This window comes from Budorcas taxicolor, chromosome 22 (genome assembly GCF_023091745.1).
Source record: "Budorcas taxicolor isolate Tak-1 chromosome 22, Takin1.1, whole genome shotgun sequence".
Taxonomy (NCBI): domain Eukaryota; kingdom Metazoa; phylum Chordata; class Mammalia; order Artiodactyla; family Bovidae; genus Budorcas; species Budorcas taxicolor.
The window spans coordinates 5,056,823-5,128,911 of NC_068931.1; the positions used below are offsets into that span (position 1 = coordinate 5,056,823).

Sequence of the window (72,089 nt, forward strand, 5' to 3'; positions counted from 1 at the left end):
ACCCCATGGACTGCAGCACGAGGCTTCCCTGTCCATCACCAACTCCCAGAGCCTACTCAAGCTCATGTCCATCATGCAGGTGATGACATTCATCATCTCATCCTCTGTTGTCCCCTTCTCCTCCCACCTTTAATTTTTCTCAGCATCAAAGATTTTTCCAATGAGTCAGTTCTTCACATCAGGTGGCCAAAGTATTGGAGTTTCAGCTTCAGCATCAGTCCTTCCAATGAATATTCAGGGCTGACTTCCTTTAAGATGGACTAGTTGGATCTCCTTGCAGTCCAATGGACTCTCAAGAGTCTTCTCCAACACCACAGTTCAAAAGCATCAATTCTTCAGCACTCAGCTTTCTTTATAGTCCAACTTTCACATCCATATATGACTATTGGAAAAGCCATAGCTTTGACTAGACGGACCTCTGTTGACAAAGTAATGTCTCTGCTTTTTAATATGCTGTCTAGATTGGTCATAGCTTTTATTCCAAGGAGCAAGTATCCTTTAATTTCATGGCTGCAGTCACCATCTGCTTCACTCTCTTCTTTCACTTTCATCAAGAAGCTGTTTAGTTCTTCCTCATTTTTTCTAGTCTTTCCCATTCTATTGTTTTCCTCTATTTCTTTGCACTGATCACTGAGGAAGGCTTTCTTATATCTCCTTGCTATTCTTTCAGTTCAGTTCAGTTCAGTTCAGTCGCTCAGTCGTGTCCGACTCTTTGCGACCCCATGAATCGCAGCACGCCAGGCCTCCCTGTTCATCACCATCTCCCAGAGTTCATTCAGACTCACGTCCATCGAGTCAGTGATGCCATCCAGCCATCTCATCCTCGGTCGTCCCCTTCTCCTCCTGCCTCCAATCCCTCCCAGCATCAGAGTCTTTTCCAATGAGTCAACTCTTCACATGAGGTGGCCAAAGTACTAGAGCTTCAGCTTTAGCATCATTCCTTCCAAAGAAATCCCAGGGTTGATCTCCTTCAGAATGGACTGGCTGGATCTCCTTGCAGTCCAAGGGACTCTCAAGACTTCTCCAACACCACGGTTCAAAAGCATCAATTCTTTGGTGCTCAGCCTTCTTCACAGTCCAACTCTCACACCCATACATGACCACAAGAAAAACCATAGCCTTGACTAGAAAGACCTTAGTCGGTAAAGTAATGTCTCTGCTTTTGAATATACTATCTAGGTTGGTCATAACTTTTCTTCCAAAGAGTAAGCGTCTTTTACTTTCATGGCTGCAGTCACCATCTGCAATGATTTTGGAGCCCCAAAAAATAAAGTCTGACATGGTTTCTACTGTTTCCCCATCTATTTCCCATGAAGTGATGGGACCGGATGCCATGATCTTCATTTTCGGAATGTTGAGCTTTAGGCCACCTTTTTCACTCTCCTCTTTCACTTTCATCAAGAGGCTTTTTAGTTCCTCTTTACTTTCTGCCATAAGGGTGGTGTCATCTGCATATCTGAGGTTATTGATATTTCTCCTGGCAATCTTGATTCCAGCTTGTGTTTCTTCCAGTCCAGCGTTTCTCATGATGTACTCTGCATAGAAGTTAAATAAGCAGGGTGACAATATACAGCCTTGACGTACTCCTTTTCCTATTTGGAACAAGTCTGTTGTTCCATGTCCAGTTCTAACTGTTGCTTCCTGACCTGCATACAGATTTCTCAAGAGGCAGGTCAGGTGGTCTGGTATTCCCATCTCTTGAAGAATTTTCCACAGTTTATAGTGATCCACACAGTCAAAGGCTTTGGCATAGTCAATAAAACAGAAATAGATGTTTTTCTGGAACTCTCTTGCTTTTTCAATGATCTAGCGGATGTTGGCAATTGGATCTCTGGTTCCTCTGCCTTTTCTAAAACCAGCTTGAACATCTGGAAGTTCACGGTTCATGTATTGCTGAAGCCTGGCTTGGAGAATTTTTAGCATTACTTTACTAGCATGTGAGATGAGTGCAATTGTGTGGTAGTTTGAGCATTCTTTGGCATTGCCTTTCTTTGGGATTGGAATAAAAGCTGACTTTTTCCAGTCCTGTGGGCACTGCTGGGTTTTCCAAATTTGCTGGCATATTGAGTGCAACAACTCTGAATTCAAATGGGTATGTCTTTCCTTTTCTCCTTTGACTTTTGCTTCTCTTCTTCAGTCAGCTGTTTGTAAGGCCTCGTCAGACAACCATTTTGCCTTTTTGCATTTCTTTTTCTTAGGGATGGTCTTAATTACCTCCTCCTGTACAATGTCACGAACCTCTGTCCATAGTTCTTCAGGCATTCTGTCCATCAAATCTAATCTCTTGAATCTATTTGTCACTTCCACTGTATAATCTATGGGATTTGATTTAGATGATACCTGAATGATCCAGTGGTTTTCCCTACTTTGTCCAATTTCAGTCTGAATTTGGCAATAAGGAGTTCATAATCTGAGCCACAGTCCGTTCCCGGTCTTGTTTTTGCTGACTCTATAGAGCTTCTCCATCTTTGACTGCAAAGAATATAATCAATCTGATTTTGGTGTTGACCATCTGGTGATGTCCATGTGTAGAGTTTTCTCTTGTGTTGTTGGAAGAGGGTGTTTGCTATGACCAGTACATTTTCTTGGCAAAACTCTATTAGTCTTTGCCCTGCTTCATTCCGCATTCCAAGGCCAAATTTGCCTGTTACTCCAGGTGTTTCTTGACTTCCTACTTTGCATTCCAGTCCCCTATAATGAAAAGGACATCTTTTTTTGGGTGTTAGTTCTAAAAGGTCTTGTAGGTCTTCATAAAACTGTTCAACTTCAGTTTCTTCAGCATTACTGGTTGGGGCATAGACTTGGATAACTGTGATATTGACTGGTTTGCCTTGGAGACGAACAGAGATCATTCTGTCATTTTTGAGATTGCATCCAAGTACTGCATTTTGGACTCTTTTGTTGACCATGATGGCTACTCCATTTCTTCTGAGGGATTCCTGCCCACAGTAGTAGATATAATGGTCATCTGAGTTAAATTCACCCATTCCAGTCCATTTTAGTTCGCTGATTCCTAGAATGTCGACATTCACTCTTTCCATCTCTTGTTTGACCGCTTCCAATTTGCCTTGATTCATGGACCTGACTTCCAGGTTCCTATGCAATATTGCTCTTTACAGCATCGGGTCTTGCTTCTATCACCAGTCACATCCACAGCTGGGTATTGTGTTTGCTTTGCCTCCATCCCTTCATTCTTTCTGGAGTTATTTCTCCACTGATCTCCAGTAGCATATTGGGCACCTACTGACCTGGGGAGTTCCTCTTTCAGTATCCTATCATTTTGCCTTTTCCTACTGGTCATGGGGTTCTCAAGGCAAGAATACTGAAGTGGCTTGCCATTCCCTTCTCCAGTGGACCACATTCTGTCAGGCCTCTCCACCATGACCCTCAGGTCTTGGATTGCCCCGCAGGCATGGCTTGGTTTCATTGAGTTAGACAAGGCTGTGGTCCTAGTGTGATTAGATTGACTAGTTTTCTGTGAGTATGGTTTCAGTGTGTCTGCCCTCTGATGGCTTCTTGCAACACTTACCCTCTTACTTGGGTTTCTCTTACCTTGGTGTGGGGTATCTCTTCATGGCTGCTCCAGCAAAGCACAGCTGCTGTTCCTTACCTTGGAGGAGGGGTATCTCCTTACTGCCACCGTTCCTGACCTTCAACATGGGATAGCTCCTCTAGGTTTCTGTTAAACGCAACTGCATACAATTTTAACTATTAGAAGTACAAACCAAATTTGAATATATTTCCCTAATTCTGTTTTTAGCTTTTCTCTCTGTTTCCATCCTATTGTTTTTATTCCTACACCAATACCATAATTAGTATGTAATTCATACAGATTATATGTATTTTTTAATATCTGGAAAGGCATAATCTCATCCTATGTTCTTTATCCAATTTTTCATAAAATTTTTTGCTTTCATTTGATTATTAAATTTATTATTTTGTCATGTTTCCTAAATAAGCCTTAGATATGATACATATTAAACGTTATTGAATATTTATCTTTTTTTTTTTTTTTTTTTTGGTATCTAAAGTGATCAGGTTGTTCCCAGGTTTAGTGTAGCAAATTACAATATCAGATGATCTTCTTTGAATGGTCTTGAATCACAGAGCTAGTTGGGCATGGAGTACTTTTTAATTTTAATGCATTTTGATAAAATATGTAAAATTGTACAACCCTGTTTATGACTAACATTAAATTGTAGTTTTCTCTCTTTTCCTATCATTTTCTGGCACAGTACCACAGTTATTTAGGTCTCAGGAAATGATTTGGGTATTTTTCCATTGTTTTCTCTGGAATATTTTGTATAAGTTGGGAATTATCTGTTCTTGAACGTTTGGCAGAACTTGTTCATAAACTATTTAGGTGTTATGTGTAGGCTTAGCTCTTCAACTTCAAGGGTAGAATTTTTATTTAGAATGCATCCTTCTAGCATCTTATATAATAACAATTTCAATGTTGTTAAGTTGCTGATTTTACCATTTATACTTCATAATTCCCAGATAAACAAAGAAAATAAAATGGTTAAGTAGATATAAATTTTATGGATTATATTTATTAATAAAAGATAGCATTGAGCTTTTGAGTTTAAGTAACAAACGGAATCCCTTATCATAAAGTAGAATTTCTTTTAAGAAAGTATTTTTTTATTTTATTAGGCCCTTCTAAGTAAAAGTACAGATTCTAAATTTTATTTATAACTGTCACAATATGTTTAAAATAATACTGATTTAATGGTGATAATATTGAAATCATCAAGTAAGTACACTGACAAAGAAAGAAAAATGTAAATTCTAGTGAGCATTATATAATATCTTACACTATTATTTCTTATGATTATAGACATTTTCTATAAATGCAATTTTGAGTCAATAACAGACAAATGACCTATTGCCTCTTAAAAAAGTAGGCACCTATTTATCTTCTAAAAATACTGAGCACAAAAAACTTATTTTATATTCAAATAACAGGCATATTCATAGTTCAAATATTCAACCTATTATTAATAACACCATTGAAAGTTACTCAGTCTTGTCTGACTCTTTGTGATTCCATGGACTAAACAGTTCATGGAATTCTCCAGGCCAGAATACTGGAGTGGGCAGCTGTGTCCTTCTCCAGGGGATCTTCCCAACCCAGCGATTGAACCCAGGTCTCCTGCATTGCAGGCGAATTCTTTACCAGCTGAGCCATGAGCGAAGCCATTAACACTATTACCAGGACTCTTAAGAGCTTTGAAGGTAAAAATTCTCATTTTGAATACATTTCGTGGTAATATTTCATATAGCATTGTATTCATCTATAATTGAAAAGTCATACATTTAGACAGTCAGAATCAATGATAATCATTCACTTATCTGGGGGGCTTTTTTTTTCAAAAATAAATACATGTATTGGTATGGACTGAATTGTGTAATTTATTTGATGAAGCCCTAACCCCCAATGTGATGGTGTTTGAAGATGGAGCCTTTGGAAGAAAATTTGATCATGAGAGTGGAGCCCTCTAAATGGGCTTGCTGCTGCTGCTAAGTTGCTTCAGTCATGTCCGACTCTGTGCGACCCCATAGACGACAGCCCACCAGGCTCCCCTGTCCCTGGGATTCTCCAGGCAAGAACACTGGAGTGGGTTGCCATTTCCTTCTCCAGTGCATGAAAGTGAAAAGTGAAAGTGAAGTCGCTCAGTTGTGCCCGACTCTTAGCGACCCCATGGACTGCAGCCTACCAGGCTCCTCCGTCCATGGAATTTTCCAGGCAAGAGTACTGGAGTGGGTTGCCATTGCCTTCTCCCTAAATGAGCTTAATGCTCTTATAAAAAGAGTATTAAGAGGTCATGAAAGATACGACCCTCTGTCATGTGAAGACATAGCCAGAATGCGGTCGTTTCCTAGCCCTGAAGAGGACACTCACCACATGCTGAATCTGGTCTGCTGACACCTTGGTCTTAGATGTCTCAGCCTTCAGAATCGTGAGAAGTAAATGCCTGCTGTTTAAGCACCCAGTTCATCAGCCTGAGCTGATGAAGGCAAACATTTTCAGAATACCCTCTCACATGCATGAACATACACACACTCATACTCCATGATACATGATTGGAAAGCACCTCAAACTTGATACAGCTTTAAATTAGATAAATTTTATGTTATCAAGGCTAACATCCCAATTTCTGCATTTGAAAATCAATTGATCTAAATTAAATTGAAGTCATAATCAATAATATTTCAAAAAAGCAAATTTAAAGCCCAAATAGAATTTTATAATGTTTAAAATTTTAAAAAAGCCCAAATTTATTTTTGAAAGTCCATACAAGAATATCAGACTGTAATAATTTAAATTACCTTAATGTTTTTAAGTAACCTATTACATACATTGACCTGCATATCCAGGACACACATTTATAAAAACTGTGATATGTAATATGTAAGTAACAGGGGTCAATGCTATCATAAATTTGTCCCCAAAACTAGTTTATTTGAAAGTCCTTAAAAATCTAGTAAAGATTATGATGTTTTATTTTTTTGTTTGTTTTACTTTAAAAGATATCAATAGCTTCTTATACAGAAACATTTTAGAAATTAAAGTTAACTATTTCATTCCTTTTTAGCTCATTATCAAGGTGTATTTTCTCTTTGTTTTGTTTCTCCCAGACTTACGAAGTTTATTAATTATTATTATTATTTGTTTACATTTTAAAACTTTTTTTAGACCTTACTGGTTCTAAAATACATATTACAGGGAGAGACTTCCTGGGTAGTCTTGGGGTATGGCTGATTGACAAACAACTTTACGATAGTTTCAGGTGAACAGCGAAGGGACTCAGCCATACACATACATATATCCGTTCTCTCCCGAGCTCCCCTCCCATCTGGGCTGCCACATAACACTGAGCAGAGTTCCCTGTGCTCTACAGCAGGTCCTTGTTATCCATTTTAAATATAGTAGTGCCTACATGACTATCCCAACTCCCCATCTATCCTTCCCTTCATCTTTCCCCCTGGCAACCATAAGTTTGTTCTCTAAGTCTATCAGACTTACTTTAAAATGGGCAAACACAAAGCTTGGAGACTCTTATGACTACTTAACTAATAGCTCTGAGTTTTATTAATTAAAGCCTCCTTATTTTAAAATCAGATTTTCTTACCACTAAATCTGTGAGGATTCTCAGAAAGACTATTTAACTCCTTCTTGTCACTGAAGTTGGTGAAAATGAAGTAGCTGTTCCTCACAGAGGGGAAGATCTCTGGGCTCGGATTCTATGTGGGAAATTGGGCTACATGAGACCCTTGAGAAATTAGGGTTGTTGTTTAAATGAATTTCAAGGTTAGTCCAAACACTGAATGAAATGTAAAGTTTTTTTTTTCTTCCCGGTTCATCTTCAAAGATTTTTGTTCCCCATATTTCGTTTTTAAACTGCAGGTCTAAAGGCATAGTGTCAGAAAAAAATTGAAAAAGACACTCCTCCCTCACTGCCCACCACACGCACAGAGTCAGAGAGAGACAGAAAGACACAGAAAGGAACAGAAAAAGGCAGAGGACAGACAGATGGAGCTGACACCCCTTTATCGTCTTTTGTGAGATTCTTACAAGCCCTGCTTCCCAGCCTGTGATTACTGCCTCCTAAGAGTGAGATGCAGTGTGACAGGAACAATTTACTCCTGTGAATAACAGCTGAAGGCACGCGCTTAGCTCCGTTATCCACAATAGGAAAACAACAGTGCATTCTCTTTGCAATTTTGCTAATTTGTTTATTTCAAAGTTATGCTAATTTGATTCCTGGTAAGTTTGCACAGGTTTCTTCTTTTGTGAATTTCCTTTTAATTTTTTGCATTTTTTTTTAAACTGTTGATTTAGTGGTTTCGATTTCTTTGAGCCACAAACACCATTAAATTCTTATTACTTGCCTGATGCTGTGCTAGGTTTTGCCCGCTGGCTACTCCAGGGAGCGGAGGCTGACAAGACTGAGGAGTGCCAGCAGCTCTGTGGGTTTGTTGGGGACCAGGGGGCCAGCCTCTGAGAAATACAAATGGAAACTGGCTGCAGTCCTCAGAGAAGCCTTCAGACACAGATGCTGATCTGACATCCCCGGGAAAGGAAAACGGGTGGGAGTTAGGTTGAAGGACTCTGACCACGATCCCAGAGCTGATGGTCTAGACCATGTCAACAAAGAGCTCCAGGACCCGGACTGCTGGTCGAGGCATCGCACGGGGCAGGTCCTGGCATCAGCTCCATGCTGAGAGCCTGGCTCTGCTCTGAGGCTGAGGCAGCCCCCAGGGACCATGTCTGGAAGAGACTCAGGAGATGCGAGTTTGATCCTGGAGTCAGGAAGATTCCTCTGGAGAAGAAAATGGCAACCTACATCCATTGACAGAGGAGCCTGGCAGGCTACAATCCATGGAGTCACAAAGAGTCGGACACAGCTAAGCATGTACGCCATGCCACGCCAACCTTAGACCTGGATTCTCCCAATACCCGTCATTCACTTTCTTGTTCTGACTACAGTTGTATTCCCAATACTCACATCTTCCTAATCAGTCATCACAATTTGACTGATTACAGTTGGAGAAGTCCTGATGATTCCTTCATTTGATGGAGTGATAGGGACCAGCTGGAGCAACAAAAATCATTTCTAGTGGAGTCAAATAGATTTCCCAAATAAGAAAGTTGAAAACATAAATGAATGTTACATTTCTAAACTGTCTTTGATATCAGAATCTAAAGCTCTTGGTAGAAGACAGATTGAAAATTTTGGTTTCTAATTTTTCCACACAAAGCTGAAGTTACATTAGTCTTTAGGCCAATCACATTTATACTCACTTATGCTTCATTCTTTCAACTGTTTATTGTTTTTCCAAGCAAAATGTAATTAAACAGAAACTAAGTGTTAAATTAATTTTTTAGGTGCAAGAGATTAGAAGATAAGTAACATTCAGTCTCTGTCATTAAGAATCTTCAAGTTTGGTAAAAGACATAGACACATAAAGAGACTGTATTGGGCTTCCCTGGTGGCTCAGTGCTAAGTAATCATATGTTGGATTCCTGGGTCCAGAAGATCCCCTGGAGAAGGAAATAGTATTCATTCAGTATTCTTGCCTGGAGAATTCCATGGACAAAGCAGCCTGGTGGGCTATAGTCCATGGGGTCACAAAAGATTCAGACACAATTTAGCAACTAAACAACAACATTTATGAATATTGTTATTACATGGGAAAGCCAGTGATAGAGATATGGTTAGTTGCCATAAGGTCAGATTCCCCAAATTGAAGGATGTGGTTAGAAACTCTACCTTAAAGAAAATGTCATGGGTGACTTTTGGTGTGCTTAGCTTAAACAAAGGGATGTGCGAAAGCAGCAACATTTGTGAAGGGAAAAGCCAAAGAATGATCTAATCCTGAGCGTCTTTCAAATTCTTAACATACTGGTACTAACAACACACCCTTGGAGTTTCACCAGATACGATCCTAAAGAATGAACTCAGAAAACTTGGATTCCGGAAACTGCTTTGTGCTTCTCTTCTGCTGGGGATCACAGGATTTGGTCCAGCCTGTGAGGTGATGCCGACTAGCTTTGACAGTTTTATAAAATAGAGCCACACCTCATTTAAAGGTAATAGGGATTAACACTCATTTTGCCTAACATAGTTGTGAAAATACAAATTATGACATGATATTTTAAAAGTGTATAGGTACCACGAACAAATTGAACAGAAAATTCTTATTTTTCTGCAGTAGCAAGGCATGCTTTCTTGCCAGAATATGAATATTTTCTGTCTGAAGATCTATGTCTAATCAGAGTTATTAAATTTTTACCTTGTGGTTTATGATATGAGCAACTGTATATTTTAAGTTAAATTCTAATTAAGATATTGGGTGACATTTGAAATAAAGAGTAAAATCAGTTAATATTCTGTCAGAAAAACCATCCAGTGTTTTCCTGTTGATAAATCCAGACAATTAAGTTGTTTCTTTGTGTATTTCAGACGACTATGGTACCGTCAAGGCACTTGTAAAATGTCTGATTAGTTTTATTACATTTAACCTTTTACCAAGGAGCAGAGTAGTGCCCTAGTACTGGAGTAAGAGGAGGCATTAAACTCTTAGAAGAAAATTCTCTTCTCTGAAATTTTGGAGATTAAATATATTCTTGTCACACTGACTGAGAAATGATCTTTTTTACGTTCTTCCTAACAGCTTCAAGAGATGTTTGATTCTCTAAAATTGAACAAAAGGGAGCCTAAACATTGTCTTTCTCTCTCCTGTCTCATTATGAATTTCTCTGACTTTCCAACATGTTCTTCAGAATCTTCAAATTAAAGTCAAACTAATGTCTAGCATGTCATACGATCAGAGAGCTAGGACTCTTCAGTGTTCCCATAGACTAACACTCCAGCCCACAATTAGACAATCTAGGAAAGACTGATTTTTAACCTGAGTCCCTTAAAGTTGGTATTGAAAAGCCCTATTTTATTATTACTTTAAAATTGTATATGTGATTGTATGCATCCGAAGAAGTTCAGAGGGAGAGAGTTTTACCCTCTGTAAACTCAGAAGTGGTCACAGGAATTCTTTTACTAGCGCTTTCCCTAACCAACTTGGATCATTTTTTTAAAAAACATCTTTTTCTCACGTCCACCCTGTTTCCTCAGTATGGTTCGCCTGGGTCTGTAGTTTCTTGGTGGAGGTTTTCTGCTGTTGTTGTTGCATTTTTGCTTATACAGCAGGCGTCCGTTCCACAGGGTAGCAGAGTGGAAATCAGAGTGAGCAGAGAATCAAGAGCATCCCTGGCTTTGTCAGATAGCCATGCCCTTAGGCAAAGCATTCAACTTAGGTTTATACACCGAGATTGGGGCATTATGAAGGTTATTTTGTTTAACTTCTTATTCAAACATGAATCAGCTTGTTCTTGTTTTTCTCAGCTGCAAGTTAACTTGAACAATTGTATTTATGGCATAAGAAAGCTGGGAAGCTGGAATAAGATGCTGTGGGCAGAGCTCTCAGGGTGATGCCTGATACCTGAAGAGTTGCTCATATGTGTTAGACACTGCATTGTGGTGAGGTGGAGATAGGGCATGCCCGCATCCAGGCATTCAGGAAGGATGAGGATGGAGGTAAGATCACCCAAGAAGAGAGTTCAGAATCAGCCAAGACCCCAGAAAGACGCAGGCTGATTCAGCAGCCAATGGCTGCTGCGGCTATTTCTACTGAAATTAATAAAGTAAAAACTTCAGTTCACCAGTCACATCAGCTGCATTTCAAGTGTCCGGCATTCTCGTGGGTTCCGTGACAATGTAGACATGGAACATTTTCATCATCACAGAAAGCAGTTAACTGTGGGAAGCAGTTATCTAGAAGGTGTTCATTCTTTACGTGTAAGCTCCCGCTCTATTTTTGAAATTTCTGTAACCTTAAGTGGTGATGAAGATTGGTGAGAACAGTGAAATAAATATTTTTAAAATAGTTCTTTTTAAACACATTTGTTTATGTGTCTGCATCAGGTCTTAATGGCGGCACGTGGGATCTTTTAGTGACACAAACTCTTAGTTGTGGCGTGTGGGATCTAGTCCCCCGACCAGGGACTGAAGCCAGACCTGCGTTGGGAGCACAGAGTCATAGGCACTGGGCCACCAACAAAGTCCCTAAAAAATATTTCTGGCTTTTCTGATCTTCTAAGCCAAAAGATTGTTATGCCCAGAGTCCGAGTCCCCAAAACAGAGAATAAGACGTCCACAGCAATGCAAAAGCATAAAGGGGTTTATTACCAGCTGGAGCCAGGACCCATGTTTCATCCAGCACAGTGGAATCAGACAAAGGCCCCGAGCTCTGAATCACATATACTTTTATACAGATGGTTCTTTGTTTCTGTAACAGCATAGCTGATTGGTTAAACTGTAGGTGCGCGTGGGACTTTTAAACCTCGCATCCCTATCCAGATTGGCTCAGATCTGGCACAGGCAGGGGGCTACGGGGATTTTTTCTGATTGGTCGAGCTACACTGCCTGCGGGAATTCCCAGAGCATCAGCTTTTCTCAGGCCTAGCCCGCCTCTTAGAGCCTGTCCTGGCTTCAGTTTGGTCCTAACAAGATGTAGCAGATAATCTACCCAATTGCAATTTTTTCCAGTTTTATTGAGATATTATTGACAAATAGAAACTATTTAAGTTGTACACATAACGTTTGGTTATATGTATGCTTTGCAAAATGATGGTCACAGTTAAGCTATGAACACATCCTTTTTCTCACTTAGTTACCATTTTTTGGTGGTAAGAAAACAAGATCTATTCTGTCAGCAAATTTCAAGTATACAATACACATTATTAACTGCAATCACCCTGCTGTACATTAGGTCCCCAGAACTTTGATCTTATAACTGGAAGTTTGAACACTTCAACTAATATCTCCCCAATTGCCCCACCATTTAGTCCCTGGTAACTACTATATACTCTGCTTCTAGCAGTTCTAGTTTTTTAGATTTCACATACATGTGCGATAATACAGTATTTGTCTTTCTATGTCTGGCTTATTTCACTGCACATGACATCCTCCAGGTTCATCCACATTGTTGCAAACGGCTTGTCCCTCTTCCATTTGGTTGACTAATAGCCCAATTTGCATATATATGTATACATTTATAGATATATGCATATGTAGATATATGTAGATCTATATATATAGATATATAGAGGCCAGACAGCAAAGATCAAGTTGTTGGCAGATTGGTCACTTCTGAGGCACCTCTCCTTGGCATGCAGATATCTGACCTATGGCTGTGTTTTCACAAGGTCATCTACTGCCCATAGTTCTTCATTTTTGTATACGGTTGTTGCCCTTCAGAAGAATAGTAGGAAGATTACTACTGCTCCAGGAGAAGGCAATGGCAACCCACTCCAGTACTCTTGCTTGGAAAATCCCATGGATGGAGGAGCCTGGTGGGCTGCAGTCCATGGGGTTGCTAAGAGTCAGGCACAACTGAGCGACTTCACTTTCAATTTTCACTTTCATGCATTGGAGAAGGAAATGGCAACCGACTCCAGTGTTCTTGCCTGGAGAATCCCAGGGATAGGGGAGCCTAGTGGGCTGCCGTCTATGGGGTCGCACAGAGTCAAACACGACTGAAGCAACTTAGCAGCAGCAGCATACAGATACAGATATCACATTTTCTTTATCCATTCATCCAGCACCAGACTCTCAGGTTGTTTCCATGTCTTGGCTGTTGTGAATAATCCAGTGGTTCCTGTTAGTGTCTGGCTTGGAAGTCAAACCAACTCCTTGGGTGACATCAAAAAAACTAGCACGGTTCCCTGATTTTAAGCCCAAGGCTTTTCCACATGTTATCTCTCCCTGGTGTATCCCTGATACACTTAGATGCACACAGCTTTCTTCTGATGCAACTGCCTTCGGTTATGAAGCCAATTGTCCCTCACTGTAAGCGTGTGCTCAGTCATGGCCAACTCTTTGCAGTCCCAAGGATTGTAGACTGCCAGGTTCCTCTGTCCCGGGGATTTCCCAGGTAAGAATACTGGAGTGGGTTGTCATGTCCTTCTCCAGGTATTCTTCCTAACTCAGGGATCAAAACTCCATCTCCCACACTAGCAAGTGGATTCTTTACCACTGTGCCACCTGGGAAGGTCTGTGTCAAATATTTCCCTTAAGTATAATTAAAATGGGGTATAAATTATTACCTTTCCTTTTTCCACCTGAAGAAAACCCTCAAGGCAGTGGCCAGAGAATAAAATTAACACAATCAAAAACAGTATTGTAGTCACTCTGAAGTAGAAAATTCCTTTCCAGGGACAATCATAGTTTCTTTCCAAGACACTGCTTCCTCCCTCTTCTTCTGCCAGTCTCTTTCACTTGACAAACCTTTGCTTATTTTTTTCCCACTAAGTGACATTTTGATGATATGTGTGATTCATGTGATGCTAATAATAGTTTTTATATTCAGCTCATTTTAGCCTCTGTATACTTACATAAGCAGAAAATTGCTATATTTGTGTAAAAACAGTTCTACAGAATTATCTGTGAACTTAGAGAATTATGATGTCAATTTCACACTAGAAATGTCAGCATTGGATTATTCCTGCCATCCTACCAATCATCCTCTGAGATGTCACTTCATGTTAAGAGAGGAAAATGATGCTCTTAAAAACAAAACACAAGAAGAAACAAACCAGCATCTATACCTCAAAAACAAAACAAAACAAAACAAAACCATGACACCAGTCAAGTGCATCAATTCAGTTCAGTCGCTCAGTTGCGTCCGACTCTTTGCGACCCCATGAATTGCAGCACACCAGGCCTCCCTGTCCATCACCAACTCCCGGAGTTCACTCAGACCCTTGTCCATTGAGTTGGTGATGCTATCCAGCCATCTCACCCTCTGTCGTCCCCTTCTCCTTCTGCTCCCGATCCCTCCCAACATCAGAGTTTTTCCAATGAGTCAACTCTTCGCATGAGGTGGCCATGAGTTTCAGCTTCAGCAGCATTCCCTCCAAAGAAATCCCAGGGCTGATCTCCTTCAGAATGAACCGGTTGGATCTCCTTGCAGTCCAAGGGACTCTCAAGAGTCTTCTCCAACACCACAGTTCAAAAACATCAATTCTCCAGGGCTCAGCTTTCTTCACAGTCCAACTCTCACATCCATACATGATCACTGGAAAAACCATAGCCTTGACTAGACGGACCTTAGTCAGCAAGTAATGTCTCTGCTTTTGAATATGCTATCTAGGATGGTCATAACTTTTCTTCCAAGGAGTAAGGGTCTTTTAATATCATGGCTGCAGTCACCATCTGCAGTGATTTTGGAGCCCCCCAAAATAAAGTCTGACACTGTTTCTATTGTTTCCCCATCTATTTCCCATGAAGTGGTGGGACCAGATGCCATGATCTTCGTTTTCTGAATGTTGAGCTTTAAGCCAACTTTTCCGCTCTCCTCTTTCACTTTCATCAAGAGGCTTTTTAGTTCCTCTTCACTTTCTGCCATAAGGGTGGTGTCAGAGTAGCTAATTACAGTAGAAGAGGCTTGACATTTATTCTCACAGGAAAATGTATCATGTCAAGAAAACTATTGTTGAAAATATTAAAATGAGGAACTTCCCTAATGGTTCAGTGTTTAAGGATCCGCCTTGCAATGCAGGGGCCACAGATTCAACCCCTGGTATGAGAACTAAAATTCCCACATGCACAAAACAACCAAACCCATGTGCCACAACTAGAAAATCCATGTGCCGTAATGAAAGATTCCATGAGCTGCAAGTCAGACTGGATGCAGCCAAATAAACAGATATTAAAAAAACACTAAAATGATTTAAAACATTCTTGCTTCTCTATGTTCAATAAACGCTTCTCGATGAACTAACAGATGCCAGTTTTTATGCAAAAGTACTTTTTAAGAAATGTAAATGTATGACAACTGTAGCAAAACATCTCTGTAGTCTTGATGCTAGGAGCCAATATTTTGTGTTCATCAAGTATTCTTAAACTCTACAATGGAATATGAAATTTGAAAGAGAGAAAGAGTCACTCAGATGTATCCTACTCTTCACGACCCCATGGACTGTAGCCCACCAGGGTCCTCTGCCCTTGGGATTTCCCAGGCAAGAATACTGGAATGGGTTGTCATTTCAGAGGGAAATTTGAAGTAGAATTTTAACTTTCCTTTGGGATTTTATGGACTTCCCTGGTGGCTCAGATGGTAAAAGCATCTGCCTACAATGCGGAAGACCTGGGTTCGATCCGGTTAGGAAGCTCCCCTGGAGAAGAAAATGGCACCCCACTCCAGTACTCTTGCCTGGAAAATCCCATGGACAGAGGAGCCTGGTAGGCTACAGTCCATGGGGTTACAAAGAGTTGGACACGACTGAGTAACTTCACTTGGACTTTTATATTTTTAAAATAAAAATCTTAAAAAGCAGCTCCAATTTACTGTGTCTTAAAAACTATATACATAAATATGATCAATATGATAATTAATTAGAAAATTATATATATGTTCTACTATGTGTCTTACACCTATTCAAGTCATTGTGAAAAAGAAATTAAATAGGGATTTCTCTGGTGGTTTAGTGGCTAAGTCTTTGCCTTCCAATGCAGGTGGGGGTTTGATCTTCGGTCAGGAAGCTAGGATCACACACATGTGTGTGTTAGTCTCTCAGTCATGTCTGGCTCTTTGCAATCCCATGGACTCATCTGTCCATAGAATTCTCCAGGCAAGAACACTGGAGTGGGTTGTTATTCTCTTCTTCAGGGGATAAGGGGATAAGACCTTCAGGGGAAGATCCCACATGTCTCATGGCCAAAAAACCAAAACTTAAAGCAGAAATAATATTATAAAAAATTCAATAAAGACTTTAAAAATGGTCTACATCATAAATAAATAAAAGATACAAAATGAAGGTCCTGATCTCCTGATCTCTGCATTCAGTAATTTTGCACAAATCCCCAAACGAAAAAAGTCACTTAGTCATGTCCAACTCTTTGCAGCCCTATTGGCTGTACCCACCAGATTCCTCTGTTCATGGGATTTCGCAGGGAAAAATAGTGGAGAGGGTAGCCATTCCCTCCCCCAGGGGATCTTCCTGACCCAGAGATCAAACCCAAGTCCCCTGCATTGCAGGGGGATTCTTTAGCAACCAGGTAAGTCCACACTCAAACCAAAAAAAATGTTTCAAGAAAATAAAAATTGAACATAAAGTGTATAAGAAAATAATTTGTAAACTACTTAAAGATACACCATTATTATTTTTAATATTCATTAAAATTGTTTGAGAAGGACATAGGGAGGATTTGGTGCTTAATATAGACCTCAAGGAAGTGCTAAGATTTGGATGAAAGTCTACAAAATATGTGAAAAGGTTTAGCTGATAAGAGACAAAGAATTAGATATGTTAAACATCTAAGAACCAACAAAAAAAATTAAAAAATCATAAAATATCATAACTCTTGTGTTGTAAACAAAATTATGGTTACAAGAATTGGCTTTCTAATGTATATATGCAAAGGAAAATGAATTTTATTTTGGCTATTTAGTTCCAAATGAAGGAAATTCACGTAATTCACAATGGTATAATGGTTATCACTAAAACAAACTGGAAAGAATTATTTATATCCCTCTGACTATTTAACCTTATCATAAATATTTTCATACATAATAAAATGTGGACGGAAATTACTTTTATGTCATCCGATTTGCCTTTGTGAGAAGTCTTCTTTGCCACCCTTGGGTCCTTTTGGTTTGTTGTCATGAGGTTTTGCCAGTTTACTCTTTTGTTGTGGTTCAGTTGTGAAGTCGTATCCAACTCTGCCACTCCCTGGACTGAAGCACACCAGCCTTCCCTGTCCTCCACCATCTTCTGGATTTTGCTCAACTCACATCCATTGAGTCAGTGACGCCATCCAACCATCTTATCCTCTGTCATCCCCTTGAAGACTAGACCTGTCTAGGGAAGAAAAGTTTTAATGGTTGTTTGTTTTGATGTTCTTGTACATTCACATATATCAGGGGATATGGGGAAATAGGGTCTGATGTAACTGTCAGGGACTTCCTTTGACTGACATGAGACAGAATTAGCTGACTTTACCATTATTAGTTCAGCTAATTCTGTCTCATATTATCAATAAAAATTAAAAGTAAACATGCGAGAGTTATAGATGATGCAATCATTTCTAATACTGGGATAAATTATTAACAACAGCAAAAGGGTATAAGGGGGAAACTTCATTGATAATAAATGAAATCAATCCTTGAAAGAGCTGTGTATTCAATGCTGAGAACTAGTACATTCATGTGTGTTTACTGGCTGAGAAGCTGTACGTGCTAAAAATCCAAATGGGTATTTTCTGCTGAGATGAGAAGAAAGTGCATTCCTCCGAGGGTGACTCCCTGTGAACATAGCCCTGGGGAGGCTGCGGCAGGGTGCAGAGTTGAATGGACTCTGACGGCTAACCTCAGAACTAGGAGAGTCCACCGCAGAGACAGGAGGCTGAGTCCTGGTCTGGGAGGGTGCCCTGCTTTCCTAGGGCTGCCAAACACAGCAACACAAACAGACACAACAGAGGTTTGTTGTCTTATGGTTCTGGGGGCCAGAAGGCCAAGATCAAGGTGTCAATAGATGTGCTTCCTTCCCCGGTTTGCAAGGGAGACTCTGTGTCATACCTTCTCCCTGGCTTCTGGCGGCTTGCTCAGAACCTTTGACTTTCCTTGGTGGGTAGATAAGCCCACCTGACCTTCACATTCACACGGAGGTCCCTGTGAGTCTGTGTCCAAACGACCCCCTTTCATAAGGACACCGGTCACATTAGAACAGGGACCCACCCCACTCCAGGATGACGTCATCTTAATAAATTACATCTGCAATGACCCTCTTTCCAAATAAGTCAGATTGAGGATCTAGAATTTAGGACCTCACTATACGGATTTTGGGGGCTTCCCTGGTGGCTCAGATGGTAGAGAATCCGCCTGTAATGCGGGAGACCTGGGTTCAATCCCTGGATTGGGAAGATCCCCTGGAAGAGGACATAGCAACCCACTCCAGTACTCTTGCCTGGAGAATCCCGTGGACAGAGGAGCCTGGGGGGCTTCAGTCCCTGGGGTCGCAGAGAGTTGGGCACGACTGAGCAAGTAAGCACAGCACAGTGGATTTGGGGGGATACACTTCAATCCGTAACACAGGGAGATGAGGGGTGAGATCCACAGGGCACCAGCTCTGTAGTTAGGAGAACAGACTCAGGGAGAGAGTCCTCCTTTCCCTTTTCCCTGTCACTCCAAAGAGGTCACAGGCACCCTGGTCAAGACAATCCACTTACCAGCCCAGCATCACGTAGAGGTGGCAGTGTGTATTAGTTAATTATTGTTGCTATAACAAATTACCAGAGATTTGTGGCTTGAAACAGAACAAATTTATTGTTGTTTTAGTCATTGGAAAAGACCCTGATGCTGGAAAAGATTGAAGGCAAAAGAAGAGGGTGGAAGGGGAAGAGATGGTTGGATGGCATCACTGAATCAATGGACATGAACTTGGGCAGTTCATGGGGCCACAAAGAATTGGACACGACTTAGCAACTGATCAACAACAGTGATTACTTCTGGGGATCCATAATCTTAATATTGTTACTCAATATTTAATATTTTATTTTTCTGATTTTGTGCCACTAAACATGAAATTGAAAAAGATTTCTAAACCTTCTTTGGAAGTTTATATTTCCAAAAAGAGAACAACTCTTCTAAAGCAACTCCATTTTGGGAAGTAGCACCTTTATGTAAACAAACAAATAAAGATATCAAATAAGACTTCAGTTCAGTTCAGTTGCTCAGTTGTGTCCAACTCTTTGTGATACCATGGACTGCAGCACACCAGGCCTCCCTGTTCATCACCAACTTCTGGAGCTTACTCAAACTCATGTCCATTGAATTGGTGATGCATCCAACCATCTCATCCTCTGTTATCTCCTTCTCCTCCTGCCCTCAATCTTTCCCAGCATCAGGGTCTTTTCAAATGAGTCAGTTCTTCTCATCAGGGGGCCAAAGTATTGGAGTTTCAGCTTCAGTGAGTATTCAGGACTGATTTCGTTTAGGATGGACTGGTTGGATCTCCTTGCAGTCCAAGGGTTTCTCAAGAGTCTTCTCCAACACCACAGTTCAAAAGCATCGATTCTTCAGCACTCAGCCTTTTTTTTTTTTTGGTACTCAGCTTTCTTAATGTTAAATTAATTAGAAAATTTATATTGTGTTTCACCATGTGCCTGTTGTTTAGTCGCCAATTCATGTCTGACTCTTTGCGACCCCATGGACTAGCCTGTCAGGCTCTTCTGTGCATGGGATTTTCTAAGCAAGAATGCTGGAATAGGTTGTCATTTCTTTCTCCAGGGGACCTTCCTGACCCAGGGATTGAACCCAAGCCTTGGCAGGTGGATTCTTTACCACTAAGCCACCTGGGGAAGACCCAGTTACTAGAGTAGTATATCTTAAAGTATAATATAGGCCTGAGTTCTCTGTATAGATTAGTAATTTACACCTCACTGACATCTGTTTTTACCAGCTTTGTTTTCACTGATGTGTGGGGACCCAACATTATTAAAGTAAAAGATTTAAAAGCTGCAATGTAATTTACTACTTGCTCAAGAGGGATTATCTATATTTTGAATATATTATGCTCAAAATTTAAATTATTTATACTTTCATATTTTCCCAAGTGAATATTAGCATGTATTTCTCAAATTAAATAGTTAAGATTATAGAAAAGATAATATTAGGATAAAGGTTTTCCAAAGCCATCATTTCATCGGAACTAGAGCTAAAAAAGAGAAGAGGTGATTTTTTTTCTTGGTAATTCTGAATTATTTTGGAACTTGATTCTTATTAGTTTCATTAATATTATTATATCCTATATCATTGAGTTGATTTTATTATTCTTATTAGCCAAGAACAACCAATGTTGTTAAGAGAGGGCAAGGGTGTGCTTTTAAAGTTTGCATCTTCATGGGCAAGAGAGTGTCAGAGTCAGAATATGCTGTTGGTGATAACTAGGAAATTAGATTTTCTGTAAGGCTGTGATGAGCTCATTAAATATTTAGAAGGTCCTGCATGAGTAGTCAGATCAAGGATATGCTGTGTTCAGCATTATGGGTTCTGGTCACCAAGTAGATGAAACCAAAGAGCAGCTCTTCAGTTTACTTCTAGTATTTTTTTTTTTTTGTCCTTTTATGGTGAAAATGTTATTTATCAAATAGCAATTTCATCTTGATCATCACAGCAAGCAAAAATCCAGGGCCGGAATTCTCTATGTCGTGAACTTAATGTGTCTCTGAGAAAAGCAGCGTTGGTTCTTCCGACCACTACAGTGCCATGAGCTCAGGCACGCTGTTAGGTCTGCTGGTGAGCAGTAGGGTGACCTTTCCCTGTCCTGAGGAGAGAGCTGTCACTGCAACAAGTGAGATGCTTCTTTGTTTACTTCTTTGCTGCTTCCCCCATAACAAAACCCCCTATTCCCGCCTTCGCCCCAGGAAAGAAATGAAGGTGGTTTAGAATATTCTACCCCCAACTATGCCACTCTGGTGTAATGATTACTCTGAGTCAAAGACGATAGTGGGAAAAGTAGACAAAGGATAATTCTCTGCCCCACTCCCCTATCTGCATGGAACCAGATCCTAAATTCCCTGTGTAGAGGGACCCCAGCCAGCCCCCACTGTACTGGAAGGGAGATGACAATTCTCCAGTGGAACAACTGCTGAGCAGTCTACACAAACAAGCCTTACTCCATGCTCCCATCTTCCATTAGTCTCCTCCATATGTTTACCTTCCCATAGTCTGCACCCCTAAAAGCCTGAACCCCTTTACCTGTGTCTTTTACAAGCATGTTGCTCCTTTTAAGGTGATATACAGTCCCAGGTTCTAATCACGCCTCTGAGTTCCTCATCACTGGGTTTCTTTCTTATGTAAACCCAGTGCACATGCTAATAAACTTTGATTTCCTCTTGTTAATCTTCCCTTTGTCAGCCTTATTTGCAGTACCCAGTCACGAACCTGTGGGAAGAAAGGAGAGATTTTTTTCTTTTTTCATTTCCTAAGGGCTTCCCAGGTGGCTCGGTGGTAAAGAATCAGCCTGCCAAGGCAGGAGACATGGGTTTTATTCCTGGGTCAGGAAAATCCCTTGGAGAAAGAAATGACCAGTTACTCCAGTATTCTAGCTTGGGAAACCCCATGGACAGAGAACCCTGGTGAGCTTTAGTCCATGGGGTTGCAAAAAGTCAGACTCGACTGAGCAACTAAACAACAACAACAGCAATAAAAGTAATGGGGAAATTATGGAATATAACTAAAATATTTTCTTGCATCTGTGAGTAGGAAACTGTATAAATAAGATAGATTTTGAAGGGAGATGGTGTTTCATCATCCCTATAAATAAGGCTGGGGAAACTAGCATGGTGGTGAGCCATAAAGTATCAGGACATTCCACACTGAAGGTACAAAATTTATAGGTCCCCCAGGAAGGCTTCAGAACACTCTGTGATGGGAATTTGAAACTTTGAGAATTCAGGGCTTTTTTGTTCCCTGGAGAGATTGTCTAAGAAATCAGTGCACTGATTCATCAGCCTGGCAGCCTCCTTCCAGGGCTGGGGATGTAGCTCAGTGGTAGAGCATATGTTTCGCATGCATGAGGCCCCAGGTTCAATCCCTGGCATCTCCATGTCCTTCAACAAATGGTGCTGGTTTGTTTTTTAGTTTCATTTCTAAGAAAACATGACTTCACAGGAGGACATGTCACCAGTGTTACATATTAATATAAATTACAGGTACCACTCTACCATTTTCAATGAACTATGTGTAATGCTAATGATGTGATAGCATCTTCTTTCAGTATTAATAACATAGTTTTTATTAATACAAAATAAAAATATAGCCTTTCCAACAAATCTTTATTACTCTATTTGATTCATATACATTTCTGTTAACATCCACCTTCTTTTAATAAACCTATATAAATGGTCAGACAGAAACTTACCTGCTATGCTATGGGCATGACCCACTTGAAGAATAAAAAGTACAACAAAGATATTTAGAACAGTCCTTATTTCTAAAGTATCTGCACCTGTAATGCGCGCATGCTCTGTCACTCAATCATGATTGATTCTTCGCCACTGTAATATTATAGTAGTATTTGCAGCAAAGTTATATAAGCTAACTGTGCCAGAACTACCTTATTTTATTATTGCTTTGTTATCCTAGACGATTACATGATTTAACTGTAGTGTAATTCATGGAGTTACAGTGGATTCATTGAGATCAAGCCTTTGATAGCTATCTCAATTTTGATCACCATATACAAGGGCATATAGAATAAAAGCTTTTTTTTAAAGCTCCTGTATATCTTGGGTGGAGAGGAAGTTGACTTAAATCTCAGGATAAGTTTTGGGTTCTCCCCACCCATACAAGTGAAACCTCTTGACCCTGGGCATTGCTAGGACCTGGAACTGAAGGTGGTCCACTTTCTGCACACCACAGAGGTCATCACTGATGATCACACAGATGCATGCGTTTATCGTTCACTCTCTGCTATGAAGTATTATTCTATTTTGAAGAGTATTCCATCTTTTTCGGGGGAAACAATAGTGACATGGATTCAGATTAGCATGATGCAATGACAAAGTCAAGTGATGTCGCTGGCAAGTCCTCCTCTCCTGCATTATGGGTCTCCTGAGTCTTTGGCATGTTTTTTTCACCCTGTCATCTGCTGAGTTGTATTTACGCGTCTCATGTGAACAGAATTAAGATAACCCTTCGGATGCCAATCAGCCTTTCCTCTTGGATAACACTTGACAATATTTGAAACGAATGAAGCTTCAGTTTCCCCGCCGTGCTGAACCTCACCCCAAAGTTGGCACTGATGGCCTTCGCTTGTTTGCATGATGAATAAATCCTCAAGATGAGCTGTTCATCGCATAATTTGCTAGGATAAATCTAAGCCTGTCAGATCAAAGACATTTTTAATTATGTAACCCAAGGTAGTACATGGGTTCATATTTCAGAGGAATATTAAAAACTCCCTTAACTTATTCACAGTCTTTGAGAAGCTATTAAACCTGAGACAAGAAGCAAGCAGTCTCTCTAATTACGAATATCTATTACACATTTTATTGCTTCCTTTGAAATCATATCTCTTCTCAGCATGCTCTCAATGTCAGGGTTCTTTCCTTAGTGCCCTGAGATGTTTGGAAAGGGGAGAAGTGCTCCGGACACTGACTCTGCCCCTGTCACTACCTGCCCGAGCTGTGACAATCCTCGTATTTTCCTGACAGCCTTAACTACATCCTTCTCTCTCTCTCAGCACCTAGGTGTGACTGAACTGTCAAGCTTTTGAACTGGAGTCAAATGCAATTCCACTTTTTTTTTTCGTATTCTGGAAAATGAGAGGACTGTCACAGAAGTAAAAGCTGAAACCATAAAACAAATAAATAGCTACTGAATGTTTTCTATGCCACAGAAAGAACAGACACGAAAAAAGGAAAGAGCGTGACATCTGGCACAGTGATGGTAACAATGCTGGCAACAGAGTTTGCTACGTGTCTGGGTTCACTTCCAGCATCTCATTCATTCTGTAGAGCATCCTTAGGAAGTGGGTGCTATTTTAAGCCCTATTTTAAAGTTGAGGAAACTGGTGAACCAGGGCACTGAAATATTGCCTCCGGTGGTATGTCTAACTAGGAGTGTGGCCACTAAACAGAAAGGAGAAGCAGTCTGGCTTTGAGGCTAAACAGCTTTATACTGTTGTGAAATACATTCGTTTGTATGGGTTTCCATTCCCGCGCTTGCACATAGGAGGTAGTAGAAGCCAGAGCAGAGAGAGTCTGGGCTTTGTTGCTAGTTGGAGTCCACACTCAGGATTCCGACTTAGTGTCTGGTAAGGTTTGACAGCTGCATGCGTGCTTGATAAGTTGTTTCACTCGTGTCCGACTTGTTGTGACCCCATGGACTGTAGCCTATCAGCACCCCTCAACAGCTGTATTTCACAGAAAATTGCATTTGGGGGGATTTGAAAAGTTGACATATTTTACATGCCTCGTGGCTTTCCTGATACATTGGCAATCAATAAATGTGAGTTCCTATTGTGTCCTTCTCTTAAATGATAGAAAGATGGTATCCATGAAGCTTTATAATTCTAAAACAAAGAATTTCAAGAATTCCCCAAATTCTGAACTATAACTGTTGAAAAATATATAACTACATGAAAACGCAAATAATCCCAAAATGAAATATTTTAAGAAAGATTATTGAAGAAGGATTCAAATGGAATTCAGAGTGTGGTAAAAGTGTTTCGAGTTTGGAAAAGGTTGGAAACTTCTGAAAAGGCTTGAGAGTTTTCCAAGGTTAGGGAGACAGGTTGCAGAGCCATTGAAGGAGGCAAAATCGTGTTCACCATCCCTAAAGGGACAAGACATTCAGCAGAGGCCAGGTGGTGCAAGACTTGCTACAGAGATAGATGTATCCGCATTGGATAGGAGTGGAGAGTTAATAGTGACGCAGAGTCAGAGAGCAGGAGCTAAAGCCCGGAAGGAAACTTTCAATCAGAGTTGGGATGACTGCAAAAGTCTAGGGAATTTGCTCTTGAGACTGGCGATCAAGGAAGCTAACTATTTAAGGTTAGACTCCGTGTCTTTTTGCATTTTTTCATTTCCTCTTTTCCTTGATTCTCTAACATTTATTTTGGAATCATTCTCTCCTCCAAGTCTCTTCAGGTCTGCAGGCTATTATTATTCTATGCATCTCCACTGAACTCTCGTATACCCCATGCTTCTTTTTATTACAAAACTTATCACACCTGATTGCAGTTCTTTGGCCATGTGTCTCCTCTTTTGACTGTGAGCCCCCAGAGAACAGAGATCATCTCTTCCTCATCTGCACGCTTTTTATAAACCATTTTACATTTATAGAAAAATTGAGATGTAATAAAGTCCTCATGTACATCATGCAGTACATATCTTTTCAAACTGTCCTGTTTTATTTATTATCTATCAAATTTCTTCATGTTTTCCATGACCTCATACTGTATGAATAATTAAAATGTGACAAAAATAAAGTTTATATGATGAGAGTATGTTTTCATCTACGGTGGTTATCATGAGGTGTTATGAGGCACCTGGGGTTTTGTTATTATTATTATTAGTTATTTGTTCTGTTTTTTGTTATTGCAGATGTTTAGTGCTAGAGTCGGGGGCACCTGTGATTCAAAGGTATGAATTGGAGAGTGTTTGAATTGGCCAAAAGTATATGCAATATCTGCAGCACGCCAGGTATCCCCGTCCATCACCAACTCCTGGAGCTTACTCAAACTCATGTCCATTGAGTCAGTGATGTCATCCAACCATCTCATCCTCTGTCATCCCCTTCTCCTCCTGCCCTCAATCTTTCTCAGAATCAGGGTCTTTTCAAATGAGTCAGTTCTTCACATTAGGTGGCCAAATTATTGGAGTTTCAGCTTCAGCATCAGTCCTTCCAATGAATATTCAGGACTGATTTCCTTTAGGATGGACTGGTTGTATCTCCTTGCTGTCCAAGGGATGCTCGAGAGTATTCTCCAACACCACAGTTCAAAAGCATCAATTCTTCTGCGCTCAGTTTTCTTTACAGTCCAACTCTCACATCCATACATGACTACTGGAAAAACCATAGCTTTGACTAGATGGACCTTTGTTGGCAAAGTAATGTCTCTGCTTTTTAATTTGCTGTCTGCTGCTACTGCTACTGCTAAGTCGCGTCAGATGTATCCGACTCTGTGTGATCCCATAGACGGCAGCCCACCAGGCTCCCCCGTCCCTGGGATTCTCCAGGCAAGAACACTGGAGTGGGTTGCCATTACCTTCTCCAGTGCATGAAAGTGAAAAATGAAAGGGAAGTTGCTCAGTCATGTCTGACTCAGCTACCTCATGGACTGCAGCCTACCAGGCTCCTCTGTCTATAGGATTTTCCAGGCAAGAGTACTGGAGTGGGGTGCCATTGACTTCTCCGAATATGCTGTCTAGGTTGGTCATAATTTTTCTTCCAAGGTGCAAGCATCTTTTAATTTCATGACTGCAGTCACCATCTGCAGTAATTTTAAGGACCCCCAAAGTAAATCTTGTCACTGTTTCCGCTCTGTATACACAGATATGTATTCATGAGGGCTATGTCTTTTTCTAATTCAAAGTTTTCTTCCTCTAACATTTTTTTATGCTGGAATCACATTCAAGCTATACTTGACAATTGTGATAACACATCACATGCCTTATACACTCAAAAATCTACTGTTGAATTAAGAATTTCTAATATTGGTCACTGGTCTTCCCAGGTGGCTCAGTGGTAAAGAATCTGACTGCACTGCAGGAGATACAAGTTTGATTCCTGGGTTGGGAAGATCCCCAGGAGAAAGAAACGGCAAGCCACTCCAATAAACTTGCCTGGGAAACCCTATGGAGAAAGGAGCCTGGCAGGCTACAGTCCATGGGGTCGCAAAAGAGATGGGACACGGTTTAGCGATTAAACAGCGACAAGTATTGATCACTAGAGGAGAAAAACAGATGCTTATGGTGATTTGGATCTCCTGTTGTTTTAACTTTAATGGTAAAAACCTTGAATGTATTCTGTAATTGCTGAAACACACTGACAGAAATGTCTGTCTTGAATAATGCCCTGAAACAGTCACCCATAAGCACCCTTTAGAAAACTGCAAATTATTGTCTATTACAATGTCCAGAGAGGTAAGCTTCAGAAAAAGAGACAAATCTCCTGGAAATTGCATCCCTGGAATGGTAATTCAGCTGAGCCCCAGCTCTGATCTGAGCACTCCTGTGAATGACGCCCAGACAGCCGCGATGAGTGAGGAAGTAGGTCAGGTCGTCACTGTGAGAAGAGGATTTTTCTACTCACTTCAAATACCTGGTAGGGGCGGGGGGAACTATTCTGGGCCCAACCTGCTATCTTCACTTTAATTTAATTCCTCTTCTTTTATAGAACCGCTAAAATCTGGGCTCTAGTTAATAATCTGTCTCTTTATCAGTAAGTCAAAGAGAAAGCACGTTGGCACTCAGACCCGAGGTGTTTGCAGAGGAGAATACCCACTAACCCAGGTGCTGTGGGAGCCCAGTGCTGTGTGATGTCCCGGAGTGCCAGCCCACTTGCCAGTGATCCAGGGGCTCCTCCACACGTTTTCACTCTGCAGCTCTTCCAGACATATCTCCACGTAAATTTCCTTCAGTCTCTGGTCCTTGTATATAAACATTCTTATTTCTGTAACTTGTGGTGGCTTTTTCTTCCTGATTTCCTCAGATTGATGTCCTGAGATTAGCATTCATTTTTTTTCTTCCAAAATAGTTGAGGATTTATTTGCACATTTGTAGACTGTTACAGATTTCTCAAGTGGCACAGTGGTAAAGACTCCCCTACCAATGCAGGAGACACAAGATGTGTGGGTTTGATCCTTAGGTCAGGAAGATCACCTAGAGAAGAAATGATGTCATTTCTCACTCCAGTATTCTTGCCTGGAAAATTGCACAGACAGAGGAGCCTGGAGGGCTGCGGTTCGCAAAGAGTCTTACTCGTGACTGAGCACACATGCGCGCGCACACACACACACACAGACTGTTATATTTTATGTATTTACTTTATCTAAGAGCAAAAAAAAAAAAAGTGAGATGTAAATTACATATTCAGTGATTACTTTTTTCTCGAATTTATACATAGTTGAAAAAAATTTAAAACATCATACATTTTATGTTACTTTATATGTAACATAAAGACTTCACATGTAAGTCAAAATTATAGAAGAGTAATTAGATATTCTTACCCAATACAGAATAAACACGCCATGGTGCATTTATGGTCCTTACAAAGCACATAATCTAAGTAGGACATAGAAATGAATATCACTAGTAGTTCATGATTCATAGCCAAGTGAGCATATTCATAGCAATCTGTTTGCAAGGTGAGAGTTTAAACAACTGTTTAAAATGGTGACCTCCAAACTTTTGGTTCGGATTTCTTGAAAGACAATTTTTTCATGGACCGAGGCTGGGGGAGATGGTTTTAGGATTCAAGTGCATTAAATTTTTTGTGTACTTTGTTTCTCTTATCATTCAGTTCAGTTCAGTCACTCAGTCATGTCCGACTCTTTGCAACCCCATGAATTGCAGCACGCCAGGCCTCCCTGTCCATCACCAACTCCCAGAATTCACTCAGACTCATGTCCATTGAGTCAGTGATGCCATCCAGCCATCTCATCCTCTGTCATCTCCTTCTCCTCCTGCCCCCAATCCCTCCTAGAATCAGAGTCTTTTCCAATGAGTCAACTCTTCGCATGAGGTGGCCGAGGTACTGAAGTTTCAGCTTTAGCATCATTCCTTCCAAAGAACACTCAGGACTGATCTCCTTCAGAATGGACTGGTTGGATCTCCTTGCAGTCCAAGGGAATCTCAAGAGTCTTCTCCAACAACACATTTCAAAAACATCAATTATTCGGCGCTCAGCCTTCTTCACAGTCCAACTCTCACATCCATGAATGACCACAGGAAAAACCATAGCCTAGAGGAAAAGAACAGAATGGGAAAGACTAGAGATCTCTTCAAGAAAATTAGAGATACCAAGGGAACATTTTATGCAAAGATGGGCCTGATGAAGGACAGAAATGGTATGGACCTAACAAACAGAAGCAGAAGATATTAAGAAGAGGTGGCAAGAATACACAGAAGAACTGTACAAAAAAGATCTTCATGACCCAGATAATCACGATGGTGTGATCACTTATCTAGAGCCAGACATCCTGGACTGTGAAGTTAAGTGGGCCTTAGAAAGCATCACTATGAACAAAGCTAGTGGAGGTGATGGAATTCCAGTGGAGCTGTTTCAAATCCTGAACGATGATGCTGTGAAAGTGCTACACTCAATATGCCAGCAAATTTGGAAAACTCAGCAGTGGCCACAGGACTGGAAAAGGTCAGTTTCCATTCCAACCCCAAAGAAAGGCAATGCCAAAGAATGCTCAAACTACTGCACAATTGCACTCATCTCACATGCTAGTAAAGTAATGCTCAAAATTCTCCAAGCCAGGCTTCAGCAATACATGAACCATGAACTACCAGATGTTCAAGCTGGTTTTAGAAAAGGCAGAGGAACTAGAGATCAAATTGCCAGCATTCGCTGGATCATGGAAAAAGCAAGAGAGTTCCAGAAAAACATCTATTTCTGCTTTATTGACTATGCCAAAGCCTTTGACTGTGTGGATCACAATAAAACTGTGGAAAATTCTGAGAGAGATGGGAATACCAGATCACCTGACCTGCCTCTTGAGAAGGAAGCAACAGTTAGAACCGGACATGGAACAACAGACTGGTTTCAAATAGGAAAAGGAGTACGTCAAGGCTGTATATTGTCACCCTGCATATTTAACTTATATGCAGAATACATCATGAGAAACGCTGGATTGGAAGAATCACAAGCTGGAATCAAGATTGCCGGGAGAAATATCAATAACCTCAGATATGCAGATGACACCACCCTTATGGCAGAAAGTGAAGGGGAACAAAAAACCCTCTTGAGGAAAGTGAAAGAGGAGAGTGAAAAAGTTGGCTTAAGGCTCAACATTGAGAAAACGAAAATCATGGCATCCGGTCCGATCACTTCATGGGAAGTAGATGAGGAAACAGTGGAAACAATGTCAGATTTTAATTTTGGGGCTCCAAAATCACTGCAGATGGTGATTGCAGCTGTGAAATTAAAAGATGCTTACTCCTTGGAAGAAAAGTTATGACCAACCTAGATAGCATATTCAGAAGCAGAGACATTACTTTGCCGACTAAGGTTCATCTAGTCAAGGCTATGGTTTTTCCAGTGGTCGTGTATGGATGTGAGAGTTGGACTGTGAAGAAGGCTGATCGCCGAAGAATGGATGCTTTTGAACTGTGGTGTTGGAGAAGACTCTTGAGAGTCCCTTGGACTGCACGGAGATCCAACCAGTGCATTCTGAAGGAGATCAACCCTGGGATTTCTTTGGAAGGAATGATGCTAAAGCTGAAACTCCAGTACTTTGGCTACCTCATGTGAAGAGTTGACTCATTGGAAAAGACTTTGTCACTGGGAGGGATTGGGGGCAGGAGAAGAAGGGGACGACAGAGGATGAGATGGCTGGATGGCATCACTGACTCAATGGATGTGAATCTGAGTGAACTCTGGAAGTTGGTGATGGACAGGGAAGCCTGGCATGCTGCGATTCACGGGGTCGGAAAGAGTCGAACAAGACTGAGCGACTGAACTGAACTGAACTGACTAGACTGACCTTAGCTGGCAAAGTAATGTCTCTGCTTTTGAATATGCTATCTAGGTTGGTCATAACTTTTCTTCCAAGAAGTAAGCGTCTTTTAATTTCACAGCTGCAATCACCATCTGCAGTGATTTTGGAGCCCCAAAATTAAAATCTGACATTGTTTCCACTGTTTCCTCATCTACTTCCCATGAAGTGATTGGACCGGATGCCATGATTTTCGTTTTCTCAGTGTTGAGCTTTAAGCCAACTATTTCACCCTCTTCTTTCACTTTCGTCAAGAGGCTTTTTAGTTCCTCTTCACTTTCTGCCAGAAGGGTAGTGTCATCTGCATATCTGAGGTTATTGATATTTCTCCCGGCAATCTTGATTCCAGCTTGTGATTCTTCCAGTCCAGCTTTTCTCATGATGTACTCTGCATATAAGTTAAATAAGCAGGATGACAATATACAGCCTTGACATACTCCTTTTCCTATTTGAAACCAGTCTGTTGTTCCATGTCTGGTTCTAACTGTTGCTTTCTGAACTGCATACAGATTTCTCAAGAGGCAGGTTAGGTGGTCTGGTATTCCCATCTCTTGAAGAATTTTCCACAGTTTTATTGTGATCCACACAGTCAAAGGCTTTGGCATAGTCAATAAAGCAGAAATAGATGTTTTTCTGGAACTCTCTAGCTTTTTCCATGATCCAGTGGATGTTGGCAATTGGATCTCTGGTTCCTCTGCCTTTTCTAAAACCAGCTTGAACATCTGGAAGTTTACGGTTCACATATTGCTGAAGCCTGGCTTGGAGAATTTTGAGCATTACTTTACTAGCATGTGAGATGAGCACAGTTGTGCGGTAGTTTGAGCATTCTTTGGCATTGCCTTTCTTTGGGATTGGAATGGAAACTGACCTTTTCCAGTCCTGTGGCCACTGCTGAGTTTTCCAAATTTGCTGGCATATTGAGTGCAGCACTTTCACAGCATCATCGTTCAGGATTTGAAACAGCTCCACTGGAATTCCATCACCTCCACTAGCTTTGTTCATAGTGATGCTTTCTAAGGCCCACTTAACTTCACAGTCCAGGATGTCTGGCTCTAGATGAGTGATCACACCATCGTGATTATCTGCGTGGTGAAGATCTTTTTTGTGCAATTCTTCTGGGTATTCTTGCCACCTCTTCTTAATATCTTCTGCTTCTGTTAGGTCCATACTTTTTCTGTCCTTTATTGAGCCCATCTTTGCATGAAATATTTCCTTGGGTTCTCTAATTTTCTTGAAGAGATCTCTAGTCTTTCCCATTCTGTTCTTTTCCTCTATTTCTTTGCATTGATTGCTGAAGAAGGCTTTCTTATCTCTTCTTGCTATTCTCTTATCTTTACAACTCACCAAATAATTATACAGCTCACCATAATGCAGGATCAGTGCGAGCCCTGAGCTTGTTTTTCTGCAGCTGGAAGGTTCCCTCTGCGGGTGATGGGAGAGTGATGGGGAGTGGCTGTAAACAGGGATGAAGCTTCTAGCAGTTTCACCTCCTGCTTTGTGGCCTGGTATTTGTCCATGGCCTGGCAGCTGGGGACTCCTGTTTAAACAATGTTATTCAGATGTGGGTCTGGAAGAAATTCTTCCTAAATATGATAAATGCTGATTTTATTTTGAAATTTCTTTCATGTGTACAAGCAATGCTCAAAATCAAGATTTAAATATACAGGTCTACATGTTCAATTTGCATACTCAAGAAATGGTTAATTGAGCTTGCTACTTTGCTTTTTTAATTTTTTAAAGATGTAGACCATTTAAAAAATCTTTATTAAATTTGTTTTAATTTTGCTTCTGTTGTATGCTTTTGTTTTTTTGGCCATGAACTATTGTGGGATTTTAGTTCTCCAACCAGTAATTGAACCCACTCCCCCTGCATTGGGAAGGGAAGTCTTAACCATTGGATTGCTATGGAAGTTTCAACTACTTAAGTTTTTACTTGGCAATTATTGTGATCCAACCTGTAAAAAGAGAGTACTAGTTCCATCAACATGCTGAGAAAGATTTAATTTCCAGTTGTCAAAGCTGCTATAGTCTGTCCTGCAGAGTCTTTGCTGAGCACTCCCCACATGTGTTCTTTTGCTATTTGATGGTATTTGTCACATTTGAGGCTGCCACCTATGATGATGTCAACTAGACTTGCTGTTATCACTCAGAGCCCATTTCACAAACAGCAATGGATGTGATGGAAGGTGGGACCAAAAACACCTTCCAAAATTAACTGGAGAATTGTGCACTGTCATCTCTTTCTTTTGGCCATAGACAGGTGCTTTCTCCTTACATGTGTGTGAAGCTGGGGAAGAGTCCCCAGTCTGGATGACCTTGTGGATGGGGAGGTCTTCACAGTTTCACATTCACGTGGTGCCCCCTTGGGGGTGCTCTCAATACCTTTGTATTTACCTTTGGAGTAAAATACATTACACTTTGTGATGTTTGTGTATTTAAAGATCATTTAATACCTCCTTCAGGGATAATATTCTGGACTTTGCAACTCTGAGGTTGGTAAATGTGAAAATGTCCAATTACAGGCATTATTAAGCTATACATTATTAAGCCTCTATTTCTCTATAATGCAAGAGTAACTGAAAAAAAGCATTTGAGAAGTGGAGCTTCTCTATTAATAATGTATTTTTAAAGCCACTTCTCTATGCTATTAATTTCATATTTCTTGAGACAGCAATTCTATCATCATGGTGTTTCATATTGCTCCAAGTCTTCTCTATGAATATCCAGTTACTATTCCAAAAATTACAGATTCTTCAGAGAATCCAATTTATTAGGATTGAGGCTGAGATCTGACTTTTTCAGAGTGATATCTGCATTTCTGAGCAGTTTAGCTTTTACAGTTCATGTTAGAAATAAACCGGCCCTTCAGAAGTTGTGATGCATCTGTAAGTAATCTGTCATGCAGAAAATTATATATAAATGCATGCTTCCTTAATATAATGCTACTCAATTTCCAGAGTAAACAAGAAGTAAATAAGGAGACTGAGACAACTTTATATTTCTCACTAAGTAAATAGATTTACATGATTGGCATAATCAATGATTGTTTCCCCTCTCTTGAAATAAAGATGTTTAGCAGCAAACTACTTAAAATACAAAGGCAGTAGAACATTTTCCCTTTTTCTATGTTAGGAAATGGAGAGAAAAGTAATTTTGTCCGGGATAGTATGAATAACAAATATGGAGAATATTAAAAGTCTTAGTCAGTTTCCTCCTCTACTTTGCTGACAAGCAAATGTTGTTGATTACCATGTCTTTAAGAAAGAACTCAACCCATATATGGAAATGGCAACCCACTCCAGTATTCTTGCCTGGGAGATCCTATGGACAAAGAAGCCTGGCAGGCTACAGTCCTCGGGGTCACAAAAGAATCAGACACGACTGAGTGACTAAACAACAACCCATATAGGAATATGCCCTTTTGAATCTATCAACTGTGACTCTGCAATTTATTTTCTACTTTGGCAATGTTTCAACAAAATGTTACTTCATTGTGAGTAAACAACTGCTTAAATATAAGACTCATGAATAATTTTCTTTGGTTGCTTATCTTCCATACACCTATACATACACTCAAGTTGAAGCAGCAAAACAATCAAATCATTATAGACTTTGGATTACCAATATGGTTTACTTCTTTGTGATTGTGATGGATATCATCTGCAAACTAATTTCTCAAAAATATCATTTATGTGGGCAGAAATCTACAAGAAAAATGACTAGCCTTTTTGGAAAAAATGAAACAAATTGGTTTAAGGTATGGTCACAATTTTGTGCACACATCAGATCTCATAGACGACATAAGCAGATACACATGTTATAGCCTTACCAAGGGCACGAGCTCTGGAGTCAGAATTTCAGCTCCTCCTTTAATAGCTGTGACCTTAAGCTAGTTATTTATACTTTCTGTATCTCTGTTGTTTATTTAATAAGGGATGGAATAATAGTGATAGGATTGTTGGGAAGATTCAATGAGCTAATAAATGTAAAATATTTTGAAGAGTGATTGGAAATGATGTTTTGTAATTGTTAGTTACTGTTACCTCATTTAACTTTATCAAAACCCTATGAGTTAGTAATTGTACTTTTCCATTTTTTTGAGATGAAAATCTCTTGAGATTTAGCAATTTTAATTAACTTGCTCAAGGTCACATATCTTGTTAAGTATTTTAGCAAGAATTATAGTCCAGACTTCATGATCCAAGTCCATGTATTTAACTCTGTGTTATAATTTCTCAATCCATATGCATTTTTCATCTCCCTCTTTCATTGTCCTTATAGTTCTCTAAAATTTCCACCACTGATATTGTTGTGGCACAGCCTAAACCTATCTATCTTACTGCTTTCAGTAACACTAATTGCCATGTGTTTTACTTTTGTTTACAGATCAGTTAGAATCTCATCAAAGAAGTGGACTTAAATAATAAGACTCCTTCAAAGTCTATACTATCATCCTGAGGGAGTAATGTTTGCTTAATAAACATGATTTGATTGGAACAATTCTGGAAAGACAAGCTCAGAAATGTGCACAAATTCAAGTACAAATTTCTGTATGAATTTCCTGAAGTGTTGCCAAATATATTTAGCAAAACATTTTCCGTCAATCTGTAGTCATAATTCCATTCCTCAAAGTTCTTGATGCTTAGGTTTAAGGTTGAATAGGGCATCTCTGCATAGTGCTAACAAGAGGAAGACGTACACTGGGGACAAAGGAGAAAGGGTGTGGATCGTGCCACCTGGCCAAAAGGCATGTGTAATAATTTAACTGCACAGTGCAAATGGCATTCGAAATCTGTGTTCTCGCTAGTTGCCAAGTCTAAGCTTGCTTCACAAAACTAGTTACTTGGAGTGATTTTGAATTATAAAATGGCAGTCTGCAAAGAACATCTGTGGTCTAAACTCTAGTTTAATAAATGTGAAACGTGTCTATACAGGGTAATCTAGAATAAAATGTACTTGCTTGAGTTAGTGAATTAGAGACCTTGCTAGGTGGATAGACATTTACCTCATCTTAGGCAGCTGAATATTTGCTATGTCATATTTTGCACTATAGAGGCAATAGATCAAAGACTCTGGTGGGACTCAAGTGTCACGTGTAGAACACTTAGTAGCAGTAACCTACGACTTCACTCCTTTCCTAAACTTAGGGTAAGTGTCTGTATTCAACAACACTTATAACCACTTGGGTGACTGCCAGGGTATACATATAGTAAGAGGAAATGAATACATAGCTTGACATTTCTAATAGCACATGCTCATGTGTGCTAAGTCACTTCAGTCATATCTGACTGTTTGCGACCTTTTGGACCATAGCCCACTGGACTCCTCGGTCTATAGGATTTCAAGGCAAGAATACTGGGGTGAGTTGCCATGCCCTCCTCCAGGGGATTTTCTTGGCCCAGGGATCGAACCTGCATCTCTTAAGTCTCCTGCTTTGGCAGGCAGCCTCTTTACCACTAGGGCCACCTGGGAACCCTGTCGTGTATAGCACATGCTATATCTTTATGGGCTTCCCAGGTGCTTCCTTGGTGGCTCAGACGGTAAAGCGTCTGCCCGCAATGAGGGAGACCCGGGTTCAATTCCTGGGTCAGGAAGATCCCCTGGAGAAGGAAATAGGAATCCACTCCAGCACTCTTGCCTGGAAAATCCCATGGACGGAGAAGCCTGATAGGCTAGAGTCCATGGGGTCGCAAAGAGTCGGACACGACTGAGTAACTTCACTCAGTCACGTGCATTAGTGGTAAAGAATCCACCTGCCAATTCAGGAGACGCAAGAGACGCAGACTTGATCCCTGGGTCAGAAGGATCCCCTGGAGTAGGAAATGGCACCCCACTCCAGTATTCTTGCCTTAAAAATTTCATGGACGGAGGAGCCTGCCAGGCTACAGTCCGTGGGGCCATAGAGAGTCTGAGCACATACATATCTTCTTTATAAGAAATCTTTTAGTAAGGATATACACAAGTGTATTTGTGATAAAATATGATTACTAATGTAAATGGTTCTCCTGCATTAATTTATATACATATATTAAACATGATCTGTTTCCCAAAGTACCCTTTTGAAGATAGATGTGATGTCAACATTTATGCAAAGAATGTCATTTATGTTTCAGCTTGAAAATAGAGGAAATTTTAAAGAGGTATGATCTGAATTGTAGTGTGTCTTCCCTCACTACAATGTGTAAAACTCCTAACTAATAAAGTACTTTCTCTCCATCAACAAGGTTTAATGTTATAAAATAATATTTCCAATACTGAATTACTTATGACAAAAAACAGTAAATATCACTAAACAGAATTTTACATCACTAAATTAGGTCATTAGCAGTGTTTTATGGGTCAGTAAACTATTTAAAATGGACTCCAATAGGCAAATGCCATCCATAGGGACATTTTCTTCTTACTTAAATTTTAGCACTTCTACCTTGGAACAAAATCATAGATTACATAATCATTTCCAGTAACACTCTATTCTGTGATACAACCACTTCAGATATGTTGTAATATGTACTTCTCACAACTTTGAGGATACTATATTTATTTAAAGTAATGTAGTGACTAGATTTGACAGTATAAATTTGTTTGACTAGATCAAGGTTTAATTTCACTTGATATATAAAAATGAATTGCAATTTCATTGGAAATACTTGTGCATGTATTGCCACCTATTAAAAAAGTTAAGATAGCAATGAGAATGACCAATTATTAAAACAGATTTTAAAAGGAGCAATAATAAATAAGAAGCTTCACAAAAATTCTGACTTTTGAAAAGGTCAAAAAAGTCAAAATTGAAAAGCTAAAATTAAGATGGTATTTGGACAGGGGATATAGAAATACCCAACTCCATTTTTTTCTATAACTCAATGCTATTTTTTTAAGTTAATTTGTTTACATTAAGTTTACCTCACAAGTGATCTCTCCCACACTCACCTAACATGGAGCCACTGGTTTTTATGTTCTTCATGCCTTGAGCATAAAATCTTTCCACTAAAGATGTTTACTGCCTCATATTTGCTCGTCTCAAGCCACAGGAAGAAAATGACCCTCCCTTACAACACAGAAGCTCTGTACCAAGTAGTGGTAGCCAGCTCAGCAGCTGCACCTACCCAACTGGCCAGCTTCTCACCATCTCCTGTGTCCTGTGTGTGCTTAGTCACTCAGGCATGTCTTACTCCAAGATCCCATAGACTGTAGCCTGCCAGGCTTCCCTGTCCATGGGACTTTTCAGGCAAGAATACTGAAGTGGGTTGCCATGCCCTCCTCCAGGGGATCTTCCCAACCTAGGGACTGAACCAAGTCTCCAACATTGCTGTGAAACTAACTCTTCTCAAAAAATTACATTTTTTATTAAAAATGGTCTAATCCCATTTGTGTAGATAGAACTTTAATTACAAGTGATACCTAACATTTTGCATTGCTTGTTTTGTTTACTAATATTCATTAAAAAATATATGGGACTTCTCTGGTGGTTCAGTGGCTAAAAACTCTGAGCTCCCAATGCAGAAGCCTGAGTTTGATCCTTGGTCAGAGACCTAGATCCCACATGCCACAATTAAGACTCAGTACATTGCTGGTTTTAGGAAAAGCAGGGGAACCAGAGATCAAATTGCCAACATCTGCTGGATCATGGAAAAAGCAAGAGAATTCCAGAAAAACATCTATTTCTGCTTTATTGACTATGCCAAAGCCCTTGACTGTGTGGATCACAATGAACTGTGGAAAATTCTTCAAGAGATGGGAATACCAGACCACCTGACCTGCCTCTTGAGAAACCTATATGCAGGTCAGGAAGCAACAGTTAGAACTGGACATGAAACAACAGACTGGTTTCAAATAGGAAAAGGAGTATGTCAAGGCTGTATATTGTCACCCTGCTTATTTAACTTCTATGCAGAGTACATCATGAGAAACGCTGGGCTGGAAGAAGCACAAGCTGGAATCAAGATTGCCGGGAGAAATATCAATAACCTCAGATATGCAGATGACACCACCCTTATGGCAGAAAGTGAAGAGGAATTAAAAAGCCTCTTGTTGAAAGTGAAAGAGGAGAGTGAAAAAGTTGGCTTAAAGCTCAACATTCAGAAAACGAAGATCATGGCATCTGGTCCCATCATTTCATGGAAAATAGATGGGGAAACAGTGGAAACAGTGTCAGACTTTATTTTCCCAGGCTCCAAAATCACTGCAGATGGTAATTGCAGCTATTAAACTAAAAGACGCTTACTCCTTGGAAGGAAAGTTATGACCAACCTAGATAGCATATTCAAAACCAGAGACATTACTTTGCCAACAAAGGTCCGTCTAGTCAAGGCTATGGTTTTTCCTGTGGTCATGCATGGATGTGAGAGTTGGACTGTGAAGAAAGCTGAGTGCCGAAGAATTGATGCTTTTGAACTGTGGTGTTGGAGAAGACTCTTGAGAGTCCTTTGGACTGCAAGGAGATCCAACCAGTCCATTCTGAAGGAGATCAGTCCTGGGTGTTCATTGGAAGGACTGATGCTAAAGCTGAAACTCCAATACTTTGGCCACCTCATGCAAAGAGCTGACTCATTGGAAAAGACTCTGATGCTGGGAGGGATTGGGGGCAGGAGGAGAAGGGGATGACAGAGGATGAGATGGCTGGATGGCATCACTGCCTCAATGGACATGAGTTTGAATAAACTCCAGGAATTGGTGATGGACAGGGAGGCCTGGTGTGCTGCAATTCATGGGGTTGCAAAGAGTCGGACACGACTGAGTGACTGAACTGACTGACTGACTGACATTATAGAAAAAGCTCTATAAGGTTTAAGTTGTCAATAAAACTCTATTAAATTAAAAAAAATACTCAGTATAGCTTAAATAAATATTTAAATATATATGTACATATATATAAAGTCTACATGAATTCACAATTAAAATATAAATTTGTTTCATTAAAAAATTGTAATATAAAAACAAAATGGCATGAAAAGAAAAATGTCTTGAGCAAGGTATCAGAATATATTAAAAACAAACAGAAAAAAAAACCCCAAAAACAAAACCCAAACCAAACCAAAATAAGACCCAAGCCCTCTCTTGAGAGATAAAGACTTTAGCTAAGGGTAGCCAAGAATATCTAGCAAGCCTCTTGCTCATTTATTTTCAAAGTTCTGGGCTGATGGACAAATAATTTTCCTAGTTGGGTAATAGTAGCTGGAAATAGCAGCATGTCAGAGGATTTAAAATTGCCTGCATATTGTACATAGTCCTCCCTCCTCAGGTTGCATACGTTTTACCTAATAAAGAGGAATAAAAACCTGAACATCTTTCACCAATACAAAATACGGGAATAGTGACTTACAATATGAAACTTTTCATTCACTTCCACCATATCCCTCCTTTTGTAGAACGTTTGAGGAATGAGCATGTGTTTCAGAATTCTCACTTTAGGACTGTTCACTCACAGGGTTTTACTTAAAATTAGATTTGGATCCATATGGTATCGCAGAAGTAAAAGATCTTGCCTTCAGTTGCAAGGGAAAACACATTGATCATATGCTTCTACCCTGCTGGAAAGTGGAATGTTTTTCCCTTTTATTAAGTAGGAACACAATGAGCCCCACGATCAGAGCACAGCTTATGGTCCTGAACCACAGGACTTGGCAACTGTAGCCCCTCGTGGATTTTGAAGCACTCGTGCTCCCGGGATAAATGTAAACGGAAAACTATCTAACTTGCCAGTTGGTACACCAAATACCCATGAAATGCTACCCCAAGGGTGGTCATGCCTTGAGGCCCATATGTTTCAGCATCTGTCGTAACTCCTATTCCAGCCTCCAGGGTAAACATAGCAACTTGTTACTTGGGTCACATGAGTGAGTTGTCAAACTCTTCCTATGCCCTAGTATTTCACAAAACTAGAGAGACAAAACAGGCACACAGAGAATAGAAAGGCCTAAAGGGAACCCTATTATCCTTACCTTGGTATCACTAATGGGAGGAGGAAATTATCCTGCTTTGGAAAATAATGGTCTACTTTGCAAGTAGAATTTTTGTCTTGGCTGATGGTAATCTGCCTGCAATGCAGGAGACCCCAGTTCGATCCCTGAAAAGTGAGGATTCCCTGGAGAAGGGAATGGCAACCCACTCTAGTATTCTTAAGGATAGAGGAGCCTACTGAGCTACAGTCCATGGGGTTGCAAAGAGTCGAGCATGGCAGAGTGACTAACATTTTCTGCCTTTTGTTTAATTTTTCTGATTAACAAGTGGGAAGATATTTTATTTTATTAATAAATTAGAAAAATGGTGCAGGGCAAATGTCTGAGAGAGGCATTAATAAGATATACATTGGTGTGTTCTGCTATTTCTTCTAAGTGTTTTCATCACTGAGTAGGTCATAGCAATGTTAGTCCCTAGTTTTCCCAAAGTGAAGTTTCTGTCCCTCTTCTCAACCTTACAACGTGGCACTAATATCAGGTTTAATTAACAACCTGCTTGGAAAAGACTTGGTGACAGGGTTGTGTTTCTTCTCACTGATATAAAGCGAAGAACATTTAGAATATAGTCCTTGTGCTAATGGCACATAGCCTTCTGATAGCACACATCTTAGTATACAAAGGGACACATGTTGTTAATGAGCTCTCAAAGCACTGGGTCTGGACCAGGAAGACAGAACAGCAGTCGGAAGCATAGCTGTCGCTGTTGTGAAAACGTGCCTACCAGATGCTCTGGCTTTGGCGGCCAGACGCTCCTGGTGTTCTGTATCCGTTTGCCAGGCATCGTGCAGCTATTTTCATTGCTGCGCTTGGCACTTTCTTCCCATCTTCTCCAGCTTTCTTTCCCTCCTGATCTCTAGGACACTGGGCTCTCAGTCCTTTTGCTCCCTTTCCCACCCGCCCTCTGTCCTTTTGCTTCACCCTTGTCTTCTCTCCACCCTGTAAACGCTGGTGTTCTCTGTGATGCTTGCTGCTCTTCGGTCCCTCAGATTCTTTCCTTTATTCACGATTCAACTCCAGGGTGCTTTCAGCACCCAAAGTCTGACTGGTCTACAGTGGAACTCACACGTTGCCTCTGTCCTGCCCCACCCAACCCAAGCGTACTCCTCCTGGTGGTCTTTCTCAGGACTGATGGTGGCCCCGACCTCACACTTATCATTTCCATTGAAAACCTTGACCGCGTCATAGACTCTTCGTCCTCGCTTTTCTCCGCTGAACTGGTGATTACGAAGTTGCGCTGCATCTTCATCCTGCGTATTTCTGATCACCTCGCCCTCCGCTTCAGCTTCTTTCCTCTTGGCTGAGAGCAGTTCTTCCCTCATTAGGCTCTTCCATCTGACACCCCTGCACTAATACCCTATATTCATAATCATTAACATTTAAGTAGTGTTTGTTCAGTACAAATGGGCTCATCCAGCCACTCTTTCTGAAATCTTTATTGAATCCTGCTGCTCTTGAGTTTGATTTCAGTGTCCTCAGTATGCTCTCTATGGGGTCATGATCATCTGCCCCTATTAAATTGCAATAGTTATCTGTTACTGCACAGCATATACCCCAAAATTCAGCAGATTAAAGCAGCAGACCCGCTCCCAGTGTCTGTGTCCAGAATGCAGCCACAGTTCAGTTGGCGCCTCTGGCAGACAAAATGGCACTCAGGTTTCCTTGGCCTGGAATCACCTTAAAGTCTGACTGGTTTGGGGGTTTCAGCAGAGCTTAGATGCTCAGTAGCTATTGATTATATACCCTTAGTTTTTTGCCATTTTGGCCTTGTTAAGATTACTCACAAAATGGCAGCTTTTCCCCTGAGAATTAAGGCTCTGAGAAAGAATGAGAAAGGAGAAGCAAGGTGGGAGTTAGGGAATGTTTGAAGCCCAGTCTCAGGAATGACATGCTATCACTTACGCCATCTTCTGCTTGGTAGAGAACAGTCACTAGGGCTGAGCATAATAAGGATGTGTGTGTGTGTGTGTGTGTGTGTGTGTGTGTGTGTGTGTGTGTGTCTGTGTGTTTGTGTGTGTCTGTCTGTGTGTCTGTGTTTGTCTGTGTGTGTGTCCATCTGTCTGTGTGTATATGTCTGTGTGTGTGAGTCTGTGTGCGTCTGTCGGTATGGTCAGTCATGTTTAGCTCTGTGACCCCATGGACTGTAGCCTGCCAGCCTCCTCTGTCCATGGAATCTCCCAGGCAAGAATAATGGAGTAGGTTGCCATTTTCTCCTCTGGGGGATCGTCCTGACCCAGGGATCAAACCTGTGTCTCTTAGTGTCTGACCCAGGGATCAAACCAATGTCTCCTGCATGGGCAGGCAGTTCTTTACTGCTTGTGCCCCCTGGGAAGCCCCAACCACAGTAAAGAGTGGGGAGTCGAAAAGGCATTAACACCAGCAGGGTTATCTTAGAGGCGGCCCACCACATTCACAGCGTGGCATAATCTCCTATAACTCCCTCTGGTCCCTGGCTTTTGTCAGGAGATATTTAAACATACTCCATTGTTCTCGAATCTGCTTTTGCACATATTGCTTCTTTTTTCTGAAACGCATTGCTTTCCCTAGACAGACTGAACCACAGTCATTTACACTTCACTTTCAAGACAACCTCCTCTCTAAGGTCTTCTCTGGACTCTTGTATGTCTTCTGTTCCTTTGCAGTCGTCTATTATTGTATGTGTTATGTGATACTGAATTTATTAGTTTATCAATTCTCCATTAGACTGTGAGGTCCTTGAAAATATGAGCTCTGTTACATTCACTGCTCCTTGAATAAATATCAATAAATTATAAAATAAGCTGAATAGTCTAATGGATAGCTACGCTATCATTTTAATGATTTTTTGTATCTAGTTTTATGTTGTATCATTATAATACCATCAATTCTATGAAAATAAGACATGCTACTAGTGAAAAGATAAATTCGGTAAATTATCATGACCTTTTATGCATTGTGTTGATTATTGGGCAAAAAGTACAATGTAAATTATGGTCTCTTCAAGGAGCTCATAATTTAAAAGTGGAAGGGTATATTAAAGATAAACCTGCAAATCTCAGCTTTATCTTCTTTAGTTATGCTTCTTTGTTGAGTCTACAAGTTTTTCAGCCCTTATAACAGCAATATTGATATCTGCTTCAGGGAGTTGCTGCAAGCATTAATTTTCATCATGTTCTTAATATAATATTTTTGGTGTTATCTTTGATATCAGTTGTTGTACTGTGAGGTAGCCTATAAATCTTTTTTTACCAGTCTTATTCTCTTCTATTGAATGCAAAATTAAATGTGGGATGACTTTCAGCAATTAGGAAATGTTAAATGGCAATGTTATTTTCCCTGATCTGATTCTTTGTGACCCTGTGGCCTATAGCCGGCCAGGTTCCTCTGTCCATGGGCTTCTCTAGGCAAGAACACTAGAGTGGCTTGCCATGCCCTCCTCCAGAGGATCTTGACTCAGGAATCAAACCTGCATCTCTTATGTCTGCTGTATTGGCGGGAGGGCTCTTTACCACTAGTGACACCTGAGAGGCCCCTTCTTCATTCAATAAACAGATTTACCTGTATGGTACAGTGGTGGCAAAAAATGTGATTAAAGATAACATGACAATATAATAAAATACTTAAAATGTAATAAAATATATTTTAACTTACTATGTGCCTCAAAAAATGACAAATGTTTTCTTAGCAATTGTTTATAATAATGATTTAAGTATTAAAATTTTAGACATTTCAGAGACAAATAGTTGAGTAGAAAATCATTTTTTGGTGCTTTATTTACAGAACAGAGTATAAATGACACCAGTGACCTTGATATTGAAAAAGTAAAGTCATAAAGAGGAAAATGTTGGGATGAGCAGTGTTAGACAGGTACAGTAAGTCACAATGTCTTTATTTAAAATTGATAAGTCACTGAACTTTTTTGAGTTTGTTTGCATATACAAATTGGAGCTCATACCAATCTCACAGGGTACTGTAAAGATTGTGATAATTTAAATGAACTGCCTTTACATAATAAAGATTCACAAAACATTAGTTTTCTGATATTATTACTTCACTGATTTTGAGAGGAAAAATTGGATCAGTTATAATATAAGCATGGTAAGATCAGAAGATGTCAATTCCCTTGAGAGCCAGAATCATCAGTTATTTTATGACTAGGATGATACATACTTCTAATTCTTATTTCATATAAAATTCCATCAAAATTTGACTAATTTTAACTAGGTTTCCCTCACAGATATAATGTTCTTCTTTTTATGTTATATACATGTATATATACACACAAATATATATAAATATATGTGTACATATATACATATATCTGGAGGTGGGCATGGCGACCCACTCCAGTATTCTTGCCTGAAGAATCCCCATGGGCAGAGGAACCTGGCAATTATGGTTCATATGGTCGCACAGAGTCGAACACTACTGAAGCAACTTAACATGGCATGCCGCTGCTGCTGATAAGTTGCTTCAGTCGTGTCCGACTCTGTGCGACCCCATAGACAGCAGCCCACAGGCTCCCCCATCCCTGAGATTATCCAGGCAAGAACATTGGAGTGGGTTGCCATTTCCTTCTCCAATGCAGGAAAGTGAAAAGTGAAAGTGAAGTCACTCAGGCATGTCTGACTCTTAGCGACCCCGTGGACTGCAGCCTACCAGCTCCTCCGTCCATGGGATTTTCCAGGCAAGAGTACTGGAGTGGGGTGCCATCGCCTTCTCTGTAACATGGCATAACATACACACACACACATATTTATACACACGTGAAAAGTGAAAGTTTTAGTTGCTCAGTTGTGTCCAGCTCTTTGAGACCTCATGGACTGTAGCCCACCAGGTTCCTCTATCAGTGGAATTCTCCAGGCAAGAATACTGGAGTGGGTTACCATTCCCTTCTCCAGGGATCTTCCCAACCGAGGGATTGAACCCAGGTGTCCTGTATTAGCAGGCAGATTCTTTATTGCCTGAGCCACCAGGGAAGCCCCATATATGTGTGTGTGTGTTTCTATGCATATATATGTGTGTGTGTGTGTGTGTATATATGTGTGTATATATATATATATACCACCAACTAGCTTGAATTTTTTAGAGTAGCAGATGTAGATTAGAGTTTATTGAATTCTTCTTACCACAAATCAAACTGCATCTTTATCACTTTTACTGATTTGAACCTCCTTAAGCGTGAACTTCCTGATGTTCAAGCTGGTTTTAGAAAAGGCAGAGGAACCAGAGATCAAGTTGCCAACATCTGCTGGATCATGGAAAAAGGAACAGAGTTCCAAAAAAATATCTATTTCTGCTTGACTGACTATGCCAAAGCCTTTGGCTGTGTGGATCACAATAAACTGTGGAAAATTCTTCAAGAGATGGGAATACCAGACCACCTGACCTGCCTCTTGAGAAATCTGTATGCAGGTCAGGAAGCAACAGTTAGAACTGGACATGGGACAACAGACTGGTTCCAAATAGGAAAAGGAGTACGTTAAGGCTGTATATTGTCACCCTGCTTATTTAACTTCTATGCAGAGTACATCATGAGAAACGCTGGACTGGAAGAAACACAAGCTGGAATCAAGATTGCCAGGAGAAATATCAGTAACCTCAGATATGCAGATGACACCACCCTTCTGGCAGAAAGTGAAGAGGAACTAAAAAGCCTCTTGATGAAAGTGAAAGTGGAGAGTGAAAAAGTTGGCTTAAAGCTTAACATTCAGAAAACTAAGATCATGGCACCTGGCCCCATCATTTCATGGGAAATAGATGGGGAAACAGGGGAAACAGTGTCTGAGTTTATCTTTTTGGGCTCCAAAATCACTACAGATGGTGTCTGCAGCCATGAAATTAAAAGACGCTTACTCTTGGAAGAAAAGTTATGACCAACCTAGATAGCATATTCAAAAGCAGAGACATTAGTTTGCCGATTAAGGTCTGTCTAGTCAACGCTCTGGTTTTTCCTTTGGTCATGTATGGATGTGAGAGTTGGACTGTGAAGAAGGCTGAGCGCCAAAGAATTGAGCTTTTGAACTGTGGTGTTGGAGAAGACTCTTGAGAGTCCCTTGGCCTGCAAGGAGATCCAACCAATCCATTCTGAAGGAGATCATCTCTGGGATTTCTTTGGAAGGAATGATGCTAAAGCTGAAACTGTAGTACTTTGGCCACCTCATGCGAAGAGTTGACTCATTGGAAAAGACTCTGATGCTGGGAGGGACTGGGGGCAGGAGGAGAAGGGGATGACAGAAGATGAGATGGCTGGATGGCATCACGGACTCGATGGACGTGAGTCTGAGTGAACTCCGGGAGATGATGATGGACAGGGAGGCCTGGTGTGCTGCGATTCATGAAGTCGCAAAGAGTCGGACAGGACTGAGCGGCTGAACTGCACTGAACTGAACTGAAGGGTGTTCACACTTCAGTTAGATGAATGAACAAATGGTTTCCTGAATTAGGTAGGAAAAGTTTACAATGACAACGTAGAATCCTGAATCCCAGCATGCTCAGCGTGACTGCGAGTCCTTGCACTGCTTTATTCATGTTTGTCCCATCTCCAGAATGTTCATTTTTTGAAGTTTCTGGGTTTTTAGAAAAATGAAGGATGGAGGGGAATTTACATGAAAATCAGGATTTAATGTTATCTGGAGTACTTTTGCCTTTTTCTACAGTCTATGATTTTCTCAGTCAGAATACTGGAGTGATTTGCCACTCCCTCCTCCATTGTACTTTTTCTTAATTGTGGAAGTTATCCTGAATGCAATGTTGGGTTGTCTAAAATGTTTGTTCAGGCTTTTCCATATGCTGTTATGGAATATTTTAACATTTTAGGAAAAATTGAGGCTGTTTGGGTGAAGAAAATGGAGAGATATTGCAGATATCTAGCCATATGAAAGACTCAGATGCAAGGGTGCCATGTTTTTGCTTCAGATTCATCATTAAGTGGCTCAGTTGGTTAAGAATCTGCTTGCAATGCAGGAGAACCCAGTTCGATTCCTGGGTCGGGAAGATCCACTGGAGAAGGGATAGGCTACCCACTCCAGTATTCTTGGGCTTCCCTGGTGGCTCAGCTGGTAGAGAGCCATATGAGAGACCTAGGTTCTATCCCTGGGTTGGAAAGATCCTCTGGAGAAGGGAAAGGCTACCCATTCCAGTATTCTGGCCTGTATAGTCCATGGGGTCCCAAAGAGTTGGACACGACTGAGCAACTTTAACTTTGTCATTAAGTCCTGGAAAAGAAATGTCCAAAAACTTAAAACCTTATAGGAAGCTTTCTTTCCATGACAATTCTGAAGGTGTTTGGAAAGCCAAAATGGCTGAGAATTTAGCAGAGCTGCTGTGACTAGCAGATAGTCACCTAGAGTCTTCATTTTTGGTTGAATGCATCAAATGGCACCACCTGTATACTGGCCAAACAATTAATTATATGAAAACAACTTTGAGAAAGCACTTGAAAAGTCTGTTTCTTCATACTTTGAAGGCGGTAGTCATGTCATGTCTGACTCTCTGGACCCCAGGGACTGTAGCCTGCCAGGCTCCTCTGCCTGTGGGATTCTTCAGGAAAGGATACTGAAAGAAACGGGTATCCATGCCCTTCTCCAGGAGATCGTCTCAGTCCACGGACTGAACCTGGGTCTCCTACATTGCAGGCGGGTTCTTGACTGCCTCAGTCATCAGGAAAACTGTCATACTAAAAATCTGTCCCATATCATAGGTTTATAATTTTCTAAAAAGATACTTTCTCACAGCTTTTAGTGGGATATTATGAGATACATTAAATGAAAAATTTATTATTTTCATAGGATTTGGTAGAAATTCCAAGATATTATTACTGTTCTAAAAAATGACTTTTACTAAATTTGTTTTTGCTACATTCATAACCTGTAGTAATCAGGTTTCTTTCTGCTGTCAATTTTAATTAATGCAATTGTTTAATTATCTGCTCTGCTGAAGTGGCAAAGTCTCAGTATGGTATATTCAACTTTGGAAACTATATCTAATTTTCAGCATATTTTGCTTTGTGAAAACTTAACTAAAACCCTCTAAAATGCAAAACTTCCCAGCCATTATACTTTTAACATCCTGTGGAGAACCCTGTATACTGCATCTAGGTATTTTCCTTGTTGAATATTATCTTTAAATGTAGTTATCATAATAAAATTACAGTCCGTAGCATGGCAAAGAGTTGGACATGACTGAAGCGACTTAGCAACACACATAGGCATCGTAAGAAAACAAGAGGAAATATCAGTTGCTTCCCTTTTTTTAATTATTATAACCTGCCTATGAGTATGGCTGTTTGCAACACAGACACTCCATAATACAGGTGAAAAGTTGGACTTTATCACTTAAGTAGTTTCATTAAAGCAGGGAGTCTTTAATGGAGTTAATAAGCCAAAAGGAGCACAAACTACTGTAGAACCTCAGGTCTTGTATGGGTCTTTAGTAGATAGGTAGACAGACAGATAGACTGACAGGCAGATTGACAGATACATAGAGATTTATGTATGTGCTTAGTCACTTCATTTCAGTTCAGTTCAGTTCAGTCGCTTAGCCATGTCCGACTCTTTGTGACCCCATGAATAGCAGCACGCAGGCCTCCCTGTCCATCACCAACTCTCGGAGTTCACTCAGACTCATGTCCATCGAGTCAGTGATGCCATCCAACAATCTCATCCTCTGTTGTCCCCTCCTCCTCCAGCCCCCAATCCCTCCAGCATCAGAGTCTTTTTCAATGAGTCAACTCTTCGCATGACGTGGCCAAAGTACTGGAGTTTCAGCTTTAGCATCAGTCCTACCAAAGAACTCCCAGGGCTGATCTCCTTCAGAATGGATTGGTTGGATCTCCTTGCAGTCCAAGGGACTCTCAAGAGTCTTCTCCAACACCACAGTTCAAAAGCATCAGTTCTTCGGCACTCAGCTTTCTTCACAGTCCAACTCTCACATCCATACATGACCACAGGAAAAACCATAGCCTTGACTAGACGGACCTTAGTAGGCAAAGAAATGTCTCTGGTTTTGAATATACTATCTAGGTTGGTCATAACTTTTCTTCCAAGGAGTAAGTGTCTTTGAATTTCATGGCTGCAGTCACCATCTGCAGTGATTTTGGAGCCCCAACAAATAAAGTCTGACACTGTTTCCACTGTTTCCCCATCTATTTCCCATGAAATGATGGGACCGGATGCCATGATCTTTGTTTTCTGAATGTTGAGCTTTAAGCCAACTTTTTCACTCTCCACTTTCACTTTCATCAAGAGGCTTTTTAGTTCCTCTTCACTTTCTGCCAGAAGGGTGGTGTCATCTGCATATCTGCATATCTGAGTTTATTGATATTTCTCCCGGCAATCTTGATTCCAGCTTGTGATTCTTCCAGTCCAGCGTTTCTCATGATGTACTCTGCATAGAAGTTAAATATACAGGGTGACAATATACAGCCTTGACGTACTCCTTTTCCTATTTGAAACCAGTCTGTTGTTCCATGTCCAGTTCTAACTGTTGCTTCCTGACCTGCATACAGATTTCTCAAGAGGCAGGTCAGGTGGTCTGGTATTCCCATCTCTTGAAGAATTTTCCACAGTTTATTGTGATCCACACAGCCAAAGGCTTTGGCATAGTCAATAAAGCAGATATAGATGTCTTTCTGGAACTCTCTTGTTTTTTTGATGATCCAGCAGATGTTGGCAACTTGATCTCTGGTTCCTCTGCCTTTTCTAAAACCGGCTTGAACATCAGGAAGTTCACGGTTCACGTATTGCTGAAGCCTGGCTTGGAGAATTTTGAGCATTACTTTACTAGCATGTGAGATGAGTGCAATTGTGCGGTAGTTTGAGCATTCTTTCACATTGCCTTTCTTTGCGATTGAAATGAAAACTGACCTTTTCCAGTCATGTGGCCACTGCTGAGTTTTCCAAATTTGCTGGCATATTGAGTGTAGCACTTTCACAGCATCATCTTCCAGGTTTGAAATAGCTCCACTGGAATTCCATCACCTCCACTAGCTTTGTTTGTAGTGATGGTTTCTAAGGCCCACGTGACTTCACATTCCAGGATGTCTGGCTCTAGATGAGTGATCACACCATCGTGATTATCTGGGTCGTGAAGATCTTTTTTATACAATTCTGTGTATTCTTGCCACCTCTTCTTAATATCTTCTGCTTCTGTTAGGTCCATACCATTTCTGTCCTTTATCAAGCCCATCTTTGCATGAAATGTTCCCTTGGTATCTCTAATTTTCTTGAAGAGATCTCTAGTCTTTCCCATTCTGTTCTTTTCCTCTATGTCTTTGCATTGATTGCTGAAGAAGGCTTTCTTATCTCTTCTTGCTATTCTTTGGAACTCTGCATTCAGAGGCTTACATCTTTCCTTTTCTCTTTTGCTTTTCGCTTCTCTTCTTTTCACAGCTATTTGTAAGGCTTCCCCAGACAGCCATTTTGCTTTTTCGCATTTCTTTTCCATGGGGATGGTCTTGATCCCTGTCTCCTGTACAATGTCATGAACCTCATTCCATAGTTCATCAGGCACTCTATCTATCAGATCTAGGCCCTTAAATCTATTTCTCACTTCCACTGTATAATCATCAGGGATTTGAATTAGGTCATACCTGAATGGTCTAGTGGTTTTCACTACTTTCTTCAATTTAAGTCTGAATTTGTCAATAATAAGTTCATGATCTGAGCCACAGTCAGCTCCTGGTCTTGTTTTTGTTGACTGTATAGAGATTCTCCTTCTTTGGCTGCAAAGAATATAATCAATCTGATTTCGGAGTTGACCATCTGGTGATGTCCATGTGTACAGTGTTGTCTTGTGTTGTTGGAAGAGGGTGTTTGCAATGACCAGTACATTTTCTTGGCAAAACTCTATTAGTCTTTGCCGTGCTTCATTCTGCATTCCAAGGCCAAATTTGCCTGTTACTCCAGGTGTTTCTTGACTTCCTACTTTTGCATTCCAGTCCCCTATAATGAAAAGCACATCTTTTTTAGGTATTAGTTCTTAAAGGTCTTGTAAGTCTTCATAGAACTGTTCAACTTCAGCTTCTTCAGTGTTACTGGTTGGGGCATAAACTTGGATAACTGTGATATTGAATGGTTTGCCTTGGAAATGAACGGAGATCATTCTGTTGTTTTTGAGATTGGTTCCAAGTAGTGCATTTTGGACTCTTTTGTTGACCGTGATGGCTACTCCATTTCTTCTGAGGGATTCCTGCCCTCAGTAGTAGATATAATGGTCATCTGAGTTAAATTCACCCACTCCAGTCCATTTTAGTTCGCTGATTCCTAGAATGTCGACGTTCACTCTTGCCATCTCTTGTCTGACCACTTCCAGTTTGCCTTGATTCATGGACCTGACTTCCAGGTTCCTATGTAATATTGCTCTTTACAGCATCGGACCTTGCTTCTATCACCAGTCACATCCACAACTGGGTACTGTTTTTGCTTTGGCTCCATCCCTTCATTCTTTCTGGAGTTATTTCTCCACTGATCTCCGGTAGCATATTGGGCACCTACCAACCTGGGAAGTTCCTCTTTTAGTATTCTATCATTTTGCGTTTTCATACTGTTCATGGGGTTCTCAAGGCAAGACTACTGAAGTGGTTTGCCATTCCCTTCTCCAGTGGACCACATTCTGTCAGACCTCTCCACCATGACCCGCTCGTCTTGGGTTGCCCCTGGGCATGGCTTAGTTTCATTGAGTTAGACAAAGTCACTTCAGTCGTGTTCAACTCGTTGTGACCCCATGGACTGTAGCTGGCCAGGCTCCTCTGTCCACGGGATTCCCTAGCAAGAACACTGGAGTGGGTTGCCATGTCCTCCTCCAGGGGATCTCCCTGTCTTGGTGATTGAATCCTCTATTCCACCCCTGTGTTTCCTGCTTTGCAGGCAGGCTCTTTCCCATTGAGTCACCTGGGAAGCCCATAGACATGTACGGTAGCATCTTTAACTCCATCCCCTGTGTCTCATGCAGCATGTTTCCTATTGCCAATGCTAATCGGAAACCATATAAGGAAAAGAATTCTGAAGAACTGGTGTGTCACCGAATACAAATTGATACATTACAATGTAACCATAATCATGCATATTTCAACATCTTTCAACTTTTTTTTCCTCCACTTATTTCAGCTCAGTTCAGTCGCTCAGTCGTGTCCAACTCTTTACGACCCCATAAACCGCAGCACGCTAGGCCTCCCTGTCCATCACCAACTGCCAGAGTTTACCCAAACTCATGTCCATTGGGTCAGTGATGCCATCTAACTATCTCACCCTCTGTCGTCCCCTTCTCCTTCCGCCTTCAGTCTTTCCCAGCATCATGGTCTTTTCCAATGAGTCAGCTCTTCACATCAGGTGGCCAAGCATTGGAGTTTCAGCTTCAACTTCAGTCCTTCCAATAAATATTCAGGACTGATTTCCTTTATGGTGGACTGGTTGGATCTCTTTGCAGTCTAAGGGACTCTCAAGAGTCTTCTCCAACACCACAGTTCAAAAGCATCAATTCTTCGGTGCTCAGCTTTCTTTATAGTCAACTCTCACATCCATACATGACCACTGGAAAAACCATTTTCTTGACTAGACAGACCTTTGTTGACCAAGTAATGTCTCTGCTTTTTAATATGCTGTCTAGGTTTGTCATAACTTTCCTTCCAATGATTAAGTGTCTTTTGATTTCATGGCTGCAGTCACCATCTGCAGCAATTTTTGAGTCCCAAAATATAAAATCAGCCACTGTTTCCACTATTTCCCCATCTATTTGCCATGAAGTGATGGGACCGGATGTTATGGTAACATGATGTAACATGTTGTGATACACTTATTTAGAGAATCTTTAATTGTTCTCAGTCATGTGTTATGGCTTGCTATGTAGAGATCTTGGGCATCATTTGTTAGATTCACTTCTGGGCACATAGTAGTTGCAATTCTCTTGTAAATGGTACCTTTGTATGTCATGTTCCAAATTTTGTTGCTGATTTATGGAAATATGACTAATACTAACACGTGTTGTACCTAATACATTTGTAAGCTTATTGATTCTTAAAATTGGCTATATATTTTTTATGTTCTAGCTATAAGATGTTATTTCAAACCAGTAAATTATCTTATTCCATTCCAATTCTCATAATGTTTCTAAACATTTGTATAAAAAAATAGAGATTTCCTTAGAAGTTAGGAAAACAATTATTTGCCTGAAGATTTTTTTTTCTTTTTTGTTTGAAACAGTACTTCAAATTAACCATAAAGAACTAGCCTTACATAATTTAAATGTTATACCACACTGAGAGGGTAACAGGCAGGAAGGCCAGGGGTCTCCAAATGGAGGAAATAGCCTGCAAGTGTCAGACATTTTATCTCTCTTAATTGGCAGGAGGAAACAAACTATCAATATTTTTTTCCTTCTCTATACAAATTTAAAAGGAGGTTTCTCTTAAAATTCTGTGTTGTCATAATGATACCTGGTTTCACCTGAAGTTAACCAATGCCTTTTTCTTATGGAAATGTTTATCTTCAGCTATGCTAATGTACTATGCATTTACCCCAAACTCTGTCTTCAGGTTGGTTCCACCTTTTGGGCTCAGAACCTACTTGATAAACCAGTATGTTATACTCTGATATTGTTCCTCTAATCTATGTAAATGAAACTATTTGTATGGTGATCTGCCCTTCTTCAAGATTCAAGTTAATCATTTCAGGGCCCAAGATAAACCATTTGGAGCAAGATTATCCCAAAATACATCTTATGGGTGAGGGGCCTGGTGCCATTCTAAGTTTTGAGACATTCCTTTCTTTCATTAACAGACTGCTGGTGACTATATAACATCCAGCTAAAGACTAGCAGGGGTGTACTCTTTCTGCCCCCTTCTGATGCCTATGTCAGAAGCTTTCTCTATCTCCTTTATACTTTAATAAAACTTTGTTACACAAAAGCTCTGAACGATCAAGCCTTGTCTCTGGCCCCAGATTAAATTCTTCTCTTCTGGGGGCCAAGAATCCCAGAGTCGTAATTCAACAACAGCCTTTCAACACTCAATGTATTGCTTTCTTATATGTTCTTCAGTTCAGTTCAGTTCAGTCACTTAGTCGTGTCTGACTCTTTGAAACCCCATGAATTGTGGCACGCCAGGCCTCCCTGTCCATCACCAACTCCCGAGTTCAATCAAACTCACGTCCATTGAGTCGATGATATGATCCAGCCATCTCATCCTCTGTCGTCCCCTTTTCCTCCTGCCCCCAATCCCTCCCAGCATCAGAGTCTTTTCCAATGAGTCAACTCTTCGCATGAGGTGGCCAAAGTACTGGAGTTTCAGCTTTAGCATCATTCCTTTCAAATAACACCCAGGACTGATCTCCTTTAGAATGGACTGGTTAGATCTCCTTGCAGTCTATGGGACTCTCAAGAGTCCTCTCCAACACCACAGTTCAAAAGCATCCATTCTTCAGTGCTCAGCTTTCTTCACAGTCCAACTCTCACATCCATACATGACTACTGGAAAAACCATAGCCTTGACTAGATGGACCTTTGTTGGCAAAGTAATGTCTCTGCTTTTCAATATGCTATCTAGGTTGGTCATAACTTTCCTTCCAAGGAATGTCTTTTAATTTCATGGCTGCAGTCACCATCTGCAGTGATTTTGGAGCCTGGAAAAATAAAGTCTGACACTGTTTTCACTGTTTCCCCATCTATTTCCCATGAAATGATGGGACCAGATGCCATGATCTTCGTTTTCTGAATGTTGAGCTTTAAGCCAACTTTTTCACTCTCCTCTTTCACTTTCATCAAGAGGCTTTTTAGTTCCTCTTTACTTTCTGCCATAAGGGTGGTGTCATCTGCATATCTGAGGTTATTGATATTTCTCCCGGCAATCTTGATTCCAGCTTGTGCTTCTTCCAGCCCAGTGTTTCTCATGATGTACTCTACATAGAAGTTAAATATGCAGGGTGACAATATAGAGCCTTGACATACGCGTTTTCCTATTTGAAACCAGTCTGTTGTTCCATGTCCAGTTCTAACTGTTGCTTCCTCGCCTGCATACAGGTTTCTCAAGAGGCAGGTCAGGTGCTCTGGTATTCCCATCTCTTGAAGAATTTTCCACAGTTTATTGTGATCCACACAGTCAAAGGCTTTGGCATAGTCAATAAAGCAGAAATAGATGTCTTTCTGGAACTCTCTTGTTTTTTTGATGATCCAGCAGATGTTGGCAACTTGATCTCTGGTTCCTCTGCCTTTTCTAAAACCAGCTTGAACATCAGGAAGTTCACGGTTCACGTATTGCTGAAGCCTGGCTTGGAGAATTTTGAGCATTACTTTACTAGCATGTGAGATGAGTGCAATTGTGCGGTAGTTTGAGCATTCTCTGGCATTGTCTTTCTTTGCGATTGGAAAGAAAACTGATCTTTTCCAGTCCTGTGGCCACTGCTGAGTTTTCCAAATTTGCTTTGAGTGTAGCACTCTGAGTGTAGCACTTCCACAGCATCATCTTTCAGGATTTGAAAGAGCTCAACTGGAATTCCATCACCTCCACTATCGCTGTTTGTATTGATGCTTAGAGGCCCACTTGACTTCACATTTCAGGATGTCTGGCTCTAGATGAGTGATCACATCATCGTGATTATCAGGTTCGTGAAGATCTTTTTTGTACAGTTCTTCTGTGTATTCTTGCCACCTCTTCTTGATATCTTCTGCTTCTGTGAAGTCTATACCATTTCTGTCCTTTATCGAGCCCATCTTTGCATGAAATGTTCCCTTTGTATCTCTAATTTCCTTGAAGAGATCTCTAGTTTTTCCCATTCTGTTCTTTTCCTCTATATCTTTGCATCGATTGCTGAAGAAAACTTTCTTATCTCTTCTTGCTAGTCTCTGGAACTCTGCATTCAGATGCTTATATCTTTCCTTTTCTACTTGGCTTTTCACTTCTCTTCTTTTCACAGCTATTTGTAAGGCTTCCCCAGACAGCCATTTTGCTGTTTTGCATTTCTTTTCCATGGGGATGGTCTTGATCCCTGTCTCCTGTACAATGTCACGAACCTCATTCCATAGTTCATCAGGCACTCTATCTATCAGATCTAGGCCCTTAAATCTATTTCTCACTTCCACTGTATAATCATAAGGAATTTGATTTAGGTCATACCTGAATGGTCTAGTGGTTTTCCCTACTTTCTTCAATTTGAGTCTGAATTTGGCAATAAGGAGTTCATGATCTGAGCCACAGTCAGCTCCCGGTCTTGTTTTTGTTGACTGTATAGAGCTTCTCCATCTTTGACTGCAAAGAATATAATCAATCTGATTTCAGTGTTGACCATCTGGTGATGTCCATGTGTAGAGTCTTCTCTTGTGTTGTTGGAAGAGGGTGTTTGCTATGACCGGTGTGTTCTCTTGTCATAACTCTATTAGCCTTTTCCCTGCTTCATTCTGCATTCCAAGGCCAAATTTGCCTGTTACTCCAGGTGTTTCTTGACTTCCTACTTTTGCATTCCAGTCCCCTAGAATGAAAAGGACAACTTTTTTGGATGTTAGTTCTAAAAGGTCTTGTAAGTCTTCATAGAACCATTCAACTTCAGCTTCTTCAGTGTTACTTGTTGGGGCATAGACTTGGATAACTGTGATATTGAATGGTTTGCCTTGGAAATGAACGGAGATCATTCTGTTGTTTTTGCGATTGGTTCCAAGTAGTGCATTTTGGACTCTTTTGTTGCCCATGATTTCTACTCCATTTCTTCTAAGGGATTCCTTAGATATAATGGTCATCTGAGTTAAATTCACCCATTCCAGTCCATTTTAGTTCGCTGATTCCTAGAACGTCAACATTCACTCTTGGCATCTCCTGTTTGATCATTTCCAGTTTGCCTTGATTCATGGACCTGACATTCCAGGTTCCTATGCAATATTGCTCTTTACAGCATCGGACCTTGCTTCTATCACCAGTCACATCCACAGCTGAGTATTGTTTTTGCTTTGGCTCCATCCCTTCATTCTTTCTGGAGTTATTTCTCCACTGATCTCCAGTAGCATATTGGGCACCTACCGACTTGGGGAGTTCCTCTTTCAATATCCTATCATTTGCCTTTTCATACTGTTCATGGGGTTCTCAGGGCAAGAATCCTGTAGTGGTTTCCCATTCCCTTCTCCAGTGGACCACATTCTGTCAGACCTCTCTACCATGACCCGCCTGTCTTGGGTGGCCCCACACAGCATGGCTTGGTTTCATTGAGTTAGACAAGGCTGTGGTCCTAGTGTGATTAGATTGACTAGTTTTCTGTGAGTATGGTTTCAGTGTGTCTGCCTTCTGATGCCCTCTCACAACACCTAGCATCTTACTAGGGTTTCTTTTACCTAGGACGTGTGGTATCTCTTCACGGCTGCTCTAGCAAAGTACAGCCACTGCTCGTTACCTTGGACGAGGGGTCTCCTCACCACCGCCCCTCCTGACCTTCAACGTGGAGTAGCTCCTCTTGGCCCTCCTGCGCCTGTGCAGCCACCACTCCTTGGATGTGGGGTTGCTCCTGTGCCACTAAAATATGTGAAAATAAGAGAAAAGCTTATTTTAAAATATTGACTTAATATATTTGTAATGTACAAAATTATTTAATACTAAAAAAAGAAAAGTAGTCTAAGTAATTTATTTTTCTTCCAAGCTATTTGTTTCTATACCCTCGGTTGAGATCCATCTGCAAAGATTTCAAGGATTTAAAGGATACATTTAGAAAAGTAAAAAGGTAGTGATAGAGAAAAGTTTCTTTCATTTAGCAATTTCCTAAACACAAAATGAGCAAGAGCTACCATAATTTGCTAAGATATACAGATAATGTGTTTTGATCTAAAATGGCATAAATTGATTGGAATATTATAGAGCTAAAGAAGAAAAAAAATTGAAAATGATGGAGGTGATAACTAAAGTGATTAAGTAAGGAAGGACAATTGTAAGCATTTAACTAGACAGCTGTGAGCTATATTTGTAATCTACAGTTAGCAGGGAACAGAGATGGAGGAGGAGATTTAAGTTGGTTATCAATCTGCTTTTAAAGATTGAAATCTATTAGGTGATACGTGTCTCTCTGTCATGGAAATTAGATGTTTCTAATATAAGACAGGACAATCTCAGAAGCAATAGAAAACAGTGCTGTCAGACATCAATGTAATGACTCATTTATGTCTGTCATTAGGTGGTTAAAATAGTCGAACTCAGTGTTCTATTGTTGTTAAATATAACTCTGCACATTTGATTGTATTTTTTAAATAAATGAAGGATAAAAAAGATGTTGTCTGGAATTGAAAAGAGAAAATTGCAAATATCTCAATGGTAATATGATTGAAAGATGAAACAGAAATGAAACTTTTTAAAGGTAAAATTGTGTACTATAAATAATTCTGCTAACATGAACGTGAAGTCGCTCAGTCATGTCTGACTCTTTGCGACCCCATGGACTGTAGCCTACCAGGCTCCTCTGTCCATGGGATTTTCCGGGCAATAGTACTGGAGTGGATTGCCATTGCCTTCTCCAAGGAATCTTCCCAACTCAGGGATCGAACCTGAGTCTCCCACATCGTAGACAGACGCTTTACCGTCTGCGATCTCAGCCTAATATTTACAGTTCTTACTGAAACTATTGTATCCAAACTATTTTGCTGAAGGATATTGTAAGATTTCTTTAACCTTATTCTTTATTTCACACTTCAGAATAGTAAGGAAAAACTATGCTGGCTATGCAAGTTTTCATGAATGGGATTTATTATTTAAAGTTTCATATATTCTTGTTGTGTTTCTAATCATTCTTCCAAATAAACTGTGAAACAGAGAAGGAGAGTTTTCTTTTCAAAGTTGTCTTGTCTGTGACTGACATTAATCTCAGATAGTACATATGTGGCACGTGAATTGCAGCAGTTCTGAATAAAATCACAAGTTAATCAAATAGCAAGTATTTATGCTCCTACACACAGTTCAAAACTGTGAAGGAGCTTAGTATCCATAGCAACTATCATAGCATAACAGTCTATTTTTTTCCATACCACTTTTTTTGTTTGTTTTGTTTTAGATTATGAAGAACTCCCTAGGCTTTTTGTTAATATTTTGAGCTAGCAAACTACTGAACCAAAGAAAGAATCTTGCCAGCAACTGTGTTTGAGATTAGCTTCTAAAAAAATTAATTTGCTAAAGACAAGAGTGAAAGGAAAATGATTACAATAAATTAAAGACAATTCAATATATGAAATGTATAGAGTCATTAAAAAGGTCAAATTTAGAATCACCCACTGTGAATTTAATTGAAAAAAAAAAGCATTCATTTCTTTGTAGTTTTCTGAGAAATTTGATATATATGTAAAAACATACATTAGACAGAAAACCAACTGATGCTAATTCATTACAACTACTCAATATATTAAAAAAAAATAGTATATGTATAGGAATCTTTGAACACAAATCAATGTTAATAATTTTTTTTTGAAATTTAAAATTCCTCCAAATTTCCCCCAAAAGTAAACCTTTTGAGCTTATACAGGGTAAATGTATAACTTAGGCTTTTATATTTCTGCAAAGTTGGAGCTGAGCTGGAACTAATGATTTGAATGTGACAGTAATGATAACTTTGATCCTTCTTTTTCATTTTGAAAAGCACTTTAGGACCAGTTGACCAATGAAGTTGCAAGAACATCACATAACATATCAGAGTAGATAAATAAATGCCATTTATCTCCTTTTATATATCACATACACATCGTAGCCCAGTAGCTGTCAAACTTCAGTTCACGTCAGATTCACAGATGGAATTATTACACTTCAGATGTCAGTCTCTTTTTCTCATTCCCAGAAATTCTGCTGTAGTAGTTCTGAGATAAGGACTGAGAACTTGCATTTCTAGCAAACTGCTGGTTGGGGACCACTGTTTGACAACCACTAACATTGAATACAAAATGCCTGTTGCCTCCTACAACTATTAAAATTAAATGCAAGGACTTCCCTGGTGGTCTAGTGGCTTAGACTCCACACTCCCAGCATCTGTGGAGCTGTGGCAGATTCACTTGTTACCCTGAAAGCAGAGTTGAACCCAGCCTCTTTTGGAGTTCTTGAATGTTTTGGAGAAAATGACAGGATGGTGGCAAAGACACGGCTTTCTGGAAGAGAAAAGATGAGGTTACTGTGATTGATGATGGCAGAGATCTCGCCAAAATGAAGCCATTCTTAGATGTTCCAGGAGTATCCCAGAGAAGAAACTGACTCATCCTTCCTGTATCCCAGCTTTACCTATGATGGCGGGCATCCAGTTGGAAGAGATGACATGGAATTTGTACCTAACTTTAACTGAAATGACACCACTTCAGTCTTGAAGAAGTTCATGTTAGCCACAACTCACTGGTCAGAGTGGTTTTGAGCATGGAATTGTGCAAGCTTTGGTCCTTGCTAGCTAAGTCCAGGTTTGTGCAATCTCTAATACTCCTGATTGATTAGTAATATTACCTAATATTCTAACATTATCTGATTGATGTCTCAGGCAAAGTGCAATACCCAATGCAGAAACTTGAGGAGAAAGTTGTTTGGCTTTCTAAGGAAAAATTAGAGTATGGGATTTTTCCAGCGAGTTAGGTCTGGGACCCTAAGGACAGAGTTGAAGTCAAGGTGGCCTTACTGAGCTGCTTGGAGTTCTACTGACAGTAGTTCTAAAATTTCAAAATGAGAGAAATTTAGGGGGTTTGGTATCAGCTTTTGTTGAGTCAATGGAATTCAATTAGAGTTGAATATTCTTGTGGGATTCTCCTGAACTCTGTTGTTTCTGAGCATCTTGCAAGCAGTATGTGTTACCAGCTGCCTTTTCTCAGGACTGTCTCTTAAGGATGCTGATTTAAAGAACAGCTTCAGAAGGAAGAAGAGTCTTTTCCAGAATGCAAGGTAAGGAGCTTCCTGCTTTTATACATGTTCTGCTCTCCTAAGCTGCAGGCTCCTTTTCTGTAACACAGCCCATTTTGTGGACGGATGTCATCTGGTCCTTCTCATGGCTCTTTGTAGGAACTGGAGCAAGAAAACTCTTATACTTGGTTGTTACAGACTGAATGATGTTTTTCCCAAATTCACCTTTTGAAACATTAACCAATACCTCGACTGTATTTGGAGATAAAGCTTTTAAGGAGGGAATTATGTTAAAATGGGAGCACAAGGGTGGGTGCTCTAGTCATCCAATATGACTAGTGTACATATGCTCAGTTGCTCGGTCGTGTCCGTGTCTGACTCTTTGTGACCCCATGGACTGTAGCCCACCAGGCTCTTCTGTCCATGGAATTTTCCAGGCAATATCACTGGAGTGGGTTGCTATTTCCTCCTCGAGGGGATCTTCCAAACCTAGGGACTGAACCCATGTCTCTTGAGTCTCCTGCATTAGCAGGTGAATTCTATATCACTGTGCCACTTGAGAAGCCCCCAATATAACTGGTATCCTTATAAAAAGAGAGGACTAGAACACCAACAAACACAGAGACCACATGAAGACACAGGGAGAATTTGTTCACCTGCAAACTAAGGAGAGATACTTCAAAAGAAACCCATCTTATTGACATATTGATCTTGGACTTCTAGCCACCTTAACTGTTAAGAAAAAACATTTCTGTTGTTTAAGATACCTAGTCTGTGGTCCTTTGCTACAACATTCCTAAAAAACCAAACTAAGCAAAAAAAAAAAAAAAAAAAATCTTGATCCTGCTAATGGTGTGAGTAATAACATCTTTTCTCTGACCTAGGAGACTCAATTTTTTTTCCAGCATCAATCCCGACTAACCTTCTAGCTTTCAAGCAAAGTTATACCTCAGATAGTCACAGTTCTGGGAAAAAGGAAGCTGGAAATATAGTCTCTGGGTGACCAGACACAATTCAGAATTGGAGGAGGGCTACTATTGATGAAATGAGAAAGTTGGAATAGACCCTGGTAGGGTGGGGAGGTCAGGAGACAAAATAATGATAGTGGAAGTGAAAGGAAGTAACAGTGAGGTCATAAGGACAAAGATGGACCATAATCTACTTATTCAATCATTTAAAATAGTGCTACGGTATTCTAGGGCTTCCTGGGTGGCTCAGATAGTATAGAATCTGTCTGCAGTATGTGTGAGTTTGATTTCTGAGTCAAGAAGATCCCCTGGAGAAGTGAATGGCAACCCACATCAGTACTCTTGCCTGGAGAATTCCATGGACAGAGGAGCCTGGTGGGCTACAGTCCATTGAGTCATAAAGAATATGACATGACTGAGGGAATCTCATACACACATGATATTCAAAATCAGCAATTCTCAATGTTTATTCCAAGGGTCAAGATAGAAGTTTCTGGGTTAAGTAATGATAAACAGTGACTTCATTAAGAGCTTTCAGGGGTTTTAACACATAATGATTTTTTTGATTCTCTGAGATAACCACAATGATAGATTTTCTGAACATTTTCATTGAAATTGACATGATCGTACTTCAAAAAATTTTGTTCAATAGCATAGAATTGTACTTAGATTGTAACACAATTCTAGTTCAATGTCTTCATTTTATGATTTAGTAAATGGAGGTCTTTATAATTAAGTAACTTCATTTAGAAGTATGCACTGGTATTGAAAAAGGGATCCATGTACTCTGATTACCATATGAATGCTTTTTTCAGAATAATATATCTTTTCAAAAGTATCACAAATTTATAAAGTTTCAGTTCAGTTCAGTTCAGTTGCTCAGTCGTGTTCGACTCTTTGTGACCCCATGAATTGCAGCACGCCAGGCCTCCCTGTCCATCACCAACTCCTGGAGTTCACCCAAACTCATGTCCCTTGAGTCGGTGATGTCATCCAACCATCTCATCCTCTGTCATCCCCTTCTCCTCCTGCCCTCAATCTTTCCCAGCATCAGGGTCTTTTCAAATGAGTCAGCTCTTCGCATCAGGTGTCCAAAGTACTGGAGTTTCAGCTTCAGCGCCAGTCCTTCCAATGAATTATCAGGACTGATCTCCTTTAGGATGGACTGGTTGGATCTCCTTGCAGTCCAAGGGACCCTCAAGAGTCTTCTCCAACACCACAGTTCAAAAGCATCAGTTTTTCAGTGCTCAGCTTTCTTTATAGTCCAACTCTCATACCTGTACATGACCACTGGACAAATCATAGCCTTGACTAGACGGGCTTTTGTTGACAAAGTAATGTCTCCGCTTTTCAATATAATAAACTAATGTAAAGTATATATATATATAATATTTAAAATTTTTTAGCATTTTATTTAACATATATATCTAAAAGTAATTTGATAGTTCAGTTCAGTTCAGTTCAGTTGCTCAGTCGTGTCCGACTGTTTGCGACCCCATGAATTGCAGCATGCCAGGCCTCCCTGTCAATCACCAACTCCTGGAGTTCACTCAGACTTATGCCCATCAAGTCAGTGATGCCATCCAGCCATCTCATCCTCTGTTGTCCCCTTCTCCTCCTGCCCTCAATCCCTCCCAGCATCAGAGTCTTTTCCAATGAGTCAACTCTTCACATGAGGTGGCCAAAGTACTACAGTTTCAGCTTCAGCATCATTCCCTCCAAAGAAATCCCAGGGCTGATCTCCTTCAGAATGGACTGGTTGGATCTCCTTGCAGTCCAAAGGACTCTCAAGAGTCTTTTCCAACACCACAGTTCAAAAGCATCAATTCTTTTGCACTCAGCTTTCTTCACAGTCCAACTCCACATACATACATCACCACAGGAAAAACCATAGCCTTGACTAGATGGACCTTTGTTGGCAAAGTAATGTCTCTGCTTTTTGTAAACTTTTAATACTGATATGTTGATTATTACCAAAATCTTAAGATTATCCAGACTGTTAATATTTTAGAAAAGCTTTATTAATATCCAGAGAATTTTAGAAAAATTTTTGGGAGGATCATTTAAATGAGACATATCAAACAAAAGCTATCCTTTGAAAATACACTAATTTCATGTAGCAAATGTATATATTCAAAGTAATTCTGTAGATGTTTTTGGAACTCACCACCACATCTAATTTGACAACATCATCAATACATACATAAGGTTTGGGATATGATCCCCTCTTTAATCAGGGGTTCATTCTTTATTCATCATTTGTTTTTGAGTTACCATTGCCACAATCAATGTTAAGGGGAAATTTTTAATGTTATATAGAAAACAGTACTAGAGTAAAAGTATCTGAGAGCTAAAAATAGAAATGGCTTGCTATGCTGCCACGGGTGGGTGGTGGTGTAGGACAAGGGTGGGTCACAGAATAATGGGCTTCTAAAAATGTCATGTACTGATCCTGAGAACCGGTGATTAGGTTAGTTTACTTAGCAAGAAAGAATTACAATTGCAGATGGAGTTAAGGTTGTTTATCAGCTAGAATTTCATGGACAGAGGAGCCTCGTGGGATAAGTCCATGGGGTGGCAAAGACTCAGTCATGACTGACTAAACATTAACAATCAGCTGGCCTTAAGGAGGTTATCTTGGTTTATCCAAGAAGGGCTAGTAAATCACAAGGGTTTTAAATGGGGAAGAGTGAAGCCTAAGAACCCTTCCCTCACACTATTGTAATCTGATAAAGACTCATGGTCACGACCATGAGACAAAGCAGCCAGCCCCTATGAGCTGGAAACGGCAAGAGAAGATTTCCTTAGAGCCTCTATAAGGGAACACAGCCCCACCGACACCTGGATTGCAGCCTCACAAGACCTATTTCAGAATTCTGACCTCTGGGACTGTAAGATAATCAATTTGTGTGGTTTTAAGCCAGTGTATTTGTGGTCATTTGTTACAGCAACAATCAAAAAAATACAATCTCAAAATAGTATGTATATAACAAGGCAGTATGGGTGTTTCCATCTTTCTGCTTCCTGTGTTATTGTGCCAGTCGGGTTCTTTTATAAAACTGTCAAGAATTACATGTGCACATTAGACAGAAGTGGATAAAGGTAATGGTAAAATAAGTGATCTTGAAAATGAAGCACTACTATTGCTCAGAACAGTGGTCTCCCCCTTCCTCATCATCTCTGACTACTTCTTCCTTTTCCCATGCAATTATCTTGTCTTATTCTTCCATCTACTTATGCAGTTTGGAAAGCAGACATGGCCCATACTCAATTCTCATGCAAAAGTAGGTGTTGTGATTGGAGAAGTGTGGTTGTAAGTCACACCTTACTCATTACTAGACAGTGGTTGAGAGACTTGAGTGACTGCTTCATTATAAAGTGATCACTCCACTTTACAATGAAAAGTCTATTTTTCAGAAGAACCGAGCTAAAGTCAATGATTGCTGGGTATTTTTTCCCAACATTTTCTGTGGCAATCAGAAAAAAAAAATCTCTTTTTAAAGAGCCTCTAAATACAGCAGCACTTAAAAGCTGATAGCAAAGGATTCATCAAAGAAAACTTGATAGGGGGTTTTAGCCTAATCTGCAATTTACAACTCCTTTCAGATGTCTTCCTTGACCTTCTGGCTTCACAGCAAGAAGAAAAAGTAATTTTTTTCTTCAGCTCTTGGAACTGTCTCATTAAGGTGCCCAACTGTGATAATCTGACTATAGCAAGAACTTTTGCAGATCTCTTTCTGTTGGTTGGAGGTTTCTTAAATCAGACAAAGGACCTGGACCACTTAAATGACAATTTTGTCAAGCTCTCGTTTTTACATCAATAGTTCAGCTCTTTTCATGTTTCTGGGTTTTGCCCTCTTTTTTGACTTCAGATATGAAGACGTGAATTGTTTCATTTGTTGCCTGGTAAATCTCTCATGAAATTGACCACTGCTTTCTATGCTTTGGATGCTACATAACTGGATGGAATCAAAATAACCAAGAAACAGCTTGCATATTCAACTTTTTATACATTAGAAAAAAAGTTTACTTATTTTAAAACATATGTTTAGAAGGTTATCCATATAGTTGGCTTCTGCTAAATCGCTTCAGTCGTGTCCAACTCTGTGCGACCCCATAGACTGCAGCCTACCAGGGTCCCCCGTCCCTGGGATTCTCCAGGCAAGAACACTGGAGTGGATTGCCATTTCCTTCTCCAATGCATGAAAGTGAAAAGTGAACGTGAAGTCGTTCAGTCATGTCGGACTCTTTGCAACTCCATGGACTGCAGCCTACCATGCTCCTCCATCCATGGGATTCTCCAGGCAAGAGTACTGGAGTGGGGTGCCATCGTCTTCTCCATCCATACAGTTTATTTCTTGCTTAATACCTACTGAACAAGAACTCTGTTAAGCACTGTTCTAAGTTCTTTGAATACATCTTTTAATCAAAATAAACTGTGAAAGCTCTATTGTAAACATATAATGTTAACCGCTACAGTCTATACTGAATACAAAATATGTGGGTGTTCGTACTCAGTCAAGTCCAACTCTTTGCAACTCTATCCCATGAACTGTTACACACCAGGCTTCGCTGTTCATGGACTTTTTAGGCAGGAGTATTGGTGTGGTTTTCCATTTCCTTACTCCAGAACATCTTCCTGACCCAGGGATTGACCTGCGTCTCTTGCCTCTCCTAAATTAGCAAGCAGAGTCTTTACCAACTGCACCTTCTGAGAATACAGTTCAGTTAGGTTCAGTTCAGACACTCAGTTGTGTCCAAATCTTTGTGACCCCATGGACTACAGCACGCCAGGTCTCCCTGTCCATCACTAACTCTCAGAGTTTACTCAAACTCATGTCCATTGATTTGGTGATGCCATCCAACCATCTCATCCTCTGCTGTCCCTTTCTCTTCCTGCCCTCAATCTTTCCCAGCAACAGGGTTTTTTTTCAAATGAGTCAGTTCTTCGCATCAGGTAGCCAAAGTATTGGAGTTGCAGCTTCAGCATCAGTCCTTCCAATGAATATGCAGGGCTGATTTCCTTTAGGATGGACAGGTTGGATCTCCTTGCAGTCCAAGGGACTCTCAAGAGTCTTCCCCAACACCACAGTTCAAAAGCATCAATTCTTTGGCACTCAGCTTTTTTTATAGTTCCAACTCACACATCCATACATGATTACTGGAAAAATGATAGTTTTGACTTAGACTGATCTTTGTTGGCCTGCCTTTTAATATGCTATCTAGGTTGGTCATAGCTTTACTTCCAAAGAGAAAGCTTCTTTTAATTTTATGGCTGCAGTAACCATCTGCAGTGATTGATTTTGTAGCCCCCAAAATATTCTGTCACCATTTCCACTCTTTCCCCATCTATTTGCCATGAAGTGATGGGACCAGATGCCATGATTTTCGTTTTCTGAATGTTGAGTTTTAAGCCAACTTTTTCACTCTGCTCTTTCACTTTCATCAAGAGGCTCTTCAGTACTTCTTTTTTTCTGCCATAAGGGTGGGGTCATCTGCATATATGAGGTTATTGATATTTCTCCCGGCAATCTTGATTCCAGCTTGTGATACTTCCAGCCCAGCGTTTCTCATAATGTGCTCTGCATATAAGTTAAATAAGCAGGGTGACCATATACAACCTTGACGTACTTGGATGCAATCTCAAAAAGGACAGAATGATCTCTGTTCATTTCCAAGGCAAACCATTCAATATCATGGTAACCCAAGACTATGCCCCAACCAGTAATGCTGAAGAAGCTGAAGTTGAATGGTTCTATGAAGACCTACAAGACCTTTTAGAACTAAAACCGAAAAAAGATGTCCTCTTCATTATATGGGACTGGAATGCAAAAGTAGGAAGTCAAGAAACACCTGGAGTAACAGGCAAATTTGGCCTTGGAATGCAGAATGAAGCAGGGCAAAGACTAATAGAGTTTTGCTGAGAAAATGCACCAGTCATAGCAAACACCCTCTTCCAACAACACAAGAGAAGACTCTACACATGGACATCACCAGATGGTCAACACCGAAATCAGATTGATTATATTCTTTGCAGTCAAAGATGGAGAAGCTCTATACAGTCAACAAAAACAAGACCGGGAGCTGACTGTGGCTCAGATCATGAACTCCTTATTGCCAAATTCAGACTCAAATTGAAGAAATTAGGGAAAACTACTAGACCATTCAGGTATGACCTAAATCAAATCCCTTCTGATTATACAGTGGAAGTGAGAAATAGATTTAAGGGCCTAGATCTGATAGATAGAGTGCCTGATGAACTATGGAATGAGGTTTGTGACATTGTATAGGAGACAGGGATCAAGACCATCCCCATGGAAAAGAAATGCAAAACAGCAAAATGGCTGTCTGAGGAGGTCTTACAAATAGCTGTGAAAGAAGAGAAGTGAAAAGCCAAGTAGAAAAGGAAAGATATAAGCATCTGAATGCAGAGTTCCAGAGAATAGCAAGAAGAGATAAGAAAGCCTTCTTCAGCAATCAATGCAAAGACATAGAGGAAAAGAACAGAGTGGGAAAAACTAGAGATCTCTTCAAGGAAATTAGAGATACAAAGGGAACATTTCATGCAAAGATGGGCTCGATAAAGGACAGAAATGGTATGGACCTAACAGAAGCAGAAGATATCAAAACGAGGTGGCAAGAATACACAAAAGAACTGTACAAAAAAGATCTTCATGACCCAGATAATCACGATGGTGTGATCACTCATCTAGAGCCAGGCATCCTGGAATGTGAAGTCAAGTGGGCCTTAGAAAGCATCACTATGAACAAAGCTAGTGGAGGTGATGGAATTCCAGTTGAGCTGTTTCATACCCTGAACAATGATGCTGTGACAGTGTTGCACTCAATATGCCAGCAAATTTGGAAAACTCAGCAGTGGCCACAGGACTGGAAAAGGTCAGTTTTCATTCCAATCCCAAAGAAAGGCAATGCCAAAGAATACTCAAACTACCGCACAATTGCACTCATCTCACATGCTAGTAAAGTAATGCTCAAAATTCTCCAAGCCAGGCTTCAGCAATATGTGAACTGTGAATTTCCAGATGTTCAAGCTGTTTTTAGAAAAGGCAGAGGAACCAGAGATCCAATTGCCAACATCCGCTGGATCATGGAAAAAGCAAGAGAGTTCCAGAAAAACATCTATTTCTGCTTTATTGACTATGCCAATGCCTTTGACTGTGTGGATCACAATAAACTGTGGAAAATTCTTCAAGAGATGGGAATACCAGACCACCTGACCTGCCTCTTGAGAAATCTGTATGCAGGCGAGGAAGCAACAGTTAGAACTGGACATGGAACAACAGACTGGTTCCAAACAGGAAAAGGAGTATGTCAAAGGTGTATATTGTCACCCTGCATATTTAACTTCTATGCAGAGTACATCATGAGAAACGCTGGACTGGAAGAAACACAAGCTGGAATCAAGACTGCTGGGGAAATATAAATAACCTCAGATATGCAGATGACACCACCCTTCTGGCAGAAAGTGAAGAGGAACTAAAAAGCCTCTTGATGAAAGTGAAAGAGGAGAGAGAAAAAGTTGGCTTAAAGCTTAACATTCAGAAAACAAAGATCATGGCACCTGGTCCCATCATTTCATGGGAAATAGATGGGGAAACAGTGGAAACAGTGTCAGACTTTATTTTGGGGGGCTCCAAAATCACTACAGATGGTGACTGCAGCCATGAAATTAAAAGACGCTTGCTCCTTGGAAGAAAAGTTATGACCAACCTAGATAGCATATTCAAAAGCAGAGACATTACTTTGCCGACTAAGGTCCATGTAGTCAAGGCTATGGTTTTTCCAGTAGTCATGTATGGATGTGAGAGTTGCACTGTGAAGAAGGCTGAGTGCCAAAGAATTGATGCTTTTGAACTGTGGTGTTGGAGAAGACTCTTGAGAGTCCCTTGGACTGCAAGGAGATCCAACCAGTCCATTCTGAAGGAGATCAGCCCTGGGATTTCTTTGGAGGGAATGATGCTAAAGCTGAAACTCCAGTACTTTGGCCACGTCATGGGAAGAGTTGACTCTTTAGAAAGACTCTGATGCTGGGAGGGATTGGGGGCAGGAGGAGAAGGGAATGACAGAGGATGAGATGGCTGGATGGCATCACTGACTCGATGGACATGAGTCTTAGTGAACTCCGGGAGTTCGTGATGGACAGGGAACCCTGGCGTGCTATGATTCATGGGGTCGCAAAGAGTCAGACACGACTGAGCGACTGTACTGAACCAATCTGTGGTCCATGTGATCAGATTGGTTCATTTTCTGTGACTGTGGTTTTCCCTCTGTCTGCCCTCTGATGGAGAAGGACAAGAGGCTTATGAAACCTTCCTGATGGGAGAGATGGACTGAGGGGTAACTGGGTCCTGTTGTGATAGGTGGGGCCATGCTCAGTAAATCTTTAATCAGATTTTCTGTTGATGGGTGGAGCTGTCTTCCCTCCCTGTTATTTATCTCAGGCCAAACTATGGTGGAGGTCATGAAGATAATGGTGACCTCCTTCAAAAGGTCCCATGCATGCACTGCTACTCTCAGTGCCCCCTGACCCTGCAGCAGGCCACTATCGACCCAAGCCTCTGCCAGAAACTCCCAGACACCGACATGCATGTCCAGGGCAGTCTCTTGTACGGTCACTGCTCCTTTCTCCTGGTCCTGGTGCACACAAGGTTTTGTTTGTGCCCTCTGAGAGTCTATTTTCCCAGTCCTATGTAAGTTCTGGTGGCTCTATGGTGGGGTTAATGGTGACCACCTCCAAGAGGGCTTATGCCACACCCGGGTCTGCTGCACCCAAAGCCCCTGCCCCTGCAGCAGGCCACCGCTGACCCGTACCTCCACAGGAGATACTCAAACACAGTTCTGTCTCAGTCTCTATGGGAATACAAGGTACACATATTAGTAAAATATGATTTCATTGTTCCTCTGTTACAGAGTGCTTTAATTAAAACTTTGGTCATTTTATATGATATGTAATGTTGAGTAAATGCATTTTAAAATAAGATAGAGATGATTGTGTACACATGTGTCAAAATATTTCTCTAATTTCATTTTTTGAGCACCAATCAGTCTACTCTCCTTGATGGATCTTAATGCCTTATTTGTAGCACACCTCCCCAAGTCTTTATAGGTGTTTGTTTATCTAAGAGTCAGTGCAGTTAGGAAGTATAACTGCCTAACAGTTAGAACTATAGATTCTCTAGACCAGAAATACTTAGGAAAAAAGTGATTAGCACACTTTAAGTCTAGTTTAGAAGGTTCTAGTATAACAGCCAGGAAGACCCAGGAATAGCCGCCAGGAAGACACAAACACACAGGAGTCACATTTTCTTACGTGAAATTAAAAAGAAAAAGTGAAAGTGTTAGTTGCTCAGTCATGTCCGACTCTGTGACCCCATGGACTCTAGCCTGACAGGCTGGTATGTCCATGAAATTCTCCAGGCAAAAATGGTGGAGTGGATAGTTATTTCCTTCTCCAGGGGATCTTCCTGATCCACCCAGGGGTCGAACTCAGATCTCCTGCATTGTAGGCAGATTCTTACCATTTGAGCCACTAGAGAAGCCCTATGTGATATAAC

At 40.4% G+C, this 72,089-nt stretch overlaps 1 non-coding gene across 1 annotated transcript; it reads left to right on the forward strand.

Annotated features, from left to right (window-relative positions):
- Positions 1-22,099: 22,099 nt before the first annotated feature.
- On the forward strand, positions 22,100-22,171 carry TRNAA-CGC (transfer RNA alanine (anticodon CGC)). The gene has a single exon. It is a non-coding gene; the product is annotated as a tRNA-Ala (tRNA).
- Positions 22,172-72,089: the final 49,918 nt, after the last annotated feature.